Source organism: Apium graveolens, chromosome 9, assembly GCF_009905375.1.
Source record: "Apium graveolens cultivar Ventura chromosome 9, ASM990537v1, whole genome shotgun sequence".
Classification (NCBI taxonomy): domain Eukaryota; kingdom Viridiplantae; phylum Streptophyta; class Magnoliopsida; order Apiales; family Apiaceae; genus Apium; species Apium graveolens.
The window spans coordinates 4,308,819-4,380,907 of record NC_133655.1 but is presented as its reverse complement, the minus strand read 5'-3'; the positions used below and the strand labels follow the sequence as shown (position 1 = coordinate 4,380,907).

Sequence of the window (72,089 nt, the reverse complement as noted above, 5' to 3'; positions counted from 1 at the left end):
GAGAACTAAGAGATCTCGATAAGCCATTATACTTATCGTGATGTCAGCTCTCTATACAACAAACTGGAGATCTCGATATGAACCTCAAGTACAGAATGCAGACAAGTTAAATATCCAAGATTATCAATCAACAAATGATCTAATAAGTTAGATTGAAAAGTCTACAAAAGCAGCTTGAAGAGTGCAAGATCAAATTCCAAGATTAACTAATAAAGGAAAGTCACAGACCTACACGATTTGCAAAGATACATTAAGCCATAAATGGAAAGCTTTATAGATAACTTAAAGTAGGGTTTAGTACATCTTATTGTATGCTGTGTAAACTTTTGTTTACTAATCTATAAAGTAAACACTGGTCCTGTGTTTTCAGAAGTACTAACAGAACTATATTTTTTTGTAACTCTATAAAGAAAGAAGTTGAGTTCTTTACTTAAAAAGAAGTTCTTTACTTAAAAAGAATCCAGGATTGTAGCAAGTCATACTTAATTTTAATACAAAGTTAAGTGAGTTTTGGAAATACTGTGTTTATCGTGCATGCTTTGTTTATCTGTTAAACACAATATCTATACAAATTAGACAGATTTGTTCATCATTCCAAATAGTTGCAAAAGGGGTTAAAAATATCCAAAACACATTCACCCCCTTGTGTTATATTCATTACCCAACAACATCTATCATGAATCAGCTCCAATTTTTGTGCATTAATTTTTGTTTCCATCACAAACACAATATTTGGCATGTCTCCCCAGCACCAATCCTGGAGAGCCTTAAGTGTCAATGGGTTGCCAAGCCCATTGCAGTTCCAGCTTAATATTTTCATTGCTCTTCGCGGGGTTAGTTAAAACCAACATCCGCCACTTGATTTTCTAATAGAAAATCTGAATTCACAATACATGTTTTAACTTTCTTTTCTGCTTCCTCTCTCTCCCCCATCACCACATAAAATTTTATATCCAAATGAAATGAATTTAACATGAAAATATCTTTTTTTGGTTTGTTATCGAGGTGAAGTCAAAATTTTAAAATGTATTTTTTTTGTTTTGAACCTGTGCATATTTTTTTACGGGGGAACAAAGGTTTCATCAATGAATTGTATCCAAAATACAATAATCGTTATTAGAGCATATTTTTTTATTTACAAAATTTATAATCGAAAGTCATGCAGAAATGTTTTTGTAAGTAATAAAACCTAAATATATGTCGTCCCAGGTCAACACAGGTGGTTAAGAGCCATGTCGTCCCAGGTCATGGATTTGATACTCGCTCACCCAAAGATTTCTGAGAACAAATACTCATTTGTAGGGCTATAAGGCATATTTGTCAAAAAAAACCTTGAAAAAAACTCTGGAAAAAAAAAGTGTCTTGTACAAATTACATTCTTTACACAACTAATAAAAAAACTAATATCTTCGGATAGTTATAAGAAATTTCTCGTGTCATCAAAATATAACCATTAAAACTCTTCAAATCATCCGGAAAATAGGAACAAATGAAATAATGAGAATATATTAAAAATAATAAAAAAAAATACATCTAATAATAATTTACAGAAAAAAATATATATAATAATAATTCATTAAAAATAAAATAAGGTTTAACCAAAGAAAATCTTTAGTTAGACCCTAAATAAATAAAATAATACATCAGATAATCTAATTAAACTACACAAAATAAGCCAACAAAATGGAACATGATTGCTATTAAAAAGTCAAAATATATGTAATCAAATTGGTCACCCATATATAATAATAGCCTTCAATCAAGGAAATAATTAAAAATTTCCGATCAAAATATGCCATCATCTTCTTCTCCGGTCATCTTTTTCACCAATTCTCCACACCACTGCCACAGCCGGCCGACGGCCATCCAAACAAAAATCAGGAAAGTCTCGTTTGGTGCTTTTATTACCCGATTTAAACACTCAATTCCCCGAGTCCACGATCTACGACTCTACCGTGTTCGTTTTTTCCAATTCAAACCAGAACAAAAAGTCTAGCCATGTCTCATATTTCCCTCTCATTTCATATATCTTTATCTCTATCTCTCTTTGCCACTCTTGTATCTCTCCCTCACCACTCCCTCATCTCGACTCCCTTTCTCCCTCGTCAATTTACGCCTCCAGTGATGGCTTCATTTATTTTTCGGCCACCCGCCCAAAATACACCCAAACACATACATGCATACTTCCTGAACACACACACATACAAATCTCACCCATTCGATTCCCATACACACAAAACGCACACACAAGACACTCCCCTTATTCACCTTCTTTTTTCTGCTACCCCGAAGGCGACCACCACCGATGTCGCGGTAGTTTGCACTTCTCCGGTCACTATCACTCAATCGTAGAGTTTTGAAACTAAAGGTCTAGTTATGAATATTTTTACTCAACATTGAACGTGATCAAAGCAATGATTTAAGCATGGATTCATGATTTTTGAATTAGCTTTTTTAGTAGTTAGTTGAAAATTTAATAGGGTGGAGGTGTTGTATATGCATAAAATCATTATATCATTATTTACTGCCTTGATATACTAAAATATTTGTTGTTAACTTACAGGTTATTCTAACAATTAGGATATTAAAAGCATTTTATTAGGATTATATTATATCAGCAAAATCCTACCCGAGGACCTATTTCTCAATACTTAAGTGGAGATCTAATCCCATTTTTATGGCCATCATAATGTAATATTAAGAGTAATTCCAATAGATTAGTTATTTTGTACATGTGCATATATTATTATTATTCGTTGATTTGAGTGATTAATAATATATGTACATGATGCATAATATATGCAACATGTGCATATACAATAAATCACTCTATTGAACTAATAATATTGAATATAACTCTATTAAAAACATATTCCATGTACCACATACGACATGTTGATCAACAAGAACAATCAAAATAATCGATAATCTTGTTAAAATATCATTTAACAGAACAAGAAAAATATTGTTTAAAGTAGAAAAAAACTATACAATCAACAACTAGCATACAATTGAGAAATCATCTCAAGAGGTTTATGGACCTCATTAATCAACACTTGACAATCAAAATCAATTTCTATTTGTGTAATGCTCGTGTGTTTTATCCAACTTAACACTTATTTTACTCCAGTTATTTGATCAATACCAGAGTGTAGTTTTACATTGACATTTCGAACTTAATTTCATCAAAGTCCCAATATGATCTCTAGCAATTCATCTGTATGCAAACTGATCAGTCTCAACCACAACAACTGCAGCCACAACAACCTTAATTATTTTTGTACTTGGGATCTATTAGATGTAAAAAAATGTAGATCGCCAATTTCTCATCTCAGTCGAACCATCACAGCTTCACACTGGAGCGTATATTTGGCCTGATATATCCCGAATGTAACGCCCCCAAATCCGGGGTCAGGGGATTTGGTCGTCACTATCAAACCTCAATCCAAAATAACCTGTTAAATCAATAAATAAATGCTAGCGGAAGATATTTAACATCTATGACCCCAAACTAATCCAAGATCTTTTAAGGTTACAGTTCTAGAAACAAGATATTCAAATTCCACAAATAAATTTTCACTTTCTTTTAAAACTCTTTTCAACAAATTCCAATTCACTACTAACCCGCTAGTATAATTTCGAAAAGAAGTATACTAGGCCCAACTATACAATACACAACTATAATCTAATATAATATAAATAACTTTATATAACAGAACTTACACTAGTCCGCAAACCCTGGACCAACCACCTTCCAAAAGCTTCTTATGTGCTTCCTTGAATTACACGGCTAAACAGCGCAAGCTAATCCTCACTGGAGGTTAAATTTGAAAACAAGCAAGTATGAGCGAAAGAAATGCTCAGCAAGATCATTGTAATATATATGGTCGTTTTGATATAAAACCGACATTTGCAATAGCGTAGATCATTTTAAAATCATAATTGTTGAAACAAAAAAAAATATTAAAGAATGGGATAATTGTTTATCACTGTATTCAAAACTCTTTTTAACATTTTCGAGCGAAATGCTTCAGCAATACTTTGAATCTTGACGAGAATAAAACTCGTAAAACAGTGTTTACGGAAATATCGTAAATAACAATAACATGAAGCAATGATTATGGAATGAATCATAAACTTTATTCAAAACCGAGCAGGAACGGAATCAAAACCACATTTCACCTTTAATCCAAAACAGAAACAGTTGATAAATCATTTATTCTATGAATATAAAAAATGATATGATAATTTAGATTAAGATCATTCACCGACGGACGTACTATCACATGCTGATCAGCCCGTGTGATAGCACAAGGTCATGATTCGTAGAAACATGTCCCCAAAACATGAGTACTCAAACAAAAAGGCAATATATCTGCCTGTGGCACAAATTGTGTCATAATATTTCAAATGACACTTAGAAATAACCCTCCGTTGGACCGTCCGTCCCGGTCACTTACGCATTGATCCAATCTTAAAACCTTTTATTGAAAAAGGGTCATAATAATTGACACCCAAAATAATTTTATTCCCCCATTTACTTTGGTAGGAATATTCGCAACCAAATCATCTTTCTCAAAATCCAAAACATTTATAAATTCAGTAATTTGATGAGTAAAATCACTTAGCTATTCTGAACATAGAATAGCAGAAGAGTACTTGCATAAACAGAATCAATTAATTCAGCGATATGTAAAACATTTATCTATTCTGAACTGAGAATAGGGAAAGCAATACTTGCATAAGAAGATTTAAAATAAATATCACTTGAACAATAAGTGATGATAGGGATACTTACCTTTGAGATTTAGCAGTTAGTCACACTCGCAATCACACATCTATTCTGACATTCTGTCTCAAAACATCACCGTCCTTCTTTTCAACACTTTACTGATATGATGCTCCCGCGATTGCTAGAAACCAGATATCCAATACCATTTCATATCATTCTTTATCCAACGTCTTGTCCTGATCAACTCGAATGATCCGCATCTATAATTAAAAGATAACACTTTAATCGCCTAAACGATCAATACTCGACGAACTGTGCGTCAAAACCCTATCGTCTTCCCATATGATAGCCCACACATAAAGAAGATAGTCAAATACAAGACTCCAGACTCACGTATGCACGTAATTCACATAACACGTAAACACATAACTCACGTATCACATAATTCATATCACACATGACTCAGTTCGTCAGAAGGTAGGTCTCGGTATTTTTAAAATCAAAATCGGGTTAAAATATGATTTTTCGATCAATAATCGACTCAGAATGACTCGTAAAACAAGCGACCTTCAGAAACAAAAAGAATTTGGGTTTCGAAAGTATTTTTAATGAAAGCGAAAAAAATTTCTGAGTCTGTACTCGTTCGTTTCGTATTAAACGAACGAACGGTTTATTTATTACGAATAAAATAAAAATAAATCAATTAATAATAATATTAATTGATTTTTAAATACCTAAATATAATTTAAAAGCTCAAAATAATTTTTAAATCAATATTTAGGAAAATCAAAATTAAAAATGACTTTTCCATAATTTTTGGAATTAAAATAAAATTAATACAAATTATCTAAATAAACTGATTAATTATCAAAATAATTAATCAATTTAAATGAATAAAATTTTTGGATTTTTGAAAATAATAAAAGAAAATAGATTTTGGAATTTAAAATAATTAAGTAAATAATTTTTAGAATTTAAAATAATAAGTAAATGATTTTTAAGAATAAAAGAAATGATTTTTTTTAGAAATATAAATGAATTTTGATTTATTTTTAAAACAAAATCTCCACAAACAGATTTCAGACAATTGAATTAGGAGAAATATAATCAAATGTGGGTCGAAACCGGGTCAGGTAACCGGGTTATCAGGTCTCCAAAATACGAAGAACTCGCCGGAAAAATTGCAGAATCCGGCGAGTTTGTCGAAGTCCGGCGAACACGATCGACCCCTAAACCAACTCGGATTTCACCCAAATTCGGCACCTCCCTACTCAGTGCACTACCAACAACAATAATACCACAACAAAACCTACGAACGCGCAGCTGCTGTCTGAATCCGACTACAACATCCATTAAAACCGACGAGTTGAAGAAAATTCTGGCGAACTACTTAACTTAGTCAAATTGGAACTAAAATCAACGAAATAAGGACGAAAACGAAGCTTATACTACATAGAATCATTCCCATATCTCCATATCAGCCATCAATTCCTCAATATTTCAGAAAATCAAATATAAAAACTATCAAAAACAAGAACTCGAATTTAGTAATCCTGAACTCAAATAATTCCAACAAAGATACAAATAGACTTATTAATTCATTCTAAAGCTTATTATAATCTCAGAAACAATCAAAACTCAACAGAAATCAAAAATCGATTTCAAGCTTCAAGAACACAAAAATTCGATTTTGTGAAATACTTCACCTCAGTTTCTGAAGTTGGTATCAATAGAAAGCTCTCGTCAAGAGGATGATTTTGATTACTAGAACACTTGATTTGGTTTTCTGGTTAAACCAAAATCATTGATCAAAGGTTTGAGAAAGAATTTCACCCCCAAGAACAAGTTCCTGATTTTCTTTCTATTTCTCTGAATTTTAATGAATTAAATGAATAATAAAAAAATGCATCTATTTATATTAAACATAAATTATATCCCCAAAATAAATTAAGAGTATTTTTATCCCCATAATTAAAATAATTAATCCCCAAAATAATAATTAGGGGGAATAATTTTAAAAGCGATAAAATATAAAGTTTGTATCAAAATTCCCCAAAAATTATGAATAATTCAAAAATGCAAAAATACTGGGTATTTGAAATACGATTGATTTTATAAATATAACAACACGAATTTTGTGGGCTTTGACAAGCGAAAACACATAACCAACATCACATTAGATCATATCGGATCCGAAAATAGGTTACTTAGCCGCTAAGTAACTAAAGAAATGATACAATTTAGTATCAGATTTGGATAATTATCAAAACCGAGCTTCTTCTAAAACATCCTATAAGAAAATAATATAAAATATTCCGTCTCTCGAGAATACGGGTTTTATTGATTTACCGAAATGATTATCGTATCGAAAATTTTAAGCCGAGACGCGTACGGGTCAAACCGTACTCCGGATCGAAAAAGTTAAAACACGAAAAATGTCCGGAATTACCAGATTAGGTTAGAAAGGAGTTTTCAGAAGAGTTTCGGGTTGTAAAAATACAAAAACAGTTGAAGTTGGACGATTCACGGCTTTATAAAATAGTTTTATAAATACTCAGAAATTAATTAATAAATCCACAAAACATTATAAATTCATATAATAGTCCAAAAATTACCAAAAAAATATCACAATTATCTATATTCTATTCTGCACATATAAAAATTAGAATACTCAAAGAATATCCTATATAAACATCCAAACATCAATTCCAATTATCATATAATTCACTAAAATTCACATAAAATCACATAAACACTTTCAAATAATTATAATAATAATATCTGCAAATATGGGATATTACACCTTCCATCATCGTCATCATCCCTCATTCGATAATCATCATTGTTCTTCCCATTATAATCACCATGTCGACGATGATAGACGTCGTCATTTCCTTTACATCCACCACTATTATTGCTTCCACGAACCCCACCATTATTATCTCGTACACCACAATCCCCTTCATAATTTTTTTCTTTCACCATTATTTCCAAGTTCATCATCATGAGGTGAACTATATCTTCTGACTTTTGAGAGGTGATTCAGGGGATGGTCCTCCGGGTGCTCTATGATTGTGACGATACCTTGATCTAAATATTTCTTTCTTGGAGATCGATCCCTTGAAGTTGATCGACAATGGGATGATCAACCGTGTCGAGGTGTTCTCGACCCAGATTTCGATTAAAGTGACGACGTTCATCGGCAAGTTCCTTTTCATGACCATCAAGATCTCTCATCCTTCTTCGGATCTCTTCATCATGAATCCTAGTGGACTCATTTCTTCTTGCAAGTAACCCTTCATGATCATCCGCGTCGCCAGACGCACCATCAAAATCTCATTCTAGACTTCTCCCTCTTATGGGTTCCCTTTCTCATCCATTGTGAGTATTAGATTTGCCTCTTAACTCAATGATAATACTCCTTGCATCTCAAATATTTGGTTGTTGTTTACCTTCATGACGATGACACTCATGAAAAGTTTTGCCCCGATGAATTTTATGGCCATTGTTGTCAACGATGACACGGTTGATGGTGGATCTGCCATGTTGAGAGGTGTCGCTGATGACGAACTTGGTGAATAGATTGTAGGTGCCATGAATAGTTTGATTGGTGGTTCATCAATCCATTAATTATTTTCTTTTCTTTTCTCTAAACGATTCCAACAAATGGCGTCAAATGTCGAAGTCAATTTTCGTTAAGGACTAAACTCCAATATTAAATTTATATCGGGTATTCGGATAGAGATTATAAGAAGAAAAGGGTATAAAAAAACAACTATGGTTTTAAGATATTTGGGATTGTTTTTGGGAGTATGTTAATCAATAATGATTTTCAGATACCGCTCGAGGTGCCTACATACTCTTATTTATAGGGATCAAATCCACATAGTTCTATTCAATATTGATTATGATTGACGTTAGACCCAACTCATTACTATGCTTTGGCGGCAAGTAATCTTTATTATGGAAGTGACAATGTTTTGACGACAAGTCATCAATATAATATTATACAAATTCTAGATCCTTCCGCCGCCTTCATCATTGGACAGTCATTGTCTTGAAATAAAGTTGTTGAGCATATTATACCCGTTTGAAGTAGGCCCAATAATATATCGGGCTTGTTTGACTGCCAGCTTATAAACCACTTATGGCTTATAAGTCCGTAACAGCTTATCTCCGAGTGTTTGTCGACCCAACTTATAAGTTGAATGTATAACTTATAAGCTGATAAGTTGAATGTTAGCACCGACGTACTTTTTCTCAACTTATTTTAATTTTTCGCTGATTTATTAACATCAGTTTTAAAAAATATATATATTTTTAAATGTTAATCCAACTTAAAATTCAAAAATTACGATAATTATATTTAATAATTATTTATTTTAGTCCATTTAAGAAAAAGAAAATTTAACTTATAAGTAAAATTATCCAAACACTTATTTAACTTATAAGTATTCTTCTACTTATCACTTATAATTCACTTATTCATTTTAAGTCGTAAGTTACTTATTTTAAGATTTCCCAAACGGGCACATCAACTCATCATCAGTGAATATTCTCTTATGTTGGTTTGTATTCGCCAATGAATTTTTGAACTTACCCTCGTCGTGAAGTCATTGACAATATACTTGTCGTAAAGATTTAGATGCCCAATAATACGACTTGTCGTCGGATCCAATCACGATATAATATCAACACGATCGTCCATTGCCCGTTTCCAATAACATAGCTAGGCAATGCCTGAATAAAAATTGTCATATGAAGAAAGGACATTGTAGCTATTATGTTGGTTGCTTCATAAATCACAATTCTTTCAACTTGTCCGTAACCGCAACACCACGTAACCATACTTCCGAACATTTCTTACTTTTTCGATCATTTTCTAAAATCCAGTCTCCATATATTATATCGATCTTTCTAATGCGTGCCCAAGGGTATGCAATAAGCACTAAATTTTATGAGTTTGGTGCATTTTTATTGGTGGAGTTGTTGTAAATGTAGGGGGTCTATCAATATTTATGATTAGAGAACCAATCAAAATGCACCAAACTCATGGGAGTTAATGCTTATTATGTTCCCTTGGGCACACATTAGAAAAAACGATATTATATTGATCTATTTAGTCACACTCCTGTCTTGGACTAGATCGCCCAATTATACCGAATTATAGATAAGGAAAAAAAGACTAAACAACAATTACACACATAAAAAACCCTTCAATTTTCTGATAATGACTATGGGGGTGTATTCATTTGAGATTCTGTAGGATTTTTATTGATTTTCAAAATCAGCAGGTATTCAATAAGGATTTTAAATAATCTTTTAAAATCTGGAGGTATTCAAATCAAATTTTAAATAATCCTTATAAATCTGTGGGTATTCATTTGAGATTTTAAAAAATCTTATAAAATCTGTAGGTATTTAATCCAGATTCTAAAAAATCAAACAAAATCTCTATGTATTCAAATTTTAACAGATTTGCAGGAGTCATGGATTTTGAAGTATTTGTTTCATATTTTATATACAAATTCATGAACCTTAAATCTCTTAGTTGGAGTAAAGATTTTGATGGATTTACAAATCATAACAATTTATTACTAGAAAATCAAGAAATAATAAGTGAAAAATATATTACTTGCATATATATATATATATATATATACCTACATCTTTTTTCATCTTCATGCTTGCGTGGTGCTCCTAGGGTTGTTTTCTTCTCTCTAGGTTTGTTTTCTTTTCGTTCTTTATATGGTTATATCTTTTTTGTTTTTGCATGTCATATATATTTTATATATATAGTTATATATCTTCGTATAATTGTATATGTATAGTTATATCTCTGTATAGTTGCTGTGAACATATGTATATTGGTAAATTTTTTTTGTTACATATCATATCGTATATTGTCAATTGTCAATTTTTATGCATCGTTATGTGATATATGTGTTCTAAAAATTTAAAATGTTTTAGTTCTATTATGGCTGATTCGCAAAGTGCCAAAAAGAGAGCCGTTTATGATCAATGGACGGTAGACGAGAGTAATGCGTTATTATAGCTTATGGTTGATGCCGCGAGTCAAGGATGGCGTGATAATAGTGGTATCTTTACTAAACAAATAGTAATTGATCGAATTCTTCCTTCGCTTAATGAAAAAATTAAGTGTAATAAGACTTATAACAATTATCATAGTCGACTAAAATGGTTCAAAAATCGGTATCTCTCTTATTCAACTCTTATGAGTTTTAGTTCTGGATTTGGATATGACCCTATTTCTAAGAGATTCACCGCTCCAAATGAAGTCTGGGAAGAGTACATAAGGTAAATCCAAATCTTTATGCTTTTATTCATGTGAACGCTTAAATATTTTATTTTTTAGAAATTGTTATGCTAACAATATTTTTTGTGTCAGACTCACCCAAAAGATGGCAACTTGCGCTATGAGACATTTGATGATTATGAGGACTTAAAAAATGCTATTGGGAATGGGTTTGCGGTTGGAAAAAATGCTATTGGATTGGGTAGTTCTACTGAAGCAAGAACACTAGAAGTTGATGAAGTGAGGGACTTGCGCATTGACGACTTGAATTTTTATGTTGATAGCGAGGGCTTTGTGCTTGAACAAAACGGCTCATCGCCAATGGGTTCTCCTGAAGTTTTTTTAAGGTGCCCAAAAAAAAGCTCCCAACAAAAAGAGGTAGAGCCGAGTACGAGGGAAGTTCTAACTCAAGTGAAAATCCTCCTAAAAATGATCTTTTAGTGCAACTTGATAAACTTACAACAACTTTTGAAGGAGTTTATCAATTATTGGAAAAAGGGAACAAGAAAGAACATATACCGCATGGGATGCTATTAAGGAGATTCCAAATATAGATGAAGATAACCGCTTAGAGGTGTTGAACTTGCTCGACACCAAGACAAAAAAAGATTGCTTCATGAAAATGACTCTCGAAGAACGAGCAAAATGGATTCACATCATGATGAGTAAACATAAGAATTAGTGCATTTTCAATGTTACAAGTACTGAGAATAAATTTTTAAGTGATGTTTATCGTTCAAAACTTTTATTTGATTGGTTGTATGACTTTCTATTTGTTTATCGCAAGTTTTTTTTAATAAAAAAATATTTCTATTTATTGCTATTAGTAAAATAAAATCCTGAATCTGATTGATTTCACCAATTATTGTTGCAGTTTAACAAGAGTTTTTTCAGTTGTGTAGCTAACTCGTTCTCTTTGGGTAAGTATTTATCTTCGGCTAATTTATGCCTAATCGATATTTGCTGGGTAAGTATTTATGCAAATTAGAGGCTGCTAAATTAGTAATGTATTCTTGGTCCCTGAGCAACCTAAAAACCTATGTAACTGGACCGGCACTTCCTACTTTGTTATGAAATCCAATTTCATTTGTGTATCTCAGGGACAGTTAACAAATTATAATTGATCTTCAACGACATCGTCTTAATTGACTTGCCAATTTCATTTGTGTATCCAATTTCATTTGTGTAATAAGTTGACTTGCCAATATTTGGAGTATCATTTTATTTTCTTTTGTTTTTTGCTAAAACAATATAGTAGTATATGGTGTGTACATTAAGGGCAGGAAATGATTATGATTGTTCTTCCTTTTTTTTCTTTGTTGTGAACGAGTGCCATTAAGGTATTAACTAACACCGATGGTTTAGTATCTAGTAAATTTTAAATGTACTAACAGACTGGTGCTTATACTATACATATTGGTTCAGTTGTACTTGTACTCAAATTGCTAACTTATTCCCAGTTCTAATCTCCAGTTGCTCGAATTGCTAACTTATTGGCGGTTCTGCTCTGATTAACAAATGTTCTGTTAAGAAACTCTACCTCTGACATTACACACAAATCTCATCTTCTGCTCCTTCATTTGCCTCTTTGTTTGCCTCAGTCTTTTTAGTACCAATGCTCTTGCAGCCACACGTCGAACCAGATCAGACTTCAAGATCTGCACCATATTCTCCCCCAAGCCCTGGTGATCATCATCAGAATTGTCGTACAAATTCTTAACACATCTGAAATCAATTGCTGTAAGATATTCTAAGCTTTCTGAACCCTTCTCTAATTTCTTAATTGCAGACTCTAATCGCGATAAAGCCAAGTCCATCTCGAACAGATAGAACTCCTTAACATCCATTGTCTCTTCTTGCAAAGTGCAAACAACAACACTACTTCCCTTTCCGCTATTCCATTCAGAGTGTCTAATAGGCTTCCCTAAAGATTGTGCTAACACGCGATTAGCTTCCAAGTTTTATTTTGTGTACGTGTTTTAATCTCCAACATATCACTACTTGGATAAGATTTTTGATAAATATCCAAAGCAGTGAAATCTTCGTTAATCCCACGTGGTATTTGTAAGATGTAAGTTTTGAAAAAAGATTGTAACATAAGACATATAAACTTCCCCTTACATCTTCACTTGAATCTACATTACTGGATAATTTGTAATGTAACAATTATAAACTACATGGTCCATGAGGGTGACATTATCTCTGCTGAGGCCTGAGGTTATAAGAAGTATCGATATTAAACACAAGAGTAAATATGTAGTTGCTTTAATTAGTACAATTAAATGTAAAGCTTTAATCAGTACAATAACAAATAAATATTGTTGAACCTTGAACCATAAGAAGCTGCAAGGACAAGATTGTAGTGCATGTACCGAGTGTAAGGAGATCTGATATCTACTTCACACAGGTCTACTTTTCCATCGATAACATGTATTTTGTCGCTTTCTATAGCAGTGTAAACAACATATCCGCCAACTTTTCCTCTGAGAAGAGGATGTGATTTTCCACTAATCATAGTCATTCTATCGCAATCTTTAGAGCTCAAAGAATTCAATTTCACTCTCAGATGAGCAGAAAATGGCAGACCCTCTACGCCATAATTTCAGTAAAAGTAATAGAAGATTTATGTCTATCCTTTAAGTTCTCAGAAGCCGTCGTACTAAGGTTTTGATTGAAGGTTGTACAACTAAATCTTGCATCACACATGTTCTTGTAGTTGACAACATCCTTTACAAGATGCCTACTTACATGCTCCGAGACTGTAGCAATAGTTAGAGATGGGTTAATGCCTACTGAGCAAGGGATTAGGGAGGCATCACAGACATACAAACCAGTATGGACACTATCATGGAGATTAAGTTGTTTAATGGACTAAGTTGTTTAATGGATTAAGACTGATGCTTGCTGCTTATTGTTTTTAACATATTCAGTGTTCTGAAATTCATAATATTACTGTCAACAGTTTTGTTCGTAACATATTAGTTATGGTCATTTGTGTTGTCTTGCTTGTGAACATTTTTAATCTCTATTTTTTTGTAATTTTCGTGCAGGTTTAACAATATGGATAATGCGATAATGCTGGAAAACAGAATAGAAGAAGAAGAATTCGAAGAAGAAATTGACAATCAGTTTTATGAAACAGTTAAGTATTTATTAATGGTGATCATTGCGATAATGACAGTGTTAAAAGCTAATTTAACTATTATGAATGAACCTATTGGTCGTTCTCTAACACGACGACCAATATCTAGACATTGGTACTCTTTTATAAATAATTTGATGAAAGAAGATCCAGAAAATTTTCGCAAGTTACATAGAATGTATCCAAATGTGTTTCTCAAGTTATGTGGCATTATAAGAGAGGGAACTAATCTAGAAGATACACGATATATGTCTATTGAAGAAATGGTTGCTATGTTCCTACTAATTGTAGGACATAATGATTGTTACTGTATTGTCCGACAGAGGTTTGGTCGCTCACACTTCACTGCTAGTAGAAATTTTAATAAAGTTTTGAAGGCTTTGAATACTATAGCACCACAAATGATGGTAAAGCCTGGGGGTATTTCCCCGAAAATTTCTGGAAGTACAAGATTTTATCCTTACTTTAAGGTAACTTTTTGTACTAGAAGTATAATAATTTGACTATATTCTAATCTAGTTTTTAATTCTAATTTTATATTTTTATGAATATATTAATTTAGGACCGTGTTGGTGCTATTGATGGAACTCATATTCCCGCTATGATAAGAGGTCGAGATGTTAGCAGCCACCGTAATCGTCATGGATTTAATTCCCAAAATGTTTTGGCTGCTTGTAACTTTGATTTGAAATTTATTTATATGCTTAGTGGGTGGGAAGGTTCAGCACATGACTCAAAATTGTTAAATGATGCACTATCGAGGAGAAACGGGTTGGAAGTTCCTCAAGGTAACATTTATTTACACTTTTATTTATTGTTTTTCTTCTATCTATAGTCTTGTGACTTTTTATTTTATAAATCAAAATAAATTATTGAAAAATGTTTCATTTTCAGGAAAATATTATCTTGTTGATTGCGGATTTGCTAATCGTCGTTAATTTTTATCTGCAATTCGTAAAGTAAGATATCATCTAAAAGAGTTTGGTGGCGAAGGTCGTCACCCAAGAAATGCAAATGAGCTATTTAATCTCTGTCATTCCTCATTGAGAAATGTGATCGAGAGAATTTTTGGTATCTTCAAATCTCGATTTACGATATTTAAAATTGCACCTTGTTAGGAATATATGTGCATTAGTTTGATGATATGTTTAACAAAACACTTAAGTAGAAGTTTAGTGTTTGTAGCCTCAACGGATAAGACCACTTTGGCTATCCGTTGATGGTGCAGCTTTACTTAGAAATAAGTCTAGTGTTGTAGCACATTTCAGTCTCTGTATTTAAGATATAATTCTTAGAAGTTGAGAGAAAATATAAGTCATGTTGACTACTAGAAGATATGCAAATAGGAAGGCCAATTGTAAATATTTCATGCCTTGTAATTTTGTATAAATGAAGTGGTATCAACGGATATTCTAAAGACCTTCAACGGATGAGAAACAAAGCTTCAACGGATGTCTCTAAAGCTTCAACGGATAGAGCTTCAACTGCTAACACATCAACGGATAAAGCCATCAACGGATGAAGGCTTCAACGGATGTTCTTTTAAATAGCAGTTGATAAGTGGTAGTTGTAACAGCAGACAGAGGCACGTGGGTTGACAGAGATAACTGAAATGTGGAAGCCTAATTTCAGGAACATCAGAAAAAGCAGTCGTTCTACTCTAGTACAAACAGGCAATAGTCAACAAAGTACTTGAGTGATATGGAGAAGAAACAAGTGGATAACTTATTTTATTATTGTATTTTTTTCTTTGTCTTCACTTGTACACTTGTTGATATATAAACCAAGTAGCAGCTAGTAATTAGATAAGAATTTTTCCAGTGCTGTTTAGAAAAATCTTGAGAGAAAAATTATCTAGTTTGTACTAGGATGCAGCTGTGATCAACATCTTGAATCACAGATTTTCTGAAATACCATCTCTGGTGGAACAACAATCCACCAGAAAAGTTTTTAAGGTCTGTTGTATTCTTTACATTAGTGCTTGAATATATATCTGTCTGTATTAGCTTAAAGCAATTCACACACTTGTTTATCTTGAACACAAAGCCTTTAAAACTGCTCAAAACTTGAAAAAGTTTTGAGATTTACATTCAACCCCCCTTCTGTAAATTTCATTGTTAGTCCCCTAGGAATAACAATTGGTATCAGAGCAAGCTCTTGACACACAAAGAGTTTAAAGATCTTGGAAACTAACAAAGATGAGTAAGAAGGATATTGGAGTAAAAATCCCAGTTCTTGACAAAGACAGTTATCACCATTGAAAGGTGAAAATGCACCTTCATCTACTCTCCCAAGATGAAGGTTATGTAAACTGCATTGAGAATGGTCCTCACATTCCCCAAAAAGTAGCCACAGTTGCTACGGCCACAATTGCTGTTGGTCAATCCATTCCAAAACCTAGAGCAGAATGGACAATGGAAGACACAGAAGAAGTCCACAAGGATAAGAAGGCTATGAACATTTTGTTTAATGGTCTTGACAAGGATATGTTTGATAATGTGATAAATTGCACAACTGCCAAAGAGGTTTGGGACAGAGTTCAGCTACTGTGTGAAGGTACAGAACAAGTAAAAGAAAACAAAATGCAGCTTCTCATTCAACAATATAAGTATTTTCATTTTGAAGAAAATGAATCTTTAAATGACACATTCAATAGATTCCAAAAGTTGTTGAATGGACCGAAGCTGTATGGTAGAGTGTACCAGGTGAAGGATTCAAATCTTAAATTTTTAAGATCCTTGCCAAAGGAATGGAAACCCATGACTGTCTCCTTGAGAAACTCTCAAGATTATAAGGACTTCACTCTTGAAAGATTATATGGAATCTTGAAGACTTATGAACTAGAGCTGGAACAGGATGAGGTATTGGAGAAGGGAAGAAAGAAAGGAGGTTCAGTTGCCTTGGTAGCTGAAAATGAGAAAGAATGCAGACAAGAAACTGTGAGATCTACATCAAACTCCAAAGATGGCACAAGCAAATCAGAATCAAGCAAGGGTAAGGAGCAAGTTGCTGAGAATGAAGACAACTCCAGCCAAGATGACTCTGATGGTATTGATGAGCATCTTGCATTTCTGTCCAGGAGATTTGCAAAGATGAAATTTAGGAAAAACACTAGAGCCACTAAACCTCATAAGAACATGGTGGACAAATCCAAGTTCAAGTGTTTCAATTGTGGTATAAGTGGACACTTTGCAAGTGAGTGCAGAAAGCCAACTTCTGAAAAGAAGAAATTTGACCAAGTAGATTACAAAAAGAAATATTTTGATCTGCTCAAGCAAAAGGAGAGGGCTTTCATTACTCAAGAAAAAGACTGGGCAGCTGATGGAGAAGAAGAGGATGAAGATGTGGAATATGTCAACTTGGCTCTCATGGCTGATTCTGAGAAAAATGAAGTTAGTTCATCAAGCAACCAGGTAATCACTACTGATTTAACACAGCTTACTAAAGAAGAGTGCAATGATGCTTTTAATGACATGTCTACTGAATTGTATCATTTGCGTGTGTCTCTTAAATCTCTTGCTAAAGAAAATAGTAGGATTAAAGAGAACAATCTGTTTTTAAGTAATAGAAATGTTGTGTTAGAAGATAAGTTGATTGACCTAGAGAAAACTAAGCTACATTGTATATCTGTAGAAAATGAACTAGCTGAATCTGTTAAGAAAGTAAAAATACTTTCCAATCAATTAGAGAGAGAGCAAGAGGTGATTAAAGCCTGAAAGACATCTAGGGATGTTAGTGCTCAAATTTCCAAGGTCCAAGGAATTGAATCATTCTGTGAGACTGCCTGGGATAAAAACAAAAAGAAACTGGAATTAATTGATGGGCTGTCAACGGATGTGGAATCAACGGATGATGAAAGTTATCCGTTGAAGGAAGAAAAGGAGCATCCGTTGAAGGTTCCTCAATTAAAACAGGCAGATGTTTCTAAAAGTGAAAATCTAAAGAAACTCAATAAAAAGTTTGGTTCAACTTCCAAGAACTTTGTCAAAGGAGAAGCAAGCACATCCAAAGATTTCAGTAAGGTGAATATAGGACACATGACCTTAGAACAGTTAAAGAATAGGCTCAAAGTGGTTGAGGATAAAAAGGAAACTAAAAGGAAATCTAATAGAAATGGGAAGGTAGGGGTTAACAAACGTAACAATTACACACCTGATAAGTATGCTCCTAGAAAAAGCTGTGTGCATTGTAGTAGTGTTAATCATCTATCTGCTAATTGCAAATCTATTAAGAAAACTCCCATACCTGTACCCTCTTCCATGCCTAATATATCTGCATCACCTCTGCATGCTATGCCTGTTATGTCTCAACAGAATCCTTATGCACATTTTGCAAACATGTCATATTTTAACAATCCTTATCTTGCTGCATTTAGTATGCCTCAAATGCCATACAATATGCCAATGTGGAATAACATGCTTGCACAATCCATGCCTTATCAAATTCCAAATGTGCTAAATGATTCTGTGACTAACCCTACACCTCAACCAACTACATCTAAGATCAAGGTTGACTCAAAATTACCTAAGTCTAAAGATGTAGGAGGAATGAAGTCTAGGAGAAAGGCTAACAAGAATGGACCCAAGGAAACTTGGGTACCAAAATCAACTTGATTGATTTTATGGTGTGCAGGGAAAAAGAAGAAATCTATGGTACTTGGACAGTGGCTGTTCAAGACACATGACAGGAGATTTCTCCCTGCTCACTGAGTTTAAGGAGAGAGCTGGTCCTAGCATAACCTTTGGAGATGACAGCAAAGGGTTTACTATGGGATATGGCTTGATTTCAACAGGGAATGTCATCATTGATGAAGTTGCATTAGTTGATGGTCTCAAGCACAACTTACTGAGCATCAGTCAACTATGTGATAGAGGGAATACAATTTCCTTCAATTCAGAGGTCTGTGTTGTCACCAGTAAGAAAGACAACAAAGTGATTCTAACTGGAGTTAGAAAAGGAAATATGTACTTAGCTGACTTCAACTCTACAGATGCAGAATCTATTACTTGTCTCTTCAGCAAAGCAAGTCCAGTTGAAAGTTGGCTATGGCACAAGAAGCTATCCCATTTGAATTTCAAGACAATGAATGATCTAGTCAAAAAGGACTTAGTCAGAGGAATTCCTCGTGTTGAATTCTCAAGAGATGGATTGTGTGATGCTTGTCAGAAAGGCAAACAAAGGAAAGCATCATTCAAAAAGAAGCTTGAAACAACAATTGATGAACCATTACAGCTGCTACATATGGATTTGTTTGGACCAGTCAATGTATTGTCAATTACAAGAAAAAGATATTGCTTAGTGATTGTAGATGATTTCTCAAAGTTTTCATGGGTCTATTTTCTTGGATCAAAGGATGAAGCAAGTGAAATCATTATCAATCACATCAGGCAAGTCAATAATCATCCTGACTTGAAGGTTAGGAATATCAGGAGTGACAATGGAACTGAGTTCAAGAATTTGTCAATAAGGCTGTTCTGTGAAGAAAATGGAATCATGCATGAGTTCTCAGCTCCAAGAACACCTCAGCAAAATGGGGTAGTTGAAAGAAAGAACAGATCTTTGATTGAGGCTGCCAGAACAATGCTTGAAGAATCAAAGTTACCAACATATTTCTGGGCTGAAGCTGTTAATTGTGCCTGCTACACTCAGAATATTTCTTTGATCAATCAAACTAAAGGCATGACTCCTTATCAGTTGTTCAAGAGAAGAAAACCAACTCTAAACTTTCTTCATGTCTTTGGATGTAAATGCTTTATACTGAGAAATCAATCTGACCATAAAGGGAAGTTTGATGCAAAGGCTGATGAAGGAATATTTGTTGGTTACTCAGCTGGAAAATCTTATAGGGTCTACAATCTAAGAACCAACATTGTTATGGAATCTGTGCATGTTGTGTTTGATGATAAAAAGATTGATGGACTAACAAATGAGGGACACAATGAGAGACTCAAATTTGACAACATTGAGATATATTGTGATGATAGTGAAGAGGAGATTGATGGAGATGACACTTCAAAAGGGATTCAAAATATGCCCTTGGATAATGCACAAAATTCTGCATCCGTTGATAGAGGCAATGCAGTATCCGTTGAAAGACATAGTGCATCATCCGTTGAAGTACAAAATGAAGCATCCGTTGATCATAGTTCATCAACGGATAATCGATTTACATCATCAGTTGATAGAACTCCAAATTCCCTGCAAAGAACCAACAACTCAGGGGGAGTTTCAACTAATCAACACTCTGTCTCACATCATGACAATACTGAGGCCACCTCATCTAGAGCACATCTTCCACCTCAAAGGAAATGGACCAAGAATCATCCCTTTGAACTGATCATTGGTGATGCATCATCTAAAGTGTAAACAAGAAAAGCTACTCAAGATGAATATCTGTATAGTAGTTTTCTATCTCAGGAGGAACCTAAGAAAGTGGAAGAAGCTTTATTGGATCCAGATTGGATATTAGCTATGCAGGAAGAGCTGAACCAATTTGAGAGAAACAAAGTTTGGAAGCTGGTACCCAAACCAAGAACAAGAGTCCTATTGACACAAAATGGGTATTCAGAAACAAGATGGATGAAAATGGCATTATCATAAGGAATAAAGCCAGATTGGTTGTTAAAGGCTATTCTCAACAAGAGGGAATAGATTTTGATGAAACATATGCTCCTGTTGCAAGACTTGAAGCCATCAGAATTTTTCTAGCCTATGCAGCCCATGCCAATTTCAAAGTCTATCAAATGAATGTCAATAGTGCATTTCTAAATGGGAAATTGGAGGAAGAAGTCTATGTAAGTCAACCTCCAGGGTTTGAAGATCCAAATTTTCCAGACTATGTGTATTATCTGTTGAAAGCACTCTATGGACTGAAACAAGCACCTAGAGCCTGGTATGAAACCCTATCAAAATTCCTTTTGGAGAATCACTTCACTAGAGGTACTGTTGATAAAACTCTCTTCTTTAGGAATGTTAATGGCTCTAGTATACTTGTTCAAATTTATGTAGATGACATAATATTTGGTTCTAAAGATAATAATCTTTGCAAAAAGTTTGCTAAGCTAATGCAAAGTAAGTATGAAATGAGCCTGATGGGAGAACTAACCTATTTTCTTGGTTTACAAGTTAAACAAGTTAGTGATGGAATTTTCAATAGTCAAACTAAATATATTCATGATCTTCTAAAAAGGTTTGACTTAATGGAATGTTCATCTGTAAAAACTCCCATGGCCACTGCCACCAAACTTGAATTGAATAAGACTGAAAGGTCTGTGGACATTACAAGTTATAGAGGCATGGTTGGTTCACTTTTATATTTAACTGCCAGTAGACCAGATATAATGTTTGCTACATGTCTGTGTGCTAGATTTCAAGCTGATCCTAGGGAGTCTCACTTAATTGCTATCAAGAGGATTTTCAGATATCTCAAGGGTACACTAAATTTAGGTATTTGGTATCCTAGAGAATCTGGCTTTGATCTAATTGGTTATTCAGATGCAGACTATGCAGGTTGCAAAATAGACAGGAAAAGTACAACATGCTCCTACCAATTCATGGGAAACAAGCTTGTATCATGGTTTAGCAAAAAGCAAAATTCAGTCTCTACTTCTACAACTGAGGCTGAATACATTGCTGCTGGAAGTTGCTGCTCTCAAGTGTTGTGGATGAGGAATCAACTCCTTGATTATGGACTTCATGTTGATAGAATTCCTATCTTTTGTGACAACACAAGTGCCATAGCCATAACAGAAAATCCTGTGCAGCACTCAAAGACCAAGCACATTGATATCAAGTACCACTTCATCAGAGAGCATGTCATGAATGGTACAGTGGAACTACATTTTGTTCCAAGTGAACAACAAATTACAGACATATTTACCAAGCCACTTGATGAATCAACATTCACAAGATTGGTAAGTGAGCTAGGTATGCTTAATTACTCATAAAATTTATGTCCTAATTGCAATTTGAATTGAAGCCTGAAATGTATTAGTGGCTAGAACAAATTTGACTTTTTAAAACAGATTATTCCATCAACGGGTATTTCCTATCCGTTGAAAGTCAAAAGTGTTCCATCAACGGATGTTCATTATCCGTTGAAAGACATATACATTTCTGGAATTTTTATCCGTCAACGGATAAAACTGAAGTACCTTTCAACGGATAACAGTTTACTTTATCCGTTGAAATGTCACATCAGTCGATTCAGGTGTTTCACAGCCATTGATTCTATTTTCTTAACCGTTGATACTCATACATACAGCTGTATGTATTTGTTTTAAAGGTAGTTTTTAGAATACTTACAGTTTATTCTTAAACGACTGAAACTCACTTACATATATTTATTGTTTAATCTTTTATTTATGCTTTTTAATTTGAGAAAGTATAAAAGCCCTTCTGATTTTTCATTTTTACTTTACGCTTTCTTGAAACTTCAAAGCTTTTACCATTTACTCTCTACAAAACCTTCAAGTTATTCTCTGCAATTTCTACTTACAACAATGGCACCGGTAGTAAAGATTATGTCTCAATCTAGGTTCATCTATGAGAAGAACAATTTCATAGCTTTGGTAGCAAAGAATGAAGCCCACTCAGATTATCACAAAATGATGGACTTCATCAAAAACTGTAAACTTAGCTATGCAATGCTGGAAGCCCCAACGATTTACTGTGAAGTAGTTGAGGAGATTTGGACAACTGCTGAGTTCAACTCCATAGATATGACCATCTCTTTCACTCTCAAAGGTAAAAATCACTGTGTTAACTGTGATGATTTACTAGCATGTTTTAAATTGCCTGAGAACAATGCCATGACACCACACACTGATAATGATGTATCCAGCATGTTAGATTCCATAGGTTATTCTCTTAACTCTGCTAGTTTAGGGAGTATTAAAAGAAAAGGCCTTAGGAAAGAATGAAGTTTTCTTGGGGATGCCTTTATCAAGGTTTTCTCTGGGAAAATTAGTAATTTTGATGCCATAACTTCATCTCTTGTTAATATGCTCTATATGCTTGTATCTGATAGGTATTTTAACTTTAGCAATTATGTTATGCTAGAATTGGGTACTAGATTAGGTAACAAAGCTAATAGAACTAATAACATCTATTATGCTAGATTCTTTATGTTATTGGCTAACCATGTTGCTGAAGGTTTGGTCATAACCAATGAGAATAATAAACTCAAGTGCTGGGCACAAGAGAAAAGAGTTCTTGCAGATTTATTGAGAATGGATCTCAACAGCAGTGTACCATTGGTATATTTACCAATCATGGATGCACCTCAGGTAAGTGAGGTAATTGTTTCTACAACTCCTACTTCTTTCAACCCCTCTATTTCTTTATCTTCTAGTGTGCCCATGGAATCTGTGACAATGCCCCGACAGATTCCTACCAAGGTCACCAAAACTAAACTTTCAAAATCAAAGACAAAGAAAACCACCTCTGTTGTTTCTCAAAAGACAATAGTTGTAACACCTACCCTTAACCCTGAGGGGAGTGAACAGGGTGTGAGTGGTGAGGGGAGGGGTGAACATCAAAGAAACCCCCAGGATAAGGAAGGAGAGATAAGTGTTTCCCAAGCTAGCCAAGCCACAGTTTCTCAAAAAGCTGTGGTGGTTGAAAAGGTTACTAGCACATCCCTAGCTGCATTCTCCCAAAAGGATGTAACTATTGAAAATAGTTCCCAACCAGGAACACAGAACAAACGAGGGAGGGACACAGAAGCCAAACACTCACCAACAAAAGCTTTTATTAGAAGAAAGAGGGCTAGAACCCAATCTTCTACACAGGGTGCACACACTGCACAGATACATCCATCTGTATCTATGCCTTCTCAAACTCAGTTTGATGTGGCTCCAACAAATATGGAGTCACAGCCCCATTCTCTCACAATTCACACACATCAATCACCACACACTTCATCACCATCTCTGGATGTGGATATGTTATTCCCATCAATTCCTGATTCTCCCTCTTTACAACTCAGGGAGGAGCCCCACTCAAATACAGGTGATCATCATCTTTTAGATGATTTGTTGGATCACCCGCAAATTCTTTCAGATGTAATTGAAGGATCTGTGTCACCAAAACTTAAATCAATCCACACAGATTCAACAGTTATATCACTTTCAATTTCTACTTCTTTTCCTTCTTCAACGGATATCACTCATCCGTTGACAAGTGGTTGTTCTTCAACGGATAAGCTTAACAGCAGTTATCCGTTGATACCATCAGTGTCACCTTCAACGGCTATTCCATATCCGTTGATAGTCTCTACACACTCAACTGAAACAATTCCAAGTGTAGAAGACATGATTACTGTACAATCACTTTTAGGACTGAGGGAAGGGAGTGACAATTTGAGTGAGAGGCTGGGTTGCTCCCAGGCAAAAGGAGAGATTGAGAGCTCAAATAAGCATGCTATTTCTTCCAGCATGGCAAAAGTAAGTGAGAGGAGTACCACCTTAGTAGGTGAAGGTGAGGGTGTGAGGAGTGTGAGCCAGGGGGAGCCCCTGATGCAAGAATATAGAGAAAAAGAGAGAAAGGCAGGTACAACAGATATAAGGGTGGATCCAGCCATTGCTAGTGAGTCAATGATTGTGGATGATGCTGAAAAGGAAAGACAATTTCAGCAACATTACAAAGCTGTAATTGATAACATTTCCTTGGATGCTGACACTTTTACTCATCCTGTGTCAGCCTATCAGTTGTTGGCTGCTCAGGGCAACGAGGAGGCAGAAAAGACACTACATCTAGTACATACAACAGAATCTCTTCAAAGGGATAAAGCTGCTATTAACAAGATGCCTTCTACAGCTGGTGAGCCATCTGAGGAATTTGGAGTAAATTCTGATGATGATGACTCTGTTTCTTTTGATGGAAGCATGAACTTAGGGGGAGATGAAAGCCCTAGTTCTATTCCAAATTTACCTGAATGGGCCTTGACAAAGGAGTCTACAACAGGGCAATTCAATGTCTCCTTAGTCAAATAAATCAGTACTATCCAACAGGCCATTCAGAAAACTTCACATGCTGGTACCAAGGCAATCCTTACAGCTCACCTGGACTCACTGCATCTCATGAAGTTGCAGCAAGTAAGCCAGAATCAGAGTGTGGATGAACTCAAGAAGGATATTGCTGACTTGAAATCCTACAATTCTGAAAAATTGGATTCAGTCATGCCCTATGGTACAATGAAGGACTTATTGTTGAGATTGAAAAAGGATTCAAATACTGAAAAGAGGCTGGCTAAGTTAGAAGACAGAGTCCAAGTTATTGAAAATTCTGTGGCCAGCATTCTTCACAACCAACAATCTCAAACAAGTCTACTTATGCAGCTGGCAAAGGCACAAGGCTTGACCCCTCTCCTTGATGATAACAAAAAGGGGGAGAGAAAAAGGGAAGGGGAAGGAGAGCCATCTACAAAAATCCAGATATCTAAAGTGCTAGTTCCTGCCATCACTACTTCTCCAATTATGCAAATCAAAGGAAAGTCTGATGGAATTGACCTAGTCCAGCTAGCAGCAGCTGAAATTCAAGTGAAAGAGCAAAGGAGGAGAATTGATGAAAGGGTGCAACAAATGTTTGGCTCAACACAAGATAAATCAATATCTGTGAAACATAGCACAAAGGTGGAACCAATCATTATGGAGCACAAGCCAGAAAGGAGGAATAAGGTTGGAGAGACTTCTTTCAAGAATCTAAAACCTATAGTTCTCAAGCCCAACACTAGATCCAGCAAGGACTCCACAAAGAACCCCCTAGACTTTGCTCAGGACTTTCCTCTTCCAAAGCCTGATGAAGACAAAGTTTTGGGTGCTAACATCAAAAAGCACAAGGAGACCAAAGACATAGTTGAAAGAATGAAAATGGCCATTATCTTTAGAGAGGGAAAGAGTATCTGTGTGATGCAAGGACATCCCAAATTTCCAAAGGCCAAGAGGGAAGAAACCAAAAGGTTGAAGAAAGAAGCTGAAAAACTCAAGGCTGACAAAAGAGCACAAGCAAAGCTTGAACAACAGCTAAAGTCAAGTCAAGTTGAAGGAGAGAAAGGAATTGAAGTCAGGGGTGAAGACAAGATTGCAAACCTAGATGAGGTTTTTGGGAGTATATTTGGTGAGAGTATGGAGGAAAGAGAGGAATGGAAGAAGGGAAATAGAAGAAAGGCCAAGGCACATAGAAGGAGTGAAGATAACACTGAAGAAACTAAATCAATATCTAAACCACTACCTTCCATACCTGAACCTTGTGTTGCTGATCCCACTATAAACATCCATGGTGAACTAATCATCCCAAAAGAGGAACCTATTGATTGGGACACCATTAAATTGCCTACCTTTTTAACCACTCTTCCACTACCAAAGAAACAGAAAAGAAAATCCAAATCTACACCTCCCCTAACCTCTAAGAAATTCACTCAAAAACAAAAACCTAAGCCTAAGCCACCCATTTCTAAAGATGATTATGTTCACATCTGTGACATAAAAGAAATTTCAGACATTGAACTCTATCTGGATGAGCTGGAGGATGTAAGGGGAATAGCTGCCTACAGACAGCTACCAGAGAGATTGGTGTTCAGATACAAAGGAGCTGGGGAAAGAACATGGCCTCTCTACAGGATTCTGAATGAAGGCTACTCTACCTTGATCAGAGTCTTTTCAGCCATACAAAAGGATTCTGGCTTTACCAGGACTGCCAAGACTGAAATTCTCAACAAGATTGCCAACATAAGGAAAACTTGGAGGGAGCCCAATGCTTTGCCCAGAACTTTACTCATTCAAGAAAGGGGAATTACAATCCACAAATCACCTCATTGGTTGATGGAATTTAGAGATGATAAAGGAGTCAGAAGATTTTTCAGACTTGAAGACCAACTCAAGATTGCCAGCAATGAAACTCTCAAGGAAATGCAATCTAAGTTGGATATCAGTGATGAAGATGAAGCTGAATTCTACAAACAACTCCAACTCCAAATTGAGGAAAATGACAAAGGGCTAGGAAAAAAAACAAGGGAACAAAAAAGAAAAAGATGATTTGCTCAGACTAGAGGAGCACCCTTGGAAATTCTGTAAATCTTCAATTACCTCCTAGTACATACATACACTTTTGTAGTACTTTTAAATTTCTACTTAGTTTCAATTCATATATCTGTTAAGTGTTTTGTTATCATCAAGTTAACCCTGAATTTATGTCTACAATTCTTATAGACATAAATAGGGGAGATTGTTAGGAATATATGTGCATTAGTTTGATGATATGTTTAACAAAACACTTAAGTAGAAGTTTAGTGTTTGTAGCCTCAACAGATAAGACCACTTTGGCTATCCGTTGATGGTGCAGCTTTACTTAGAAATAAGTCTAGTGTTGTAGCACATTTCAGTCTCTGTATTTAAGATATAATTCTTAGAAGTTGAGAGAAAATATAAGTCATGTTGACTACTAGAAGATATGCAAATAGGAAGGCCAATTGTAAATATTTCATGCCTTGTAATTTTGTATAAATGAAGTGGTATCAATGGATATTCTAAAGACCTTCAACGGATGAGAAACAAATCTTCAACGGATGTCTCTAAAGCTTCAACGGATAGAGCTTCAACTGCTAACACATCAACGGATAAAGCCATCAACGGATGAAGGCTTCAACGGATGTTCTTTTAAATAGCAGTTGATAAGTGGTAGTTGTAACAGCAGACAGAGGCACGTGGGTTGACAGAGATAACTGAAATGTGGAAGCCTAATTTCAGGAACATCAGAAAAAGCAGCCGTTCTACTCTAGTACAAACAGGCAATAGTCAACAAAGTACTTGAGTGATATGGAGAAGAAACAAGTGGAGAACTTATTTTATTATTGTATTTTTTCTTTGTCTTTACTTGTACACTTGGTGATATATAAACCAAGTAGCAGCTAGTAATTAGATAAGAATTTTTCCAGTGCTGTTTAGAAAAATCTTGAGAGAAAAATTATCTAGTTTGTACTAGGATGCAGCTGTGATCAACATCTTGAATCACAGATTTTCTGAAATACCATCTCTGGTGGAACAACAATCCACCATAAAAGTTTTTAAGGTCTGTTGTGTTCTTTACATTAGTGCTTGAATATATATCTGTCTGTATTAGCTTAAAGCAATTCACACACTTGTTTATCTTGAACACAAAGCCTTTAAAACTGCTCAAAACTTGAAAAAGTTTTGAGATTTACATTCAACCCCCCTTCTGTAAATCTCATTGTTAGTCCCCTAGGAATAACACACCTCCATTTCCATTTCAAGTTCAAGCAGAGTTGGTATTAGCTTGTGCCAGTTTACATAATTTTCTTCGAAAAGAATGTCGCTCTGATGAATTTCCTATTGAAGTAGTAGATGACCAATCCTCGGACATGGAGGAAGCTGATAATCTTGAATCAAATATCCCAAGCCAACAATAACAAAGGACTGAAGCAAATACTTGGAGAGCTAACATCGCTAATTCTATGTGGCAAGTGTTGGGTATAATTCTAACTACACAGCAACAATGGGCAGTTATATATATAATAACAAGAACATGGCAAATAACCAACTAACGAAACAAAACACGAAGGCAATAACAAACTATAAAGACTGTAATTGACAAAGAAAGTAAAGAAAACTTATCTCTTATCGCTTTCCAAATTCTGATAAGAAGAAAAACACAACAGCTGAGTCGCCAAACCCTTCAAGAGGACTTGACTGTTCTTGAAGATATTATTGCCCCCCACTTAAGCTGTGATGGAATGTAGCAATATCGCTTCCAGGATAAAATAACAACAGATCAATCTGGCCCCAGAACCAACAATGATCAACGACGACTCACACCTCAGTTTGCCCAAAAAACCTATGCAACTCATATATGTTTGCGAGGTAGGCACCGAGACTTTTGTCATTTTTATCTCAAGTGTACCTCTCAATATATAGGCATCTCAAGTTACTCTTCTTCTATTTTACTCAATGTGGTACACCAAGTAACAAAATAAAAAAAGTAAACAAAATGGGTTTTCCTTATTATTTATATTATATCCAGATTACTTAATATTAATATTATAAAATATATTCAGAGTATGATTAAAATAATCCTTACTCAATATATTTTATATTAATAATTAAATAATCAATATAAATAATTAAACTTGTAATAGAAAAGAAAAATATAAGAGTTCCCACTAGCACTAGGCCACACAAGCATTCCACTTATGCTAGTAGTTGTAAACAACACTAACACAAGATGCTATATAAACTCAATATCTTTCTTTTACAATATCAATGTGGGACAAAATCCCCATAACTCATTTCAAACAAGCAACTTTGTCACAATATATTCATGGATTCCGCTAAAAAAATGTCTTAGATCCAAATATGAAAGTTTAAGTCCTCGAACAACCTCCAAGTGTTAGTTTCCGGAAATCATATCAAGAACATATATAAAATATGCCTCAAACTTTCCATTTCTAACAATCCCCCACAAATCCATAATCAAATTGCATACCAGATTTTATCATGACTTGCTTTTCAGAGTCGGTACCCTCCCGGGTTTGAACCCTCCTAAGTCATCTACTTCGATGGCTACCGGATACAGATGGAATGTTTCACCTTGAATCTTTATCCGTTGGGTGTAACCACACTCCATAGACGACGACAAGTCAAAGGCTATAGTACCAATCTACGGCTTTGAGACATTAATGGTCATGTCTCGATCCTGTTCGTCGAATGTTTCGAGGAATAACCCTTTCCTCTAATTGCGACCACACAATTACATTCGCTTAGTTGGGCATCTCCAGAGATGTACTGCTATCATCTCGTCAAATGACTTGACCCCATTCAGAGTTCAAATAACTCTTGCTAACTAGCAATTCAAGTACCTCTTAAGTTTTATAGGGAATAGACTCAGATACATAAGTATCTAAATGTATATGGTAGAGGTACTACCAATTCATCCTTACAGCTTGTTATTACCACATTGAATACACTTCGAGGGATCTCCTCTCAGGTGTATTGGGTTCCCATTTTTGATGAATTATGATGGGTTACCAGTCCCATCCCCAACCTCGACTTAAGGACTATAGCATGCTCAATCCCTTTAGTCAGCGGATCAGCTATATTATCATGAGTTCCTATGAACTCTATAGCAATAATCCTATCAAACACAAGACCCCTTATAGACTTTATTCTAACTTGGATGTGTCTCTTTGTTTTAGCATTATACTTTACACTTCTGACTTTGTCGATAGTTGTACGGCTATCACAATGAACAGAAATGGCAGGAAGCGGCTTGCTTACTACATGTAACATACTCATGAGTCCATGTAACCATTCAACCTCCATCCCCGTGGCATCAAGTGCACACAACTCAGCCTCAAAAGTAGACCGAGTAATCAAAGTCTGTCTAGAAGACTTTCAGGACACTGCTCCACCCGCAAGGGTAAACACATATCCAGTCACTCCATTGGAACCAGATTTCTTAGCTATCCAACTTGCATCACTATACCCCTCGAGTACCCCCGGAAATCTCCGGTAATGCAAGCCAAGGGAAATAGTTCCCTTCAGATATCTAAGAACTCTATCCAGTGCCTCCCAATGAGTCTTGTTTGGAGAGCTTGTATATTTAGCCAACTTAGACACATAATAAGAAATATCTGGCCTAGTCACATTAGCAAGATATTGTAAACTCCCAATAATCTAAGAATACCTTAACTGAGACACATGAACTCCTGAACTATTCTTGAATAAGGCAACTTTTGAATCATACGGTGTACTAGCGATTCTACAATTTGAATAACCATACTTCTCAAGTATAGATTTCACTATATAATGAGACTGTGACAAAGTTATTCCATCAGTTGACTGAGTCAACTTGATCCCAAGAATCACTCTAGCTTCACCCATATCCTTCATCTCAAAGTGCATCTTCAAGAAACTCTTTGACTCGTTAATAATCTCAATATTGGTTCCAAACAACAAGATATCATCTACATACAAGCACACGACCACACAATCATTACCTCTAACCTTATAGTAGACACACTTGTCACTTTCATTAACTAAAAAATTCGAAGTCTAAAATAGTTTCATCAAACTTTTTATGCTAGTCTATAGGTGCTTGTTTAAGGCCATAGATGGACTTGAATAGTCTACATACTTTCCTCTCATTACCAGAAGCAACAAATCCCTCAGGTTGATCCATATAAATCTCTTCTTCAAGGTCACCATGAAGAAAAGCTGTCTTTACATCCATTTGATGGATGATAAGACCATGTACAGAAGCCAATACAATAAGCATTCTGATTGTTGTCATTCGGGCAACTGGAGAATATGTATCAAAATAATCAATGCCTTCTATTTGCCTAAAGCCCTTAGCAACTAGCCTAGCCTTGTACTTATTTATTGAGCCATCAGGGTTTAGCTTCCTCTTGAAGATCCATTTACATCCAATAGTAGAACACCCTGGAGGGAGATCAACTAACTCCCATGTTCCGTTTGAAACAATTGAGTCAATTTCACTCTTTACAGCGCCTTTCCAATGCCTTGACTCCGAAGAATCCTTGGCTTGACGGAAAGTTAAAGGCTCATCCTCGACATTGTAAGTGATAAAGTCACTTCCAAAGTCCTTGACTACCTTTGCACGCTTACTCCTTCTAGGTCCCACTACTTTGTTAGGAGTAGAGCTACTACCAGGATCCACCCCCATATTTGTCATCTTTTCCACATGATCAAGAATAGAAGTCGATGTGTGAGTGGGATCATCCTCAGAACTACCCAAAGGTATACCAGTCTTCATAAGGAATACTTCCTCAAAGAAAGTTGTATCACGAAACTCAACTATCGTATTCGCCACAATACCATCTATGTCAGATTTTGATAATAAAAATCTCATAGCAGTTGTGGTTTCAAGATAGCCCAAAAAGATACAATCAACAATTTTTGGACCCGGTTTCTTTCTCTTGTGTTCAGGGACAAACACCTTAGCAAGACACCCCCACACACGAAGATAACTCAAACTTGTCCTACGCTTTCTCCATAATTCATATGGTGTCTTGTCCATATATTTCAGAGGGACTTTATTCAGAATATGGCAAGCCGTATTCAGAGCCTCTCCCCACATGTACTTAGGCAGCCCAGAATTAATTAGCATACTGTTAATCATGTCTTTAAAAGTTCTGTTCTTTCGTTCTGCCACCAAATTAGACTCAGGTGTGTATGGTGGAGTAACCTCATGAACTATACCATTGTTTGCGCAAAATTCATTAAACAAGGTACTCATATACTCACCACCTCTATCAGACCTCAAACGTTTAAGTACTTTGCCAATTTGTGTTTCAGCTTCATTTTTATACATAATGAATTTATCTAGTGCTTCATTCTTATATTTAAGCAAATAAACATAACAATATCTACTACAATCATCTATAAAGGTAATGAAATATCTACAGTGATCATTGGTCAACACACCACCAAATTCACATATGTCTGAGTGCAATAAATCAAACAAGTCTGAATCCCTAACAACATTATAAAAAGGTTTCCTTGTTTGTTTAAAAGTTACACACACTTGACACTTAGATTTCTTATCAATGACGTACTTTGGAATCAACTCTAAATTCATCATATGCTTTAGAGCACCAAAATTTAAATGACCAAGTCGTAAGTGCCACAAATCAGATGATTCTACACAATTAACAGAAGGTGCAACACTATCATTAATAAAACCACCCAAAACGGATTCAACATTTATTAAAAACAAACCATCAGACAAGTAACCTTTGCCAAAGAATGTACCAGTATGAGTAATAACTACTTTATTACACTTCAAAGAAAGTTCAAAGCCGTTTTTAACTAAACAACTTCCGCTTATAATATTTCTACGAATAGAGGGAACATGATACACTCTAGTGAGAGATAGAATCCGCCCAGAAGCAAACTTCAGGTCCATGTTTCCTATTCCAAGCACTTGTGCAGCACTAGCATTCCCGATCGTCACTGTCACTCCATGACTCTGTTGATAAGATACAAACAAGCTAATATCAGCACAAATATGTACATTAGCTCCAGTATCAATCAACCACTCATGTGACAGATAAGTGGAAAGTAGTACAGGGTGGTAAGTAACATACCAGTCATCGGTTCCAGAGGCAACAACCTCACCAATGACCATGTTAGCTACTGGCCCACTCGTGGTTCCAAGTCCAAGCACAGTATTTGCTTGAGCTACCACTCCAGCTTTCTTAGCTTTCTTACTTGGACAGTCCTTGCTCCAATGACCAACCCGTCCACAAGACCAACATGGTTTGTTCGCCTTTGGTTTCTTAGCCTTGTTCTTGTCAGGTTTAGTGTTAGCCTTCTTAGTGACTGCCTTTCTTTTCTGTCCTACAGTCACTACATTTACCTTCGAGCTCCCATGTTCCACAGGCAACACATGTCCCTATTTGGACTTGTGCTGCTCCCGTACTGAGATGTCCAACATCAAGTTAGTCTATGTGATCTCTCCTTTCTGTCTTTTCAGGGAGAGAGCAAACTCTTCCCAAGACTTAGGGAGCTTTTTAATCACAGACATCACTCAAAACTTCTCAAGCAAGACCATACCAGACTCACCCAAATCATGAACTAACATCTCAAACTCATGAACCTGTTCAGTCATGGATTTTTCATCCACCAGCTTAAAATCAAGAAACCTAGCCACATAATACTTCTCAAATCCTTGAGAATCAGTATTATGGGTTTGGTCCAGCTTATCCCATAAGACTTTAGCAGTATAGGCATATGATGAATAAGCATCGAACAAGGTGTTCACCAAGGATGCCAAAATTGGCTGCCCTAGCCACCCCATCCATCTCAACCCATAAAGCATAAATCTTAACAGATTCAGCTTTCTCTTGATCCAACCCAGGAGGATCATACTGTACCACTAACAATAGACCCTTAACCGTTAACTAGAGCTTCGTCTTTTTCTGCCAAAGAGAAAAAGAAGCTCCACCACTAAATTTATTAGGCATACCCGATAAATCAATTGGATGGGGAAAACGATACGTTGTCCAGTCAATGGTAGTAGTACCACCAGAACCAGTCTCAACAATTTTAGGAACATCAGCAGTTTCGTTAACCATCTTGCTAATTAATATATAACACAGATAATCTCTTCAAGATTGTTGGGTATAATTCTAACTACACAGCAACAATGGGCAGTTATATATATAATAACAAGAACATGGCAAATAACCAACTAACGAAACAAAACACGAAGGCAATAACAAACTATAAAGACTGTAATTGACAAAGAAAGTAAAGAAATCTTATCTCTTATCGTTTTCCAAATTCTGATAAGAAGAAGAACACAACAGCTGAGTCTCCAAACCCTTCAAGAGGACTTGACTGTTCTTGAAGAGATTATTGCCCCCCACTTAAGTTGTGATGGAATGCAGCAATATCGCTTCCAGGATAAAACAACAACAGATCAATCTGGCCACAGAACCAACAATGATCAACGACGACTCGCACCTCAGTTTGCCCAAAAAACCTATGCAACTCATATATGTTTGCGAGATAGGCACCGAGACTTTTGTCATTTTTATCTCAAGTGTACCTCTCAATATATAGGCATCTCAAGTTACTCTTCTTCTATTTTACTCGATGTGGTACACCAAGTAACAAAATCGAAGAAGTAAACAAAATGGTTTTTCCTTATTATTTATATTATATCCAGATTACTTAATATTAATATTATAGAATATATTCAGAGTATGATTAAAATAATCCTTACTCAATATATTTTATATTAATAATTAAATAATCAATATAAATAATTAAACTTGTAATAGAAAAGAAAAATATAAGAGTTCTCACTAGCACTAGGCCACACAAGCATTCCACTTATGCTAATAGTTGTAAACAACACTAACACAAGATGCTATATAAACCCAATATCTTTCTTTTACAATATCAATGTGGGACAAAATCCTCATAACTCATTTCAAAGAAGCAACTTTCACAATATATTCATGGATTCCACTAAGAAAATGTCTTAGATCCAAATATGAAAGTTTAAGTCCTCGAACAACCTCCAAGTGTTAGTTTCCGGAAATCATATCAAGAACATATATAAAATATGCCTCAAACTTTCCATTTTCTAACAAGAAGATAGGCATCGTAATGCAGTAAACGAAGAATATGAAGAAGACTAATATGATGAGAGCGAGGAACATAACGGATATTGAGTGATGAGTTACACTTTTTTTGTTAGTTGATGGGTTGGACTTGTTATTTGAATCTTGTTATTTAATTTGCACTACAATATTGCTATTAGTTGATATATTAAATTATTAATTTAAAATTATTAGTAAAACAATCCAATAAAATCTGTGAGATTTTATTCAATCCATCAAAATCAATCCATTAAAATCCACCAAAATCTGCATAGAATTAAAAAAATCAACATCCGAATCTATGTGGAATTTAAACAATCCATTAAAATCTTAAATGAATACACCCCTGTATAATTCTTACTCATTAGGTGAAAAATTTATACGTCCATCATATTCCATTCCATCTTTTAATATAAAAAAATCCACTTCCGTTGCTTTTATAATTCCACCTTAAATTTTCACTTTATATTTTTTTACATATAATATTCTAGTTATTCGTCCAAATTAGAAAAAAAATCGAAGAGAATATTATTTAGACAAAAGATTCAACCAAAGTATGCTAAAGAACACATCCAACAGAAAAAAGATCTTTAAAAAACTAAACTCAAAATCGACATAATTTTATTTATGTCACATGATTTGATAAGTTCAAATTCTTAACTCCCTAAGTTGATTTTAAGTTAAAGTATATAATATTATAAATAAAAATGCAATGATCGCAGACAAAACATATTTATAATTGAACGAGATTTGCAACTTCACTTGTTAACAATTTATTTCGTGCTGATGTAACGTACATCATTCGTATCAAAATATAAGTTTTTTTTTATTTTTTATCCATATTTTTAAATATATAAAAGTTATATTCTCGCATATTTTTTTTAAAAAAAATAATAATTAAAATTTAATGTGTATAATTTTATTCATAATTTTTTAAAAAAAATTATTTGAAAAATTATTTTTTTTATTTAAATTAAAATACATGATTTATATTATATTTTGAGACGGAAGGAGTAATTATTGTCGGGATAAAAAGATTACCGAATTTAGTATCCTAGTGATTTGAGGCTTGGGCAACAAAAATATCAGACAGACACTGAAAAACATACCAATATATATCCACCTATTCCCATACAATTATACACACAGTGTAAGTGTATGCAAAGGTTCTTGTGCACCGCTACATTTTTACTCACAATTTTAGAACAAGAGGATCTTATCTTGTCAGCACCACAAGCAATCAATCTCTTTCCTTTCTTTGCTTTAGTAAGTTTTATTAGTTTTCTTTATAAAGCTTTAATTTTTCTGTTATTTTTGGTTGTTTTTTCTTGATGTTTCTTGAAATAATTGATGTAATAGCTGTTTTTAGCTGAACCCAGAAATTGAATTGTTAAAGATTCAAGATTTTAGTGTAAAGATTTGATCTTTATTGGAAATTCTTGATTATTGGTGCATTTGTAGTGGTTGTGATTTGTAGTGTGTAAATGTTGAATGTGTGTGGTGTGTATGATGTTAGAATTTGATTGTTTGATCAGGACATGATTGTGATTGTATGAAGTTGAGTGGGGTTTGATTAGTTTTCCCGTGGGGTTTGATTAGTTTTCGAAATATGTGTTAATTTAAATGGTTCTGTTGAGTCCTTGGTGTTGTATTAATGTGGTGGCAGAAGAGGTTTTTGTGGTGGGTTTGTGTATATTATGTGTTTGAGTAACCAGCTCATCTAAAACCTTAAGGTGTTAGAGGAAGGCCCCAATAGGATCATATATTTAACACTCCCCCTCACTCGAAAGCCCATTTATGGGTCGAAGAGTGGAACACCGGCACCCATCTTTGGGGTATAAATTGCCTTTAGTGTCTACGATAAATTGTGAGAATGTTGGAGGTGGCTGAGAATTGAACCTTAGTTCTCCCGTCAGCCTAAGTTCTGATACCATGTTGAGTAACCAGCTCATCTAAAACCTTAAAGTGTTAGAGGAAGGCCCCAATAGGATCATATATTTAACATTATGTAGAATGAGGCGATAGGGAGGTATCAGAGAGCTTAGAAGTATGAGAGTGATCTGTGTAATTATGTGACATGTTTATGAATATTTGATAGGTTGGAACTCTTTCAAAACCTTTAGCCAAAACCTTAAGCCTTAAGGAATGCGTAGTGTGTGTATCATGCTTATGTTTTAAATCTGTTCCTTACTCGAAAGTCCGGTTTTAGGATATAAAAGTGGATTGCTAGGATTCCATTATACTTGGAATCCAGATTAAAATTTTGGATATATTGGGGTTCACAGAAATTGAATTCGCTACCGCTGCTTTTTCAATGTTGTAAAATTTTAGGGTGTGAATGTAGGAGTGTATTTTGGTATCCATGTGGTTAAAATCTAATTGCTTGATATGGAAAAGACTTATGATTTTCTGAGTTTTTGTGGGTTTTGATCGGTTATTGGAAGTATTTAATATTTTATATGGTTCTTGTGATTGTATGAAATCAAAGCGTTGGCAAAAGACCTTTTTAACAATTTAAATCATCATAAGCGCGGGCTTTTTACGGTAACAGCCTCTCTACTAGGAGTAAAGTAAAGGTAAGGTCTGCATACTTTTTACGTTACCTTGACCATGCCCCTGGGTAAATATGTACTGGCGACATTTTGGTTTGGTTTGCATCATTTAGTATGAGGTGATAGGGAGGTAGTAAAAAGGTCTGTGGTTATAAGTTTGATTTTTGTGACCATCTGTTGTGTTAAATATAGCCTTTTTAAAAATATTAAACTTGTATGTTCTTTATCATCTCACAAAAAGAACATTTTGCAATCCAACGTCTTATCGGACGAAGGCAATGTATCTACTCACTGGTTGTCGTTCCAATAGCTCCTGTATCTGCACTTACCATGCTAATACTGTTGCAATATATTTTTCCCATTTCTGTCTTATGATTCCACTGATGCTAGGTTTACTTAAACTTTGACCAATTCTACACATTATAGTTTGATCATATCTTCAACCTTATGATGTAAGGAATTGATTTGTTTGTAACATGTAATAGATTTCTGAGTACAACGTTGTTGTTGTTTTAGTGCAGGAGGTACTCGGTCACTGCTGAGACTAATGGATGCATGCGGGCCTCTCAAGATTTATGATGGACCAAAACGTCACCCGTTGACTCCTGCAAGAATGTCAAGGGGTGTGGTTTGCTTAGTTGTAATTCTTTCAACAGCAATCATGATGCTTGTTGGCATTGGTTTTGTTACCGCTGTACTCATGAGATTTTTTAGTATACATTATAGCAGAAAAGCAACATCAATTTTCTTTGGCATTTGGCTTGCTTTGTGGCCTTTTCTGTTTGAAAAAATAAACAAGACTAAAGTAGTTTTAGCGGGAGAAAGTGTTCCCTCAAATGAAAGAGTGCTTCTTATTGCCAACCATAGAACCGAAGTTGATTGGATGTACTTGTGGGACCTTGCATTGAGGAAAGGACAATTAGGCAACATAAGATATGTCCTTAAGAAGAGTTTAATGAAACTGCCTGTATTTGGTTGGGCATTCCATATTATGGAGTTTATTTCAGTGGAGAGGAAATGGGAGGTTGATGAATTGCCAATGCGCCAAATGCTCTCAACCTTCAAAAATCGCCGAGATCCCTTGTGGCTTGCTGTTTTCCCAGAAGGCACAGATTTTACGTAATTTGCCATTAATTTTTATCTGCTTGAGTATTTTATTAAAGTAAAGGCATTAACTAGCTTCCTCTTAAAGCTTATTGATTAAAATGCATAGTGCATGCCGATTATTTATTATTGGAAATATGTAAAAATGTCCCAGGTTGAACTTAATTTATCTATGATGTTGTCGTTTTTGTACAGTGAACAAAAATGTATACGCAGTCAGAAATACGCTTCTGAAAAGGGACTGCCTATAATGAAGAATGTTCTGCTTCCGAAATCAAAGGGCTTCTGTGCATGCTTGGAGGAATTGAGAGATTCTATGGATGCAGGTACTCATCTATTCTTCACTATTTGCCCTGTAATTTCTATGTAAGCAGTCTGTTGAAGTTTAGGAACAGACAAAAAATTGAGGTGCTACCTTTGTGCCTATGGGTAGAACTAGTTGCAACACATGATGATGCCGATACTAGTCTTTTGGATATATTAATGCTCTCTAAGTTACTTGACGCACATAATCGTTAATGTTTTAATGACTCGTGTATCGTGACAATCATGTGGTGCTCGTTTCTGGGGGTTGAGCTGTAATGAACTAACACTCTGGCGTCCGTGTTTTAAAGAATATTAGTTCTATCTAGATATATATTACTATCTTTGTCATGTTTGAGCTCTTTCAAATTTATCTTTAGCCCTTTATTTTCCGATTTCCTTGTAAAACTATTAAGCTTTTAGAACAGGCATTTAGCTTTTTTGGGTTTATATGTCACTTGGCCAAATATATCAATAAATAAATAAATAATGTTGGCATTTTGATTCCGTGGCTAACTAGGAAATTAGATATGCTATTCCTTATGCCGTTGTATGAAATTAGCCTGCAGTTGTGTTCTCAAAAATTTCTTAGGAGTTAAGAATTTTTTTTCCTAATATTTTGTAAATCTTATTATCCTCTAACTTGTGTTTCATCGCCTTCCACTGCAGTTTATGACATCACAATTGGGTACAAGTATCGATGCCCAACTTTCTTGGACAACGCATTCGGGGTAGACCCATCTGAAGTTCATATGCATGTTCGTCGCATCCCTCTAAACGACATCCCTGCATCTGAAGACGAAGCCTCGTCATGGTTGATAGATGCCTTCCACTTGAAGGACCAATTGCTATCTGATTTCTATTCAAGAGGCCATTTTCCTCATGAAGGAACCGAAAACGACTTGTCTACTACAAAGTGTCTAGTAAACTTTCTTTTTGTAATTATCTTGACCAGCGTTCTTACTTATGCCGCTTTCTCATATGTCTTATTTAGAATATATTTCTTGTTAGTATGTGCATATATGGCATCCGCTACCCATCTCAACTTTCGACCTTCGCCTTTTTTTAATTTGTAAGTTTCTTGTAAAATTGAATATTGTGTATGAGAAACTATACTACCGGGTTATAAATTATCTACTCTATCTTCTATATACAATGATCTTGGTTATACACTCTTGCATGCATATCTTCTAGTTGATTGGTTGGTTTCATAAAACAAGTAGGTTTAGCATGGAGAAGGTGTCAACATATAATGGTCCCAAGAGAGTTCTTTTTGTGGAAAAGATGTCAATTATCAAAATGGTCCTCAAAAAGGTTGTCAGATAAAATTAATAAAATCTAGACACTGGTGAATTGTGATATTGATTTACACATTAAGCATTGACAAAGACTAATTCTATGTGTTTGTTATAGACATCTTGTTTTTATGTTTTTGTTGTATAGCTGTCAGACATACATGTTAGGTGAATTCAAGAAACTAACAATGCCTATAGTGAATTACAGAAATTTAAGCAGGGTCACAATTCACAAATGAATGCATAAATGTGTATTATTGTCTGTAAGGTAGACTTTAGCAGCAGTATTCAAACAAGTCATTGTTGAATCATGCAGGGCAATCAATGACCATTAGATATGTTACATATGTATGATCAACAACCAAGTGCAAAATCATCACATTGAAACTGTAATGAAATGAACCAAGCAGAATAAAAGAAACTGTAATTTTTAACTAAAAATTTAAATGATAGACAAGATAGAAGTACACAGAAGAATATATAATGGTCTGTTCCTGCATATTGGAAAGAAATGTAACAAACTCCGAATATATGTTATTCTTAAAGTTTCCATACATGTATGAAAGTTGAGCACCGGCATCACAACAGATTGAAGTCTCATGAAGCTTTAAGCATAAGCACCAGATGTACCAGAGAGATGCATAGTAGCAGAAGACATGTTTCAATGGTTAGGATGCTTTATAATCCTCTGCAGAACCACTGTCCTAGCGCGGCGAATGTCTCTGCTGCAGACATCAGCTTGCACTCCCAAATCATCCACGTTCTTCATAAACACTCCCAATTTCTTCTTGATCTCCTCTATCCCGATCATCACAGCTTCTTTACTAATGGCAAACTCTGCATTTTGCAGGAGGGATTGGATCTCAATCTCCAAACGATCAACGAGGACTCGAATGTTATCCAGATCCTTAATAGCAACATATGTTCCAACTTGCATAGAGCAAATAACCTCCTTCTGTCCTTTAACAGCATTTTCATAGTTCTTGAAAAGATTATCTATCCATTTCCCCATTGAACCTAATGGAATAGCTGTTGCTGCAGCAAGAGCGGCTGCAACTGGTGGTGCAGCCATGGCAGCTGCAACGACTGAACAAATCAACACAGAAGCAAATGTAGCCACAAAGATTATACTTGAAACTTTTCTCCAGGCGTGCATATATTTAAGTTTCTTGTCAAGCTTGTTCTTCTTCAATTGCAACTTCTCAAGCATCACCATTTGTTGTCTATAAACAGACTGAAACATCTGAAAGAATTCATCCGTAAAAGGATCACCAGCTTCTTTAAAATTCTTCAACTCCTCCAAGGTCCTAACATACTTGTTCCCTTCAACTCCATTTTCTTCCTCAAACTGCTGAAGCGCGACAAGAATAAGCAATTGACTATCGCGTGCCCTCTTCAAACATTTCTCCAACGCAGCACAAAAATCAAGAGTTTGCAAACTAGTATCGAAATAATCTTCAACAAGCTCAAACAATTCTTGATTTTTCCATATATCCTTCTTACACTCTAAAATCACTTTCACAACCTCTTGGTTCATTTCCAACAGACATTCAGTGACTTCTTTCAAAGAATCAAACGAAAGTGCTCGAACCTCAACACCAACAGCTAAAGTATTAATAACATGACTAGTTTTAGCTTGAACATTGGTGTCAAATGATTGCAAATCAGTATCAAGTCGACACGCAGCTTCATAAGAATGAAGCTCAGTTGTGAACTGCAGATTGTTATTGAAATTAATTGCAGAAGCTGCTGAAGTTTCAGCTGATTTTTTGCTCAAATGACTTCCCATTTGTCACAGATCTAACAATTAAAAAAAAATAACAAAAATCAACACTACCCTCAAACTTAAAATTACCCTTTTTGAGCACCAATCTAAAAAACAATTAAATTCAAGAAAACAAAATGCTACCCAAATTAACAAAAACAGCACAATAATCAAAGACACTAACTAATCTACACAACAAATGGCAAAACTAAAACATACCCAAATGTAAAAATCAAAACTTTAAGAGACTTACCATCAGAAATCAGCAAGAAAGCTACTGAAATTAGCTCAAATTCTTGAAACCCTGAAAAAAATTAATAAAGATTGAAACTTTAAGCAAGAAAATCAAAATGAAAGTGACCCCAGCAAGAGAGAAGATATATATAAGTAGTGTGTGTATAAATTAATGGATGAGAGGTGGGTTTAAACAAAATGAGAAAAGATATTGGGAAAGTTGATGAGTTAGGGGAGTTATAGATAAAGATTGGGAGAGAGAGAGAGAGAGAGAGGAATGATGATACTTGAGAGATTAGAAACGGTTTAAGAACCAGAGAGAAAGGGAGAGATTGTGGTGGTGAGAAGTATAATAAGTAAAGCTTGCACGCATCATAACTTATTTCATGATTCAAACCGGGAAGCAATGTACTCTCTGCCGCCTCTTGTTTTTCTCTCTCTATGTCTATGTTGTGTATATCATGTGTGTATATATATCTATTAAGTAAATTTGTATGTAACTTGCTTGAGTTGAGACACATAAAAATGTTTTTTATTAGATTATGTTAGTAGATTTTATTCCCATCTTTGGCTAGAAATGTTTTTTTCTTAGATAAATACGGTAGTAGATGATGAGTTTTAGGAGAGAGAGAGAGAGAGAGAGGGAGAATTGTGTCACTAGAGAGAGAGAGAGGGAGGGAGAGAGGGAGAGAGAGATGGAGATAGAGAGAGAGAGAGAGAGAGAGAGAGAGAGAGAGAGAGAGAGAGAGAGAGAGAGAGAGAGAGAGAGAGAGAGAGAGAGAGAGAGAGAGAGAGAGAGAGAGAGAATGTTGTTTGTGTCACGAGAGAGAGAGAGAGATTTGTTGTTTTAACAGTTGTAACGCGGAAAAACAGAGGAAGAAAAACTGACAAACTTGAGGCCGAAGATTGTGAGGTAATGAGGGAGAGAGATTAGGGAGGGTGGCAACATTTTTCAAAATGGAAAAATAGGATATAAATATTTATTTTAAAATGTACTAAATTATATAAATTATTCTAAAAATAATTGTACCAGTTCTGGACCACAAGTTTTTAAAAGGAGTGTAGAATTAGAAGGGGGTAATTAATAAGACAGAAGCAACAGATAATCACGTATGTTTCGTAATGATTGTATTTAACATGTGACTAATTTACCCATGCGTGATTAAGGATGCAATTAATGCTGTGTAGTGTGTTTGATTCCATGTTTGTTTGGTATCAAGCTTGTTTGTCTTAAAATGGAGCATCTTTCAATATTATTTTGGCCATATTTATTAAATATAGTTAATTATAATAATAAATAATAAAAATTATTAAGGATAAACAAAATTTGTAGTAATGGTCTTTTCTAAAATCAAGAAATAAATTTAGTAACTAAAAAATTAAAACAAATACCAAAAAAATAAATTTTTAAGAAGTGACCGAATAAAATTAGGTCTTTTTCGAAAAATAACCAACTCTAAAAATGTTTTTGCAAAACTACTGTCATTTTTAAAAAATTGAAAAAATAATATTTTGTTTGCAAAAATACTATTTTTTAAATTTTTTCTTTTAACAAAAATGCGTTTTTTTGCAACTAGAATCAACGTTATGCAACTTTCGACGAGTTTCCGCAACTACATGTAACATCTAATGTAACCAAAGAAACTCGATTCAACTAGTTACATATCTATTTGATTTTGGTTGATTTCGTATTTTTGCAAAAAAAATCAGCTAAATATGTCATCAAACTATATTACGGACTCATGTAAAGTTCCTAAATATGTGATTATGAACAATATTTTAGCTATACAACTATATCATCATAATATATTATATACTGACATAAATTTATAAATATACTACGTAAAGTTATTAATTAGATGCTCATCAACAATATTTCAGCTATACAATTATATCATCAGAATATATTATATACTGATATGAAATTCATAAATACGTATTTATGAACATTTTTTTAAATGAACGGTCCTGAGCCAAAGTTTGTCGCTTAAATACGATTTACCTTGATTCACGTGATTTACAGACTATTACGTAGGCCCGTAGCATTTACCCATTACGCACTTTCGACCCGAAGGGTAGCGGCCGCGGCTTAACTATGATTAAAAAAAAAGGTGTGAAAGAGAGATGCTGACATGAAATACCTGGTGTCTACTCAAACTCCAAAGAAGGCTTGAAACCTGATTTGGGTAGATTTGGGTGGTGTAAAAATGAGTTAAGTTTCTAATAATATGCTGAGCTTGTTGGATTTCCAAACAAGAATGAAGAATATTAGATCGTCCTAAACTTCTCTTAAATAACAACACAACAAAACTGCATGCATCACCTTACCAAACAACTTATACAATTACAGTTAGAATTATAGATATTTATATATATATATATATATATATATTGCAAGTATGGTTATTAGATAATATTTCTGACGTCAGAACTGCCTGAGTTGGCCTTATCAACTTTCTTATTGTTTTACTCTCTTTTTCCCGTTGAATTATATACAGTTTTTAATATTGGACACGTATTTTATGGTTAATATGAAATATATTTTTATAATTTTTTTATTAAACTTTAAACAACAAATTTTTATTCAGAATAAAAGAAATTTAAAAACTATTTATGAAACAATACTTCAAATTAGACTTAAAATATGTGTCAAACACTCGTTCATCAATATACAGGGCATGTTTGACAAATCATTTAAGTTAACTTAATGACTTTTAAGTCCGCAACAGCTTATTAACAACTGTTTGTCGACCCAACTTATAAATTGAATTTATAACTTATAAGGATAAGTTGAATGTTAGTAACAACGTATTTTTTCTCAACTTATTTTTTATTTTTCATTTTTTATCAATTTTATTTTTAATTTTTTTAAATATTAATCTAACTTAAATATAAGAATTAAGCTAATTATATTTAAAAATAATTTATTTTACTTTATTTAAATAAAAAAATTATGACTTATAAGTTAAATTATTCAAACACTTATATAACTTATAAGCATTTATCAACTTATCAATTATCAGTCATTTATTCCATTTAAGTCATATATTACTTATTTTAAAATATCTCAAACAAACACATAATACCTAAGGGCACCATACATCAAAACATAATTACCTAGTTTACCCTTATTATAATAGTACATGTTTTCTTTACGAAATGTCGAGAATTCGAAGTGCTAAATAAATTTTGTCAAGAAATTGTTGAGAAGAATAAATAAGATATTGAAGATTTTAAGTAATATAATAAATTTTAGTGCATAAGTATTTTATTTTTTTATTAAATTAAAAAAGCATAAGAAGGAAGAAAGTAAAATCTGAATTTGGATTAGGATTAGGATAATTAGACAGTAGAGATAAAGATTAGACAAAAGTTTTACCCATACTTATCCCGGGTCATTAGGCGACAAAGAAGATGTTAGTGCTAATTAACTAATTAGTAATTACCAAATGACCTTCATTGTTTTTTTTGAAAGAGAGTTTACCAAATGAATTGTACCAGATGAATTGTACTTCTTGGTTCTGATTTCGACTTTTTTTAAAAAAAAAATACTTAAATGATACTCTCTCCGTCTTATATTACGTTTCCTATTTTGACTTTTTACACTGTTCATGTAAGTGATTGATTACTAATTTACGTCTAATTTATAAGATCAAATATAGTCATGAGTGATCTTGTTGGATTCGTATTTATAAGTACTTTAATACAATGAAATTTTTATATTTAATACTAATACGAAATTAAAGATATTAGCAATCAAAAGTATGATTTGGCAAACGTGTCCAACACAAATAGAAAATGTTTTTAGGAACGGAGGGAGTAACGATTTATCTCTTGTAATTCTAGTTTTTAACTTTGGTTCCTAATTTCTCGTTAACCGTAAAATTTATCGGATTAAAATATTTACTCCGTCCATTTATGTTGGCCACAATTCCTTATAATAAATATCATTTTCAGAGATATTTTGTATTTACTGAACAAAAGAATTTGAAAGTATCAAATTACTCTTACCTTAATTTTTTCAAGAACTGTTTATTGTGAATGTAAGGGTAACTTTGTCTATTCACTATTTATTTGTTTAATCTGAAATTAAAATAATTATTCTGAAATTAACATTTTTCTTTCATATTGGTATGTCCCAAAATTATTAGTCACATTTTCTAATTAAAGCAAATTAAGTATTATATATATTAGTTTTTTCCAAATATGTTAAATTTGAGAGTAAGTCAGGTAATTTGAACTTGATTGCTAAATACATGATTTTCCGATGATGGTCAACATAAACGGAATAGAATCAATAGAGTGATTATTATTTATTATTTTATTAGCTTATATTTATATGTTAAAAGAAAAATATTATTATTTATTATTTAAAGTTCAGTTTTGGCACAATAATTTTTTTGGAAAAGTATAGCTTTACTCGAAATTATTATCAAGTCAAATATTAATATTTTACGAGCCAAGTTCTCGTTTACCATTAAGTTATAAGAAAAGAGCACGATAAGATAGTTCAAGTGGTTAAAGGCTTATCTTTTGTTCCAGATTCTGGGTTCGATTCTCGCTCACCCCCGAGATTTGTTAGGACATATACTCAATTGTAAGACATATAAGCCAAATTAGTCAAAAAAAAAAAAATATCGGTAGCGTAAAAAAATATTTCTTTCTCTTTGAAATAGTAATTTACTCAAAAATTGTATTTGAAATTTATTGTTCATATTCAACTTTTCAAAAATTAACTCTCTTTCATATTAGTATTCACTTAATACCATTACCAGTATAAATAATATTATTGTATCAATATTATAATTTTATAATGGCCGTAAAATTTTGAAAATAAATACGAGAAGTACCTAGAAAAGAATATATAAATTCGACATATTTTTTAAAAATTCAGGTAAAGTGAAAAACATGAACTACCTGAATAATGGCATTTGTGTAATAATAACGAGAACTAAGGGTTCGTTTGGTAATTAAGAAGAAATCTTGAGAAAGCAATAGGTTAGTTATTATCGGACAGCTTGGCGTGTGAGACCAAATCGCTTTTCCGCATTTTCGGGATTTTTTAATAATTTAAATTTAAATTATTATACTCCTCAGTTGCTTCTATTAAAATGACACGTCAGTCTTTCATCCACGTGGCAATATGTGCTGGTTATCGAGGTTTCTGAATTGTAACGCTACGTGTTTTGTAATAACGTGGTTAAAGTTCGGGGTTAGGTGCGTATTTATCGATCGAGAAGCACGGAAGAATTACTTTCGGAGCTCGTAAAATATTTGAATTTGGTTTGATAGTAATCGAGTTAAATTTGAGTTATTTAAATTATTAGCCGAGCTCGATGTTTAAATTACTCAATTGATAAAATTTGCAAATATAATGTACTCGCTATAATTTTTTAACGTTTTTATTATAAATATTTTTTTATATGTTTAATCAACGAACTCAAGCGGTAATGATAAATCTTCGAGTTTCGTCAATATTCAATAAATTTGATTTAAGCTTTCGAGCTATCGAAATTTTTACAAGTCAAATTTCAAGTTTAAAGTTAAAAGTTCCGTTGAACGCGGTTCCAGCCCGAACTATATAATCGAGTTCGAGCGGAGTCTGACATGATTCAACTCGATTAATTTCGAGTTGAATGATCCAAAAACATGTTATTCATTTTTAATCCTCGAGTTAATGAAAAATTAAAATAAAAAAAATACGTTTTTGTTAAAATACAAGTATAAATTACGTTTTTACATAATATAATATAAAGGGTTATTTTTCGGAATTATGATATTTTGATCATTGTAATTTGAATTTGTGGCCCGGCCTCTCTTTCTGCTACTAATGAGGCCCATAGTTTATAATTAAATTTATAAGGCCTTACACAAGGTTTCATTCCTTGAGGCTTGAGTCCTTAAAGTCCATAGGCTTTTGTGCTCCAAATAAACAGGCCCATATTTTCATATTTTAAAAAAAGTATTCATGATAATTCCTAAATATTATTATTTTATTTAATTCCTACATATTCTGATGTTTTTGAAATTGTAATTATTAACGTACAAAATCTAGTTATACATTCATATAATCTCGTTTAGAAAATTAGTATTTTAAAAATATAACAAACTTTAATATTAAATCTGGTCAATAATTATTAAATTTTAACTAAACCAGCATATAAATAAAAACACTAATATTATACCCCGAACCTACTACATATCGTTATATTGTCTTTCTAAAAATAATGTATAAATTTTGATTATTATTAACTTCAAACGATTTTTTATAATGGAAAGAATTATTACTTATATAAAATATCTTGGTTTATTTTTCACGATAATTGAAATTTTATTTACCGATTCATAATCATAATTTCTTAAAAAAATATCCGGCACGCATTTCGAGGTAATGTTTTTTCAATTTTTTTTGAATAAAAGTTTAAATATAAAATTTTTATTCAAAAAAAATTAAAAAAATATTATGAAACTATATTTTAAACGAGCATTGAAAAACGTGTCGAAAAATAACGTAAACAATCGAGTGAAACGGAGAAAGTATTATTTTTCAGGAAATTTATCAAAAATACCTCTATTTTTGAACTTATTTACAAATATACGATCAATATTATATATGAGAGTGCAAAACAATTTACTTGAAATTGCATACGAGTTTACAAATATTACGTATAATGTTACTCGAAATTATATCCGAGGTTACAAATATTACATATCGTATTTTTAAAACTACTTTATGAAACATGGATATTTTCGAAAGGACCCCTACTTTTTAACGAACACCTTCCCCACTCCAATTAAAATTCTAATTTCGAACTACAAAAATTTGTTCAAGGTAACACAATCTGACTAAGTAGGACCCACCGTAAATTGTTTTTACTCCTAAACGTCCAATTAAATCTCAACCGTAGACTCCAAAACCAAATCAATCGCAACCGTAGATTCACTATCCCTAAGATTATTCTATCCTTATAAAAGTAAATATTTCAAAAACAAAATAAAATCATATTCCTGCACAACTTATTAGTCTCGCGCCATCAGTTTTAGGGTCTCTCTCTCTCTCTCTCTCCCCCTCCCCCTCCCCCTCCCCCCCTCTCTCTCTCTCTCCCACTCGCTCTCTCTCCCTCCCTCTCTCTCTCTCTCTCCCTCTCTCTCTCTCTCTCTCCCACTCGCTCTCTCTCCCTCTCTCTCTCTCTCGCTCTCTCTCTCTCTCTCTCCATTCAATATAAAAACACACAAACACATACAGACACATTGCTTCGTGGGTTGTTTCTGTTCTTCAAATTGGAAGCTGTGAGTATTTTTTATACCCATAATCTTTAAATTTGTGATTTTTATTGAAATAAATATTTAATTACAGTTATTACTGTTGTTTACTGTTTAGTAATGCTTTTCTTGTTTAATAATGTGTTATGTTTATCTGTTAATTTGTTGTGTAAATTTGATGTATACATGTTTATATGAGCTGTAGATGAACAGGGCTATGTTAATTTGTTTTGGTGCTTGCTTTACTGATATATTGGTGATTTATTGAAATTATTGTGTTGAATTATGGGTAGAATTTTTTTATTTTGAATGTTGTATGTTAAGGTCTAGTTTTCGATGTTTTTCGAGAGTGAGGAATGGGGATTTGTCACTAAGCTATCTGTGATTTTGTGTTTCGAATTTTGGAGATTGTGTTCTATAATATTGTGATTTTTTGGAGGCTAAAGTTTTAATGTTTAAATCTTGGGAAGTCTGTTTTGTACTTGTTTGGAGTTATTGTTCGGAAAATTTTAATTTCTTGGTTAATTTTGTGTTGAATTTCCCCCCCATGGATTACATTGTGATCGAATTATCGCAGTTTAATGGTTTTAAGGGTGACTAAAAGTCCGAGTCTTTTCTGCAATTATATATTTAGGTCAAGCTCAAGTTGTGATTATTTTAGTTTAAGTACAGTTAATGTGACTGCCTAAACTATAAAAACCATGTACCGTTAATTTCTTGCTTGATTTCGTTTAGAATTTTTTTCCCACGGATTACATTGTAATCGAATTTTCGCAGTTTTATAGTATATGGGGGAGTCAAAGTCTGAGACTTTTCTGCAATTATGTATTTAGCCATTTAGGCCAAGCTCAAGTTTGTTGTGATTGTTTTAGTCAAGTACAGTGAACTGTGAATGAACTGCCTAAATTAAATGGGATTGCTTTATGGTGAATTTAGGATATAAAACCATGTACTAGACTACTAGGTTTTTCTCCCCTCACCCCTCTTCAAACTAAGCATTTAATACATCGAAACATTTAATTTCAATGATTTCTTTTTAGCATGGAAGTGAATGTTCTGGTCATTAATTCAAATATTACAATACTTAAATGTTAAATTTGTTTGGGTGGAAGTAGGTTGCAAAAATAACATGTATCGAACAAACTCAGTTATATAGTTGCTTGTTTGTTTCAGCCTCTGGAGGTAGTAATAAGATTCAATCAAGTCTATCGATTAAGGGTTTTCTTTTAAGCTGATGGGAACCGGTGAGAACGACTCGGCTTCTGTCCCATTGATGACTGATAAAGGCACAGAATCTTGGAAACCTTTAGGACAACATATTCCTAACGAGGTTTGCCCTCTTGTTTGTCTCTCTGTCAATTTTGCTCTGGAAACACTGAAATAAGAAATTATAAATGTAGCACATTTATTATGATAGCAAAAATATTATCAGGAAAACAATTGAATTGTACAGTACAACTTAACAGTTCTACAGACTGAAAGACCTTATTTTGCTAGCTATGTTTTGTTATATAATCGATATGTACAGTCTTGTTTTTACTTGCAACTTTGAAGGAAATGTTTTTCTACTCATCCGTGACATACCTTTGTGTACAGGCAAATCGTGAAACTGCGCCTCTCTTATACGAGTATTCGTTCTTCCCACCTATTAATGCCCCTCTGGAAAATCCTATCCCGTTTTTTTCTTCGATTGCTGCTCCTCATGCAACTGGAAACCAGGTACGTACTCAGACTTTGATTTTTTTTATCAGTTTTCTACATGGACTGAAGAAGTTCTTATACTTTTCTGTTTATCGCCAGAGTGCTACCTCCAGTTATCCTCATATATTTCTTCATCACATAAATCCAGTTGAGGTAATACTTAAATTCCATGCTTTCTGTCTCTCATTTTACATCTGAATTGAATTCAAATCAAGGCTACACTTTTTACAAATTATTCAGCTTTTGCATACAACATTACAACAAGTTGGTGTTTTTTTAACCATCAGGATTGTGTAGAAACCATCTCTCCCGGTACGGAGGGAAGAAGCAGCAAGAGCAGGGAAAATTTAACAGAGAGGTCAGAAGGAAATAACAAGATAATTCATGCCTCTGAATTTCAAAACACACTAGCAAGGTAGCTTATGCTTTTTTCTAAACTTAGTTAGATATTATATCCCGAGAAATTTGTTTCATAATCGTTGTTATTTGGCCTTCTACAGTGCACATAATCAAGCATCAGACAAACATGAAGAATTGGATCAGCGTAAGGTATGTTTAGGAAGTTTCTTCTAAAACTTCTATGCTCGTAATTCTTATCTCAGTAATGATAGTAGGCCTGATGTATAAGTATTATGCCAGAGTTTAAATATTTATTTACTTTATGCGCTTTCCCACTGTTATAGGAGTGTCAAAAAGAACAAGAATCTGGTGGCGCTGGTCAAAAGCCTTTGTTATATTGTGTGGTTGCAGAAGGTAAACATAAATCTCATACAAACTAATGTCAAAAAAAAATCTCATACAATCAATTGTTTTCGTGAGGGTTCAAATATTGTTGAACCATTCCATATTAGCATTTGCATTGATGAATCATCGTTCTGTCACTTTATTTAATGCTCCAGAACCTTTTGGTTCGAAATAACATTTATTCAATCAACTCATAATTTGGACTCTCGGCACAGGAACAAACACTGAAAAGATATTTGCAAATCAAGAAACATCACATGGACATACATTAGTGTCTGTATCCAACTTAAATGTGATAAACTCAAATGCATCACGTGTCATACCAGAGTCCATGGTTGTGAGAAGTACTGTGACTAGTGTTTCTCCGGTTTTAGAAGGTAAACGTATTGGAGATGCCTCAACACAGGTATGTTGCAGCATCGTTCTTTTCATCGCTGTCAAGTCTTTTTAACCAACATTGAATATAACTTTTTTATAATAAAGTATTACAAGTTTTCTGTGTATCAGTGTTAAATATTTTACCAATACAACTGTTCTTTTGGCAGGACGAAAAAGAACTGGAAAAAATCAGGAAAAGACATGCCAATACTTTAGCTGCGAGGAGGCGTAGAATTCGCCAAAAGGTTTGTATAAGTTTACTAGCACCCAAGCTGGGGTGATCTTGAAATTGAAAATCTTGGAGATATATCAATAACTTTCTCACTAGTAAAATCTAACTATATATATTGCTTATCTTTAAGTAAGTCTATAGCTTTGACAGTCAAACCAGTTTATAATATATATAAAAGGACCCTCGCTTACATTAATTCAAATGCTACACAGCAGGAGTGTGAAAAGTTACAAGCAGTTGCTAATACGTTAAGCAGTGAAACTTCAGAACTGAAAGAAGCCCTGAACAATTACTCCAAAGATTGTATCAGATTACGTAGAGAAAACAAGGCCTTATTGGTACACAATCTAAACTTCATCCGATATGTATTTAAGTGATATTCTAAATTTTATTCAACCTCCACATGTTTCCAAACAAATTGCCTTGTATTTACTATTAACTTGTTTTAAATAAAACAGAAAGAGATAAAGGAAATGTGCGATCCAGCTGAATATGCCAAGTTCGAAGCTCAAAATCCAGATAAGGAGGATGATATTCCAAGTGAATCCTCATCTGATGATCAGAGTGTGGATACAAGTTCAGATATAGAAGAAGCTAATTCTCATTAATTAATTTTAAATTTTGATGTTTTTTGAATTGTTGTATTCAACTGTGTACAAAACGCTTGGGTACCTATATTTCCGAGAATTTTGCAGACAGTTGGACATATTTTTTCGAATTTGCAGCACTGCAAGTTATTATGTTCTCCGTTTTCCTTATATGGTATCTTTTCTATCTGCATATTTCTTTCTCGTAAATTCATCTGCGATCTGCTATATTGGAATTGGGAGGGGGATGACAATGTTTATAATTCTATCTCTTCCCTTCGATTAGAGCCGGCAATTTCGTACATGACACGAAAACGACACGAAAATAACGGGTTTGGTTTGACATTTTTGGTACACGAACACGAAAGTACAATTTAGTGTCGGTTTTGAGTTTACACTTGGGTACCTGACACGAAACGAAAGTACACGAAATAAATAAATATTTAAATAAATTTATCAAAATTATATGAATACATATATTTTACATATAATATTTACAGAATATAGATACAAAATAGATTCAAATTTAAATTTCATAAGATTTGACTGCACTTGAGTCTTTATGACTTATTAACTTAAGACTCGACTAGTGAAAACTTAATATTTAAATATATATTTTATTTATCTTTATTTTTATTATTAAAAATTTTAAATTACACGAAACACGACATGAAACGTATACGAACACGAAACAAAACGAATCCTTAACAGTTCGAGTTTAGATTAGACATTCATGACACGAAACACGAAAGTACGCGACATAAAAGTACACGAAACGAACGAATTGCAAACTCTACCTTCAATTCATTACTAGAGGTAGATATTCATACAACTCTCATGTGGCCGGATTTTAAAAATTACAGGTGCTTTTTGTGATGGGGTTGGACTCTTTTATATTTTCTTGAAACATAGAATGCTCGAGGGATGCTGCTCCGGATCAACTTTTAGAAAGTAGAAGCGGAATTACTCATATTCATGGATGTTTAACTGAGTATTTAGTATCTAATCTACATGCAAGCCGAGAACGATTGAATAGTTTAAGTGGTTAAGAGTTTATCCTCCGTCGTATCAGGTATTACGTTAGGGCTATATGTCATATTTGTCAAAAAAAAATCTACATGCTAGGCATATTGAGTATTTATATTACAAACACATTCAAACAAGTAATTAAAAACACATTGTATGAGCAACACGAGCCCAGCACATTGATAATTCGACAAAACCCTCGTCATACACATAACTGTCATGTTTTGATGACATCTTTTCATCGACTCCACGACTGAATCGTGATAAAGGTGAACAGAGAGATTTTGCAAGTACACTCTCAATATCAGAAAAGCAACAATACATGTAGTCAGAACTTTCTTAAAGATGCAAAATTTTAATCCTAAAACAGCATGAAATTCACTAGTCCTTGCAACCGAAATTCATCTTATCTTATTTAACAAACTAGCAGCAGCAATATCGTAATCTAGAGCTAAAACCAGATATTAAATATACGGCCACTCTACATGACAAGGTGACTTTATAAAAATTAAATATATATACAAGAAACACTTAAATGATGCAACTTCATAGTATTGTAAATACAAAGCCTCTAAATATAGGTTTCCTGCATGATCGTCTACACATCTAGAATCTATTTCATCCACAAGAGAACAAATTCATGTATGTACATGTTCCACATAGGTAAAGTGCAAACGTAAGAAAATATATATTTACAACTAGACTACAACTGCCAAAAGCTAAGCGATCCACATTATGCTACATGTTTTCATGTTCAGCCAACATGTATCAACCTCAAAAAGATACCAACATTTGAATTTTTCAGATAAAGTGGACAAATGATTTCTTCACTGCATCATTCTTCGTGTTCTGAATCAGAAGCTTCTTCGTGTCTCGGTGGAGCTTCAATCATACGATTTGCTGGACTTTGGTTTGGATGAATGATATCCCTAACAATATGGTTGGCTGATTCATGGGGTGAAAATGTCAAAATTTATAATACAATACCAAGTTCCACTAGTGCAACAGTACAAGGTTAAACGGAAAAGAGTAAAACCAAACGGAGTATATAAAATATTACCTGATACTATGATTTTTGTTCCAATAGCTTTTGCAAACTGCAACTCTGCCTCGCGTGCACTAAAAAATCTTCCCTGAAAACCCAAAATCACAAAAAGATATCGCGATTTATTACACATGCAGGAACAGCACTTATATAATTTGTTCTTCCAGTCGGAAATAGGAATCGTGATGAATAACAAATTAGCACGGTTACTGATTTTTTGAGAATGTGTAATCAAACTTCAAAATAAACTAATTTTATCAAGTCCAAAATTGCTAAGATTTAATTATATATAATACTATGTTACTCTCTATGGGTTATAGGCATTAGAAAATTAGTACGATACACGGATCAGCCTTTCACGTAACTTTAGTATATCTGTTTCCGTAAAAAATGCGAGGGTAGTAAGAGGGCTTACCATCTGATGATATAAAACTCCTACAATTTGGTCGAGTCTTGTTTGATGCCGCAAGAGGAAAGGGCGTATATGACTCGTATACAACTGCCTCGCTCCCTGTTAAACAGATATTGTACAATTGTTTTACCCGGCTTGAAAAATCTTTATAATTCAACGCAAGTAAATTACAGTGCTATACACACCCCAGAGAAACTGAGTAAAAAGAAGTGGCATCGCCGTAACATTTTTTACATGTATATTATTATAAAACATTAATGTGTGCCATGGTGGGGGGGGGGGGTGTTAACTCTTACATTAACAGATGGGAGCTGGAGCCAAATAAGAAATGCAAGCTTCATATGATAGTATAACGGAAACCTGCAAATTCCAGAAAGACGAACTCAATGAGATATGTACCTCATGAAATATAAAGACAAACAATTAAAATGTGGAATCCCAATTATTTTTCAATCATCATGTATTACCCCAACAGTATTTACGGCAAACACAAATTTATCTTGGGCAAAGTAAAAACAAGGGTGCAAGATGCTGACAGGGTACATAACCATTGAATTCACCTTCACTCAACAATAGAGCACCCTTCCATTAATCATTTATACTCGTATATATATAAACTTCTAAAGGTCCCACAACAAACCTCCAATGCACAACAGAATACTATCATGATGAAAATTTTACTAACTGAAATTTATATAGACAAAACCCGGTTGGGTGAAAATGTACCAGGAGATTAGTTTGTCCGCAAAGCTTTCTGCAACTGTGAAAGATCCATATGCTGCAATCAATACATAGTTTAAGCAAAGGGAAAATAAATAAAAAAGGTCACAGATAACAAATTGTAATTAGGGGCTAGGGATTTACATATATCATAGAAATATAATCACAACAAAGGAGAGTTGCATGAATTGGACTACAGTGTCAATTAATTGACTATTTCACAATCATTTAATTACATATGTTCGTTAAAAAAGGGTCAGTAAATTCCATAACCACGTGAAACATACAAGCGTTAGACAAAAAAAGTCACAACATATATCGTAAATTGGGGGCATGTTAAATGATACAAATATATAACACTATGCCTAGTAAAAGTGTAACAAAAGGTAATGAGCGACGCAAGTTCTTAAACATGTTACCACATATTGATCAATCGTAGAACTTGAAATAAAACACAATGACATAATGGTAAACTCAAAATATATACTAGCTTAATAGCATACTATCATCATTCATCAGTACGACTAACCTGCCCAATATACAAGCCACCTTTGTTGCTCATTTTGATCTTTCGTCTCAATTGCTTTAAATGTCGAGTAAACAGGTAGAACTGCACCAACAGAACAGCTGGACAATACATTTACTCAACCATAAATAAATATTTACAAACTCATCATGTCACACAAATTAGCCTAACAAACTATATCTCAGCTTAATTAACACAACCAATATTATAAGTAACGAACAAGTAACATACTCATCATCTCTTTCACAAATTAGCCTTACAAAGTTACAAACAATATCTCAGCTCGAATAACACAACCGATATTATAAATACAATCATCGCAAATAACGAAAAAGTAACATAACCAAACCAAAACCATTTATCCCCGATTAATATAACCTTCATAAAAATACAACCTTTATAACATTAAAAACGAACGAAAATGTAACCGAGTAGAATTATGAGCTTACCAAGCTGTCCGAACGACAATGTTAGTACTAAACGGATAAAGGAGCATACGAAGTCCGACCTGAATCGATATAACCGCATAATTTTAAAATTAGAATTTTGTGTTGTCACTAAACCCTATAAATTACTAAATTTACACAATCGAAAGTGGGGATCATCTATTTTGAAACATATTCACAGAATGATATTGAGAAAAAATTTAAGCAAATATTATAAACCCTGGTTGATCGAATTGAAAAAGATAATTAGAAAATTAAATATAAAGAAGTGAGGGACTAATTACCTCGTTCGATCCCCGCAGCGCCATCGGGTGTGTGTTAGAGAGAGAGAGAGGGAGAGCGGGGGAGAGAGGGGGGGAGAGAGGGAGACGGGAGAGAGGGGCGGGAGAGAGATGTTAGAGAGGGAGAGGGAGGGAGAGAGAGAGAGAGAGAGAGAGAGAGAGAGAGAGAGAGAGAGAGAGAGGTGTCAGAGAGAGGGGGCGGGAGAGAGGGGGCGGGAGAGAGATGAGAGAGAGAGAGAGAGAGAGAGAGAGAGAGAGAGAGAGAGAGCTTAATTAATCATTGGTTAGAAACTGCTGTCTGCTTCCCTACATTCGAACATTTTTCAGGTATTGCTTATGGGTTATTATTCTTGCGAGCTGGGTTGGTTAATTTTACTCTTTTGGACATTCTCTTGTCAAGAATAGGCCCAACTGTTACGCACATTGGGCTACGTACAGAAAAATGGATCTTCCTATATTTATTTTGGCTATAAAAGTTACATGTAGACCACATTTTTATCGGACATCTCGAAAACGACCTATGTTGTGCAATCAAAATACTATCAAATATATTATTTTGTGAAATATGTTTTACGAATATCACTAATTCATTAAAATTGTTGAAAATCATTTAAATTTAATAAGTATAATGTGCATGTTGTGCAATTTGAACGAATGTTCTACAAACTAAACATATTTTGTACAATAAAACATTTTGTAATGTTCTACATGCAGTTAGAGGTGGCCATCCGTGTGGGTCGTGCGGGCCGGGCCGGGTTTGTAGCGGGTTGGGAAATATCAACACTGAACCGGCACTAGAAGGCGAACGAATCGGGCCGGGCTGGGTTTGAGCTGACAGAAGATAACCCGGATTCGGCACTGAGTTCGTGTGCGTGCCAGGCGGTTCACGGGCTGGCACGCGGGTTGAACCTGTCAATTTCCTTCATGTAGAGAGTAAAAATAGGAGGGAGAATAATGCTTCATTTTTTTAGTTTCGCGCCGTATTTTTTTTTTTTTTGCGTGAAAGCTTCTCCTATAAGTCCCGTGTTGTTTATGAAATGGACTTGCATTTATAAAAGACATTTTTACAAAATTTAACAAAAAAAATTACTAAAACTTATCAAAGAAGCTTTGCGAAATTTATTAAACTTTTTAGCTTTGTGAAATTTAACCGTTAATTACTTGTTCGTATCTGTAATAAAGTCTTAAATTTATTCAATTTATACTATAATATAATACCTAGAAAGGTATATATTTTGATTAAACGGTTATTCCCCTATTTTAATTATCAAAAATAAAAAAAATAGTATTATATACATGTTAAATTACAAATTAATATATTACTTAGTCTCCTTATCCCTCTAAACAACGATCAAAATCTATCGTACCAAACTACGATTACATCTCCTTTCTAATCATTTTATTATTTTTATTATAAATCTATATATTTTATATATTTATATAAATATATTAAAATTAATATATAATTTGGGTAAATAAAATTTAAAATTTATTTAAATATTAACGGAGCTCGTACATCGCACGGATTTAAGCTAGGTTTAACTTTTTGGTTAAAAAATTATAAATCAAATAATATTAAAACTTTAAATAAAATTACATTATATTTGTTCTAAAGTTGTTCGCTAGTTGAGGTTCCTGATTCGGATGAAGTATCCATTGTCATCCATGGCTCGTCGTCATCGTCAGAGTCTTCTTTTCTTCCTTGTTGTCTTTTATCGGCTTGATCCCAATCCTTTTTGCAAACTAAAATCTTTACAACGTCTGGCGCAAGACTGGATCTCTTCTCATCTAACACTCTTCTGCCTGCACTAAAAGCGAACTCAGATGCAATTGTAGAAGCCGGGATAACTAAAATATCCTTTACAATTTTTGCTAAAACCGGAAATTGTAACTCATGATTCTTCCACCATGTTAGTATATCAAAATCATCATTTAACTCATAACTATATGAAAAAAATTTGTGAACCATACTAGTGGCAGAAGAAGGTACGGTAGATGACTCGGAAATTCTACATTTTTGTTTTTTGGTTAGTATAGATGAAATGGTACTACTAAACCTACTAGAAGTATTACTGCTCTTCGGTGGTATAGTACTTTGAGTTTTTTGAGCATACATATCTATAAGACGAAACAACAAATTTAAACAATTAGTTACATATAAAACATGATTATATGAAACTCCTAACACTGCATAATAATGTTCTAACATATTTTCTAAACCTTCCTTCCTAACACCGGGATCAAGAAGACATGCAATACCATAAATATACGAAAATTCGGTAAAGTATTCGATCCATTTAATTTTCATATCCTTAATAATATCACTAAAATTATCATTTTCTTCGTATTCCTTTAAAGTGGTAACAATGCTAACACATTCAATGATACAATGGTGTACATTTGGTTCATAAACATAAGAAAAAACTTTAGTAGCATGCGCAAAACAATAAAGTATGTCACGTACAGTAGATGCTTATTCCCAATCTTCCTCGGTAATAATTCCTTCTTCGTATTGGTGAATTGGATCGTCGTTATATAAGATTGTAATAATGGGTTTATATTTAATTGCTTCAACAAGTAATTTATATGTCGAACTCCATGTTGTAGGACAATCGATACCCCATTTTTTCGGCCTTAGTCCATTTTCTTTACACAATTTCTTGTACCTAGACCTATATTTACCCGCCAAACGTAGATACTTAACTACCTTCCTAATAGGTTCTAATAAATTAGTTAGTTGTTGAATTCCTACTTGAGCCGTTAAGTTAACTATGTGAGCACAACATCTAATGTGTAAAAATACTCCATCTAAAACTAAAGGAATTTCGGTCCTAATATAATTAATACATTTGTTGTTATTAGCAGCATTATCTAAGGAAATTGTGAATAACTTGTTAAACAAATTAAATTCTTTATTGTATCTAAAATATTAGACATAATATTATAACCGGTGTGTGATTCGTCCATAACATCAAATGCAATAATTCGTTTTTGTAACATGTAATCGACATCAATCCAATGAACGGTAACACATATATAAGGCTCACCTTGACTCGAACTCCAACAATCACTAGTTAACGAAACCATACCATCAAATTCTCGAAAAAATTCAATTAATTGTGCTCTAGCGCAATGATATTGTGTTATTGTGTGTCGTTTTAGTGTGTTTCTAGGAATTTTTCTAAATGTCGGATTTATCGTAGTTTTCATCATATATTCTAAATTATCACTCTCACCGTGAGAAAATGGTAACTCGTCTAGTGTAACAAAAGTAGCAAAACTTTCGATCATTCTATCTCTACTATAGGAAAAAGGCATACCTCCACCTCCTGTTGATGTCATAAAACCACCGAGTTGTGATTGTTGTGGACCTCTTCGTGCTTCTCCGCTTTCGTGACTCGCCTTCGTAATAGAGTGAATATTCTCCAAATGTCGGCTTAGTGTTCACGTGCCGGTCCCTCGAGCATAACTAAATGGTGGTTGTGGTCTACCATTTTGTACACAAATCAAACAATGTACTTTAAATCTATTCGGATTATCCGGCATAGCTTCTTTCGAAAAATATGTCCACACGTGCGATGATTGTCTCGAACTCGTAGCACCTACAGAAATTAAAAAAAGAAAAAAATTAAAAACGAATAAAAAAATTATAATCTATTACAAAAATTACAATCATCAATTAAAAAAATTACAATCATCAATTAAACGAATAAAAACGAATAGAAAACGAAATTACAATCATCAATTAAAAAAATAAAATTTACAAAACGAATAAACAATATATTATAAATATAATACACAAAAAAAACTATAGAAGTTGAATTAGTAGTAAAGCTTGAGTTGACCAAAACTTAAATTTAGTAAAGCTGAATTCAGTTCACCAAAACACAGAAGCAGAAACTTATTATAAGTTATAATCTATAGAATACAAAATCAAAAACACAATAAAAAACACACAAAAGCAAAATCTAACATCACAGAAGCAGAAACTCATAGTTTTTGGTTAAAATCGACAGGAAAATAACATACCTTCTTCGGTATTAAACGTGGATCCGGGTCGAGGCGGGAGCATCGAAGCCGACGGGGTTGAACCTTGAGAAGAAATACTCCCTCTTCCCTGTTCCATTTTCCTGTTCGCGAATATCTGTTACCTTTTTTTTATATTCGAATTTTTGTTGTTGAATTGAAAATTGTGAATGGGGATTGAATTATAAATTTTATATTCGAATGGGTTATGTTTGTAGATGGAGAAAGGAGAAAGAAGTCGGAGAAAGGAGAAAGAAGTCGGAGAAATTGAGATTGAGAGAAACAGAGAGGTCGAAGAAACTGTGAATAATTGGTGTTGTTTGTATGTATATATTTATAGGGAAATCAGAGTGCCGTTGGAGCCTTGGAGTTGGAGGTGGAGTCAGTAGAAATCAGAGTGTAACGTTAACCTGCAGAAATCAGAAGACGTTGGAGCCATGGCAGAAAGCAGAGCAGAGCAAGAAGACGTTGGCGCGTGTGGCACACCCGCGGGCGGGCTGTGCGGGCTCGTGCGGGCTGTGCGAGTTGCCTGATCCTTGCGGCTCGTGCGGGCTTGGCTCGTGCGGGCTCGTGCGGTCCCGGGTTCTAAAATCAGTAATCGTGTTCGGTTCACCTAATTTAGCGAGCTGGGCAGGTTTGAACCGGCCCGGTTCGGTCCGAATTTTTTACGGTTTCCGTATGAACCGGTCCCGAATGAGCAGTTCAAACCCGCCCATTTGGCCAGCTCTACATGCAGTACATGTATGATTTTCAAGATTTTTGAATAAAATAATGAACTTTGTTGAACATAATTTTACCAATAATCCGTGCATAAACAAATATAGTTATAGGTGTGTGCGTGCAAAACAAATAATCAAATAACGGGATAAAAGAAACTATCACGGGTTAGAGGGTAGGTGTTTAAGGACGGGTGTGTGTTTGTGTGTGTTTAACCCTAACGCGCTACACAATTACTATAATTAATTAAAACGCGTTAATTAATTAGGTCGGTGGTCAATCAATTATAATCAATTAATTAATTCGTCCGGCACAAAAATAAAAACGTAAGTCAATTTATTTGAGCCCAGGCCCAGCGGAAAATAAAAAACAGCAAAACTAGTTCGACTTTATTCATGCCAATTTTCTGCTACATTCGTGTCCGCATGTCGCACACGCGGGCAAGCTCGAAGGTTCGCAAGCCTCGGATTTCCCCTCGAAAGCCCACAATTTGCACCCCTCCCCCCCCCCCCCGCGCCCGCGTAGGCGATGGAGCAACACATAGACAACACAAGTGAACACTACATATATGTGTGTTGCTATATAAAGCTAAGGAAGTCTCTTTTCCTTTCCAATGTGGGACTTAAGGTTTTGTAAAATATTTTCCACTCTTCAGGGACCATCTTTGGATAATCATATATCACTCATCCCTTAATCATTTTGAGTGATTCAAAGTGTCTCGAAAAGCTCTCGTGAAGGAGAACACATTCCAAACGTCACTCGTTGCACACACGCAACAACCAACCACTCAAGCGCGGCTCAAAATGACTTGAAAATGTGGGGTGTAATACCCATATTTTCTAACAATCCCCCACATGAGTGAGATTAATATTTCAGTAGCACACATCAGATAGACAGACACAGAGTTTGACTTGGTGATAGTTTTTTCGATCCGATATAACATATGATAGGTAGAGAATGCTCTTTGAAACTTCGCTTGAGTAAGCATACCGACTTTACTGGTAGACAGTAGACGTGCTTGTCCTTGAATTGTTCGACCGTTTGTGTAAACAATGATATACTTATCACTATATCTTTTCTAACTCGTATAGCTCTCATGGGTATGTCCATTTTGGCCATGGAACATCGTCCTGGTTCTGCAGGAGTTTCTAAAGAACTGTGCCTCGCAATTCTCCTTTGAAGCGGCCCCACTTCTCTCCCACATAGGTGATCTTTATCTTATAGAGTAACCCGCGTTTACTCAACTGAATTCCATGTGTTCACTTCTGAACTTCATGTATTCATCAAAGATCATTAAAAGCTCAAAAACTTAACCTCGTACCTTACGGGTCTCACTGTTTTTCATCATAGGAACAGGCCAGGGGTTACCCCCACAGTGATTTGGTCATCATGATTTAGTTGTCCCATTGAACTAAGTTCTTGGGATATCCAGTCAGCAATGGTTGGGTGTCCACCATGATGTCGTTAAGCAATAGGCTTAAGGCCCATCCCCCTCGATGATTTCTCAACCACTTCTCTTGATAACCCTTTGGTTAGCGGATCCGCGATATTATCCTTTGATATATAGTCAATGGTGATAATTTCGGTTGAGATTAATTGTTTAATGGAACTATGTCGTCGTATATGACGGGACTTTCCATTATACATCGTGCTCTGTGCTCTGCCAATAGTGGATTGACTATCACAATATATCCATATTGCAGTCACAGCCTTTGGCCATCTTGGAATATCCTCCATAAATTGACGTAGATATTCAGCCACTTCAGCGCATTTATCTAGTGCCACGAACTCAGCTTCCATCGTGGAATGAGTTATCACTGTTTGCTTGGAGGATTTCCATGATACTGCCGCTCTAGCTCGTGTAAATACGTAGCCACTCGTAGACTTTAGTGCCTTCTTGCTAGATATCCAGTTTGCAGCAATATATCCCTCTAATACTGCCGGATATCTGCTATAGTGCTGTCCATAGTCTCAAGTTCCCCTCAAATACCTCAGTACGCTTATGATTACTTTCCACTAATCAGCTCCCGGATTACTCGTGAATCTACTCAACATGCTAATTGAGTATGCAATGTCCGGTCTTGTACAACTCATAAGGTACATCAGACTTCCGATTATTCTCGAGTATTCCACTTGGGAGACTCCTTCACTTTTATTCTTGGATAGATGTAAAGTCGTATCCACATGTGTCCTAGCTTTCTCAAAGTCACCCTTAAGAAACTTTTCTAAGATCTTGTCAACGTAATGAGGTTGACTTCGTGCGAGACCCTCTGATATTCTAGAAATTTGAATTCCTAGAATAACATTTGCTAGTCCCATGTCTTTCATGTCGAATCTCGATTTCAACATGTCCTTAGTAGATTTGATCACTTTATCATTGCTTCCGGAAATAAGTAGATCATCTACATACAATGTCATCATGACATAGCCGCTGTCATTTTCCTTGATATAGCTTTTCTCGTTTTCCTTGTAATAGACACAACTATCACATTCATTAATTTTGAAGCCATTTGCCAGCACGATCTCATCAAATTTTTTATGCCATTTCATAGGCGCTTGCTTTAGACCATATAGTGATTTCACTAATTTATAGACTTTTCTCTCTTGTCCAGGGACAACAAACCCTTCAGGTTGTTCCATATAGATTTCCTCATCTATATCCCCATTTAGAAAAGTTGTTTTCACATCCATTTGATGTACTGTTAGATTTCGCATTGCAGCGATATCAAACATCATCCTTATGGATGCTATTCTCGTTACAGGAGAATATGTATCGAAGTAATCAAGGCCTTTTTGTTGCTTGTATCCTTTGATTACAAGTCCGGCCTTATATTTATCGATTGTGCCATCGGTTTTCAACTTCTTCTTGAACACCCACTTGCTACCTAATGGTTTACAACTGCTTGGCAAATCTACTAATTCCCAAGTATGATTCTGCATAATCGAATCAATTTAGTTCTTGATGGCCTCTTTCCACATAGGCCCATCCGGTGAGGTAACCGCTTCCTTATAGGTTTTCGAATCAACTTCTTCGAGCAAATATGTCATAAAATCAGACCCATCGGATTTTTTCGTATGTTGTCTTTTGCTCCTTCTCACAACCCCCACATTTTCGTCTTCACTTTCTTCACTCTCATTATTATCTTCTATAGACTCACGAGTTCGTTTAGACGTCGTAGGTTATTCGTTTCCTGGATTACATGGAAATGTTGTCTCAAAGAATGAGGCGTTCTTTGATTCCATAATGGTATTCTTTTGAATATCAGGAATCTTAGATTTATGAACAAGAAACCGATATGCAGTGCTATGTGGAGGATATCCGACGAAGATACAATCCACAGTCTTTGGACCAATCTTCACCTTTTTAGGTGTAGGGATTAGTACCTTTGCAAGGCACCCCCACACTTTCAAGTGTTGATAACTTGGTTTCTTTTTGTTTATAATTCATAATGACTTACATCCTTATTCTTGCGCATCGTAATATTTAAGATATTATTTGTGCTTAGGATGGTTTTCCCCCACATCGACTGTGGAAGTCCAGAGCTTAGCAACATCGCATTCATCATCTCTTTGAGAGTGCGATTCTTCCTCTCAGCCACTCCATTTGACTGAGGGGAGTATGGTGCAGTATCAGGCGGCAACTTTTCAATCACAGCAGCAACTTGGAAGGACTCACTTATGACCATCCCCTTAGCATGAATATCATAGATGATCACTTATAGTTCTTGCACCTAACTGACCACGGTCTTAGAATCTGCCATCTTGTAATCAAGAAAGCGACCAGCAATCCACTTCTTTGCCCCAACATCCTCGGTTTTATACTTATGGTCAAGTGATTCCCATAAGACCTTAGCTGATGTTTTTGAGCAATATACATTATACAATGAACCATCCAAACAGTTTAGCACATAGTTCCGACAGATATAGTCGGCGTGCTTCCAGACATTCATAGCATACACAGTCTGCATATCACTCTCAGTAGTGAGCAATGGTACTTCCTCCTTGAGATATCGATCAAGGTTCAGTGTGGTCAGATATAACATCTTTTGCTGCCAGCGTTTGAAGTTCGATCCATTGAACTTTTCAGGTTTCTCAGCGTGTGCAGCAGGCACAGCAGGATGAGTAGGCGCTACAGGATGAGTAGGTGCAACAGGTGTCTGTACTGCCGTTGTTTGCACACCACTATTTTGTCCAAGAGGCACATGGAACTGTCCAACGACAGTATGTCCCCACGGCGTTCTTCCCCAAGGCACATGTCCCGGAGGCACATGTCCAACCGTCTGCTGACCCCCATCGGGTACAAGTACCTGTGCGTTAGGGTTTAACGGCGACTGGTGATCTCCATCAGATGTTACAATCTGTGCGTTGGGATCAACCACATTGTTACCAGTCATATTGTTCACGTTCTCCATTAGTCTGTTAAACAAAAAACCACGCAAGATAGGTTTGTCAATCACAGATTAAAATAATGATAAGCTTTAAGATTGTTACCAATAATCTGTGCATAAATAAATGTAGTTATATGTGTGTGTGCAAAATAAATAATCGAATAACAGGATAAAAGAACTGAGACATGAAGTGTATTGCGAAGGAAAAAAAATCTGAGTCCAGTGCAAAACTGTCTCCTTAAAGCTTACTAGCCCTCGCCGTATTGTGCGAGCGAAAAGCCTCCCGGGATAAAACGGATTGCAGTGGCGATGCCGAAGGTCGGCACTATCAACGAGCAAGAAACTATCACGGGTTAGATGGTAGGTGTTTAAGGACGGCTGTGTGTTTGTGTATGTTTAACCCTAACGCCCTAGAGGTGTTTATATAGGGAGGAAAAACTTGTGCGCTACACAATTACCATAATTAATTAAAGCGCGTTAATTAATTAGGTTGGTGGTCAATCAACTATAATCATTTAATTAATTCGTCCGACACAAAAATAAAAATGTAAGTTAATTTATTTGAGCCCAGGCCCAGCGGAAAATAAAAAACAGCAAAATTAGTCCGGCTATATTCGGCTACATTCATGTCCGAACGTCGCACACGCGGGCAAGCTCGAAGGCTTCGCAAGCCTCGGATTGCCCCTCGAAAGCCCACACAATTTGCACCCCCTGCGCGCCCGCGTAGGCGATGGAGCAATACATATACAACACAAGTGAACACTACATATGTGTGTTGCTATATAAAGCTAAGGAAGTCTCTTTTCCTTTCCAATATGGGACTTAAGATTTGTAAAATATTTTCCACTCTCAAGGGATTATCTTTGGATAATCATATCTCACTTATCCCTTAATCATTTTAAGTGATTCAAAGTGTCTCGGAAAACTCTCGTGAAGGAGAACACATTCCAAGCATCACTCGTTGCACACACGCAACAACTAACCACTCAAGCGCGGCTAAAAATGACTTGACAATGCGGATCCGCGTATAAGGCCCAACATCCATTTGAAAATCACATTATTAAGGCCTACATAATGTGGGGCCCAAATACAGTGCAGATTCTTGCTCATTAAAGCTGGCTTATGACTTGAGAGAAGAGCAATAATAACATAAAAAGTAAAATGGGCCCAAAAACGAAGTACAAAAGTCAATGTTCAACTCCACGAGGGAAAAATTGTAGGCAGAATGGTCCATAAGTCCAATTTCCATGTGTGGCTAAAAACATGGATAAGTTTTAGTAGTAGAATGGACTATTGCATTGTCGCTGCAATTTGAGAGATCATGGAATCTTTTTGGGATTTTTTGGTGTGTGCCTTGTGTGTATGAACACGTCATAAAAATAAGTTAACCCTAAAAATTTAAATGCACGTGAATCCATCATTATTAATAAATGTAAATTAATTAAAATAAACTAAAATTATAAAAATTTATACATATTATTTGTCTACAAACAGATTATAGAAAAATCGTATTTTTTTGAACGGTAAAGAACTACAGTTGAACCTCGATTAAGTAATACTCCTTTCATCCCACTGGATTGTTTATATTATTTTTCGGCACGCTTTTTAATGCTTGTTTAAAGTATACTTCTATAATATTTTTTTAAAAAAATTCTGAAAAAAAGTTTCCTGTTATAACTTTTATTCAAAAAAAAATTTAAGAAAAACATTATGAAACTATATTTTATTGAAGTCTCGAAATACGTGCAAACAATGTACGTAAACTATCCGGCGGGATGGATGGAGTAATCGTTAAAGTAATAACCTTATTAAAACAATATATTTTTTCCGGTCTCAACATAATGGACACAGTGTATTTTTACTCTCAATAAAGTAATAAACTCGTTAAAGTAATATTTTTTCTCGGTAGCAACCCTATTACTTTAAAGAGTTTTAACTGTATAACATTGTTCTTATTTCACATTTATTATGATTCAAAAATTAAAGTTATCCGAAAAAGAATTGATTAAAAATACAAAACTCACAATTTTCTGGAAATTTGAGTGAAAATATTGATAAAAATTAGAAAACAGTCAAAAATTAAAAATGTGGTAGAGGGGATTTTGCTTGTTAAAATGTAACACATGATCCAAATAATTATCTTTTCTAACAATTTCATGTCAAACGAAATTTTAGTTTGGCACGCCATCACAATATTTTTATTGTTTAATATAAAGGCATATAAATCATTATATCACAAAATAAAAAATATTTGTTTTCTCACTCAACCGTGATGATTCCTACTGTCCTTCAAAGTATGTTGGTCCAAATTTATCACGATTAGAGAGAGCACCATCAACTAAGTTAAATGGGTTAAAACTTACGATTGAACTCGACTCGTTTAATAGATGAGTTGAGTTGAGTTTACTTGTGAGTTAAATAAGTCGGGTTTTAACGAGCCTAGCTGAGTTGGTTCACGAGTTTAATATTTAAAATAATAAAAAAAATATTAAAATTTGATTGAATAATAATGAAGATGAATTTTTTATATAAAATAAATATAAAATTTAAAAAACATATTATGTGAATTTTAAACGTGTTCAAATTTGAGACAAGTTTTAAAGTTTCGAGATAAGTTTTAACCAAGTTCCGGACTACTTGGCTCACTTATTAGACGAGTCAATACAAACTCAAGTACGGCTCACGAACTCGAATTGCTCATACACGAACTCGAATTGATCCGAGTTCAATTAAACGAGTTTGAGCGTGGAGTGCTCGCGGAGCTCTCAGATTAAAGCGTTACAATCAACAACGAAAATTTGAGGTAAATAGTATAAAAAATACCCTGCAGCTCGGAGACTTTTCTCTGCAGAATGCGAATCTCTTGCGTCAACCAGTCTCCAACCTGGACCAATAGACATTATAAAACCCATTTCTATCCATCTTCAAAATTAATGCTCCTTCCGTCCCGACCATTTCTTTATATTTTTCTTTTTTGGACGTTTTATCTAATTTTTTATATTTCAAAACTTATCAAAAATAGTTAATGGGTCCCACCACTTTCCCACTTTTTCTCACTTCACTCACTTTTTTTTCCTCTTTTTCACTGCTTTATACATATTTGTTAGCCTCGGTGTCCAAACCAAACGTAAAGAATTGACCGGGACGGAGGGAGTATTATTTTGTGATATTTATAATTGGACTTCAAGCACTGCCCCTGGACTTGTAAAGTTCGAATTGATATATTATTTTCCGTCTGTATCAATATTATAACGATAATAAAAAAAATTATAATAAATATAAAGAAATAACATAAATAGGCACGAGAAACAAGTTTTATTAATCCTGAAAATACAGTAATACGTTAAGATTATGAGCTGAAGAGTTTATATAATACTCTCTGAGCAGTTACACAAATATTCAGAAAAATAGATTCAAAACAGATAAACCTAACATATAATATACGATACCGGAAAGGTCGGGGGCGTTGTCCCAAACCACCCATCGGGAATCACGTTGCGTCCTCAAACCCCTAAATCATGGCGCTTCGTCCTAGAATCTCGACTCGCTGCCGGTTTAAGTAATCAGTCGCACTAAAATTTTAAGGTGGTAGAATCTCGACCCGCTAACGGGTCAGCTTCGATTGACAAAGACAAATACAACCAATACTAATATCAATACCAATAACAAATATTTAAATTAAATGAATTGGGATGGGGGACTCGAACCGGAATCATTACCTAAACCGAGCTCTGATACCATATTAAATAACCAGTCGCCCTAAATCTTATGGTGGCAGAAAAAGACCCAAACATAATCTTATACTCTTTACCGAGCGAGACTCCCCAAATCCAGCGTTTGGAACATTTACTGATTCAATACATATTCTAACTATCAATATATAAACAAACTAAACTAACGAGGTGTCAGCAGATTAAGTTTGTTAATCTTCTGTTTCTTTACTAACCAAACAATCATTTTCCGACATTTTTGTGTTTTGTCAATAAGTAAAATTCGATCACATGCACTCTCCATTATAATATAAATACTCTTTAATCAAGGTCCGTTTAGCCTCACCATCTGTCTGATATAATATATATTTCAGCTTGCAATTATGTTGCTTCACACTTCTTAATTCAATTCGATCGTAATCATATTTGACTGTTAGAAAATCAACTTCGTGAAAGATCAGTTTCGTGACACATACTGTTGTATTGTGTCCCTTCGCGTCCACATTTGATTAGAAAATCAACTTCGCCAAAGATATATTTTTCGGGACACTGTCGTGGGGTGATATTTAAAAATATTCATTTTTTTGGGTGCATGATTGAAAATACTCATTTTCAAAATATAAGGCTGAAAATATCGTTTTAATTACATATTTTATAATTAGACAAATGTCATGCGTATTTGAAAATTGGGAATCCAAAAAAATTAGTAAAGATATGTATTTGTAATTTGGGTATTATCATTGAGATACGCATTTGTCAAATGAATATCTTAAAAAAAGTAAAAAAAATAAATAGAAAACCAATTTGACAAATGCGTATCTAATACAAAACACGATACTTAAATGAAAAATGCGTATCCAAAACCGTATGTTCAGCCATCCACTTCTAGAAAGGTTGTTTTCAGTCATTTGTACCAAAAAATTGTTATTTTTAACATTTTTCTAATATGTACTCATGGTACATGCTTGGTACTCAAAATTATAAATTTAATTTTTTTAGTTGTAATAATTTTTTATACGTATAAATATTTATTATAATTAATAAATATGAGCAAATTAAAATAAATTTAAAATTACAATTTATAAATTTTTGTGCTTAGCATGTAGTTTACTGGCACATATAAGAAAAACTGAACCATTCTGTGAAATTATTAGTCAAATCTCTTATATCGGACTCATAGTAAAAAAACAAGTAAATCAATCTTAAATTTCAATTGTAGTTCAAATTAATAAATTATTCAAAATATGATATTTAATTGACTCACAAAACTGATTAAAATTTCTGTATAGATGCGTAGTG

At 34.4% G+C, this 72,089-nt stretch overlaps 5 protein-coding genes across 8 annotated transcripts; 3 read left to right on the top strand and 2 right to left on the bottom strand.

The window, feature by feature from the left end:
* Positions 1 to 10,709: 10,709 nt before the first annotated feature.
* LOC141684878 (uncharacterized protein At2g29880-like) lies at positions 10,710 to 11,730 on the top strand. The gene is made up of 3 exons (XM_074490016.1): positions 10,710 to 10,760; positions 11,142 to 11,395; positions 11,523 to 11,730. Exons 1-3 carry the CDS (start codon positions 10,710 to 10,712, stop codon positions 11,728 to 11,730), a joined length of 513 nt encoding a protein of 170 aa, XP_074346117.1.
* Positions 11,731 to 36,415: 24,685 nt separating this feature from the next.
* LOC141684816 (putative 1-acyl-sn-glycerol-3-phosphate acyltransferase 5) lies at positions 36,416 to 40,453 on the top strand. Of its 2 annotated transcripts, none has more exons than XM_074489944.1 (4): positions 36,416 to 36,601; positions 38,409 to 39,006; positions 39,187 to 39,317; positions 39,964 to 40,453. In XM_074489944.1, the coding sequence occupies exons 2-4, from the start codon at positions 38,435 to 38,437 to the stop codon at positions 40,368 to 40,370; spliced, it is 1,110 nt and encodes a 369-aa protein (XP_074346045.1). In that variant the 5' UTR covers positions 36,416 to 36,601; positions 38,409 to 38,434; the 3' UTR covers positions 40,371 to 40,453. The 2 variants fall into 2 exon arrangements, with proteins under 2 accessions (XP_074346045.1, XP_074346044.1); XM_074489943.1 differs by having other exon boundaries at positions 38,404 to 39,006.
* Positions 40,454 to 40,998: 545 nt separating this feature from the next.
* Positions 40,999 to 43,413, bottom strand: LOC141687034 (UPF0496 protein At4g34320-like). 2 transcript variants are annotated; one of them, XM_074492175.1, is made up of 3 exons: positions 42,968 to 43,413; positions 42,608 to 42,658; positions 40,999 to 42,389 (listed from the first exon to the last, which is right to left on the bottom strand). In XM_074492175.1, exon 3 carries the CDS (start codon positions 42,376 to 42,378, stop codon positions 41,251 to 41,253), a length of 1,128 nt encoding a protein of 375 aa, XP_074348276.1. In that variant the 5' UTR covers positions 42,379 to 42,389; positions 42,608 to 42,658; positions 42,968 to 43,413; the 3' UTR covers positions 40,999 to 41,250. The 2 variants fall into 2 exon arrangements, with proteins under 2 accessions (XP_074348276.1, XP_074348275.1); XM_074492174.1 differs by having other exon boundaries at positions 42,608 to 43,411.
* Positions 43,414 to 49,679: 6,266 nt separating this feature from the next.
* Positions 49,680 to 53,680, top strand: LOC141684712 (uncharacterized). Of its 2 annotated transcripts, none has more exons than XM_074489806.1 (11): positions 49,680 to 49,878; positions 51,025 to 51,181; positions 51,448 to 51,570; positions 51,652 to 51,705; positions 51,840 to 51,967; positions 52,053 to 52,101; positions 52,236 to 52,305; positions 52,512 to 52,702; positions 52,842 to 52,919; positions 53,122 to 53,244; positions 53,365 to 53,680. In XM_074489806.1, the coding sequence occupies exons 2-11, from the start codon at positions 51,086 to 51,088 to the stop codon at positions 53,512 to 53,514; spliced, it is 1,062 nt and encodes a 353-aa protein (XP_074345907.1). In that variant the 5' UTR covers positions 49,680 to 49,878; positions 51,025 to 51,085; the 3' UTR covers positions 53,515 to 53,680. The 2 variants fall into 2 exon arrangements, with proteins under 2 accessions (XP_074345907.1, XP_074345906.1); XM_074489805.1 differs by having other exon boundaries at positions 53,119 to 53,244.
* A 1,337-nt stretch (positions 53,681 to 55,017) lies between these two features.
* On the bottom strand, positions 55,018 to 58,251 carry LOC141682495 (HVA22-like protein k). Its single transcript, XM_074487191.1, has 8 exons — positions 57,953 to 58,251; positions 57,672 to 57,730; positions 57,226 to 57,323; positions 56,703 to 56,754; positions 56,273 to 56,336; positions 55,980 to 56,075; positions 55,580 to 55,652; positions 55,018 to 55,464 (listed from the first exon to the last, which is right to left on the bottom strand). Exons 1-8 carry the CDS (start codon positions 57,974 to 57,976, stop codon positions 55,355 to 55,357), a joined length of 576 nt encoding a protein of 191 aa, XP_074343292.1. The 5' UTR covers positions 57,977 to 58,251; the 3' UTR covers positions 55,018 to 55,354.
* Between the last annotated feature and the right edge of the window lie 13,838 nt (positions 58,252 to 72,089).

Coding starts and splice junctions, on each gene's coding strand:
- LOC141684878 (XM_074490016.1), top strand. CDS start 10,710: ATGGCTGATTCGCAAAGTGCCAAAAAGAGAGCCGTTTATGATCAATGG. Junction 10,761..11,141: donor CCGTTTATGATCAATGGACG/GTAGACGAGAGT, acceptor TTTTTGTGTCAG/ACTCACCCAAAAGATGGCAA. Junction 11,396..11,522: donor TCTCCTGAAGTTTTTTTAAG/GTGCCCAAAAAA, acceptor CAACTTTTGAAG/GAGTTTATCAATTATTGGAA.
- LOC141684816 (XM_074489944.1), top strand. CDS start 38,435: ATGGATGCATGCGGGCCTCTCAAGATTTATGATGGACCAAAACGTCAC. Junction 39,007..39,186: donor CCAGAAGGCACAGATTTTAC/GTAATTTGCCAT, acceptor GTTTTTGTACAG/TGAACAAAAATGTATACGCA. Junction 39,318..39,963: donor GAGAGATTCTATGGATGCAG/GTACTCATCTAT, acceptor CTTCCACTGCAG/TTTATGACATCACAATTGGG.
- LOC141687034 (XM_074492175.1), bottom strand. CDS start 42,378: ATGGGAAGTCATTTGAGCAAAAAATCAGCTGAAACTTCAGCAGCTTCT.
- LOC141684712 (XM_074489805.1), top strand. CDS start 51,086: ATGGGAACCGGTGAGAACGACTCGGCTTCTGTCCCATTGATGACTGAT. Junction 52,703..52,841: donor TTGGAGATGCCTCAACACAG/GTATGTTGCAGC, acceptor TTCTTTTGGCAG/GACGAAAAAGAACTGGAAAA. Junction 53,245..53,364: donor GAGAAAACAAGGCCTTATTG/GTACACAATCTA, acceptor TAAATAAAACAG/AAAGAGATAAAGGAAATGTG.
- LOC141682495 (XM_074487191.1), bottom strand. CDS start 57,976: ATGGCGCTGCGGGGATCGAACGAG. Junction 56,076..56,272: donor TCCAGCTCCCATCTGTTAAT/GTAAGAGTTAAC, acceptor TCTGTTTAACAG/GGAGCGAGGCAGTTGTATAC. Junction 55,653..55,979: donor GAGTTTTATATCATCAGATG/GTAAGCCCTCTT, acceptor TTGGGTTTTCAG/GGAAGATTTTTTAGTGCACG.